General features: G+C 42.6%; 2 protein-coding genes across 3 annotated transcripts in view; one reads left to right on the forward strand and one right to left on the reverse strand.

Annotated features, from left to right (window-relative positions):
- Positions 1–1,137: 1,137 nt before the first annotated feature.
- hsd17b7 (hydroxysteroid (17-beta) dehydrogenase 7) lies at positions 1,138–30,264 on the forward strand. 2 transcript variants are annotated; one of them, XM_067990674.1, is made up of 9 exons: positions 1,138–1,357; positions 11,611–11,814; positions 14,776–14,868; positions 17,172–17,286; positions 21,021–21,215; positions 22,208–22,312; positions 22,412–22,468; positions 28,739–28,837; positions 29,234–30,264. In XM_067990674.1, exons 1-9 carry the CDS (start codon positions 1,272–1,274, stop codon positions 29,333–29,335), a joined length of 1,056 nt encoding a protein of 351 aa, XP_067846775.1. In that variant the 5' UTR covers positions 1,138–1,271; the 3' UTR covers positions 29,336–30,264. The 2 variants fall into 2 exon arrangements, with proteins under 2 accessions (XP_067846775.1, XP_067846776.1); XM_067990675.1 differs by having other exon boundaries at positions 17,184–17,286.
- A 39,704-nt stretch (positions 30,265–69,968) lies between these two features.
- LOC137324919 (leucine-rich repeat-containing protein 52-like) overlaps positions 69,969–72,089 on the reverse strand; it is a 7,562-nt gene continuing 5,441 nt past the window's right edge. Inside the window, exon 2 of the mRNA XM_067989610.1 lies at positions 69,969–70,261. Coding sequence (XP_067845711.1) covers positions 69,969–70,261 — 293 coding nt within the window. The remainder of the gene's footprint in view (positions 70,262–72,089) is intronic.

Here is a 72,089-nt window from a genome sequence, read left to right on the forward strand (position 1 = left end):
TAAAGTTGACAGGTCGGAAGGTGCGATCGTGACCTAATTGAATGATTACAATTTTACTTCAGGGTTTCCAGCGCAACAGCCAGTCACATTGACAGATCTGGCGGGAAAGCAGCTGGGGAGTGGATGCCAGTTAAGTCTGACATCACTGGAGTGGGGGGGGGGGGGAAGGGAAAAGGGGGGTTCACTCATTAGGGGGGGTTGGTGCTGGACATGGCGGTGGGGGGGGGGGGGGCGGTGTTTGGTCGGTCATTGGAGGAAGGATGTGGACATTGGGGGAATGGGTCGGAGGCATCGGAGGAGTGGGTCGGGGGCATCGCGGGGGGGTGGGTCGGGGGCATCGCGGGGGGGTGGGTCGGGGGCATCGCGGGGGGGGTGGGTCGGGGGCATCGCGGGGGGGGTGGGTCGGGGGCATCGCAGGGGGGGGTCGGGGGCATCGCGGGGGGGGGGGGGTCGGAGACGTCGCTGGGAGGGTCAGGCATCAGGGGAGGACTCGGCTATCGAGGGGGTGGAGGGTCTTGACCGTGTTGGGGGTCGGCTGATTGCAGGTAATATGCTAGCCTTGATGTTGTTTCCTCACAGACTGTAAAAAAATGTAATACAACCATTGTACATTTTTCTTGTGCTGGTGTTATGTGTTTTCAATGTTTATCTTAAAAATCTGCCACGGAAAATCTATTCCTCATCTCCAATCCATGCCTCGTGTCTATTCAAACAGATGACGCTGAGCAACTGAGGAGAATAAAGAATGAAAAGAGGAGTGGGGAGGAGGAAGAGTGCAATAAGCTTTAAGTCGAGAAGAAAACGGCCCTTTATCTGAAGCTGGCGATTTTGAGAGTTATTCTCCAGTTGTGTTATATTTTCTGTTTTGTACTGTTAATTCCCCTGTGGGTGTAAGCCGGCTCTTTGCTCTTCTCCTCCTCACCCTCTTCTGCGCTCCTCGCATTAGTTTGTCCAGGAGCCACGGCCTGGCCGCCACCTGCTGACTCCGACGAGGACTCACCCGGGGGGGGGGAGCGGGCTGCTTCGAAATCACGCGCGACGGCCTGTTCTTTCTGGCGGCCGGCGCACGCCGTACTTGCGCGTCGGCTCGGGCGACTGCGACGCGTCGTGGTCCGAGGAGGCGGAGCGGAGAAAGAGCCGCCGCCCCCCGGCCTCCGGCCCCCGCCCCCTGACACCCGCTTAACCGGGCTCCGTGCAGACTGTGTCAGACCTGCGGGAGAAAGGAAGCTGTCTGAAGGGGAGACGGCCGGGGTAGGAGCCGCCTCGCTAACATGGATCTGTCGGCCGTTTCCCGAGCAGGTGCCGTCGCCGCCGCCGCCGCCGCGCGCAGGGTCGTCATGGTGACGGGAGCTAACGGGTAACTATGGAGATTCACCCACGCGGCTCGTTGGCTCTGAAGCCGCCCCTAATGGTTTTTAACTTTACCCAGAGAGTGGTTAGAAGGTGGAACTCGCCACCACAAGGAGTAGTCGAGGTAAAATGGCACAGATGCATTTAAGGGGAAAGCTGGATAAGCGCACTGAGGGAGAAAGGGAATAGAAGGATTATGCTGATAGGGTGAGATGAAGTAGGGAGGGAGGCTGCAATAGAGCATAAACACCAGCATGGACCATTTGGACCGAATGGTCTGTTTCTCTGCTGAAAGTCCAGGTTAATGCATCGCTTGGATATGTTACTGAGCCACCTGGACCGGGAGAAATTTGCATTCAATCCCCAGCCTGGTCTCAGCTGGGCTAAAAGGTGGGGCCTCAGTACTCTAGGGCTTTTGTGTGTTTGGGGTGGGGGTGGGGGAGTGTTAAAATGAACCAGTGATTCCTGCAATGACTGCTGTCCAGTGATTCCTGCAATGACTGTACATGTAAAAGACAGGTCTAGGTTTTGGCAGTGATGGCTTCCACTGTACCAATGACTGAGCATGCAAGGAGGATGTTTCCCCTGGGTAGAACAAGGGGTTATAGTCTGAGAATGAAAGGTAGGCCATTTAGGACTGAGATGAGGAGAAATTTCTTCACTCAGAGGGTGATGAATCTTTGGAATTCTTTACCCCAGAAGGCTGTGGAGGCTCAGTCATTGAGTACATTCAAAACAGAGATCGATAGATTTCTAGATATTAAAGGCATCAAGGGATATGGGGACGGTGCAGGAGAATGATGTTGAGGTAGAAGATCAGCCATGATCTTGTTGAATGGCGGAGCAGGCTCGAGGGGCCGGATGGCCTACTCCTATTTCTTATGTTCATGGATTTTAGCAAGTCTTTTGACAAAGTCCTGCATGGCAGACTGGTCAAAAAAGTACAAGCCCATGGGATCCAAGGGAGAGTGACCAGTTGGATCCAAAATTGGCTCAGTGGCAGGAAGCAAAGGATAATGGTTGACGGGTGTTTTTGTGACTGGAAGGCTGTTTCCAGTGGGGTTCTGCAGGGCTCAGTACTAGGCCTCTTGCTGTTTGTGATATATATTAATGATTTGGACTTAAATTTAAGGAGCATGATTAAGAAGTTTGTAGATGATACAAAAATTGGCCATGTGGTTGATGTAGACTGCAGGAAGATATCAATGGACTGGTCAGGTGGGCAAATAAGTGGCAAATGGAATTCAATCTGGAGAAGTGTGAGGTAATGCATTTGGGGAGGGCAAACAAGGCAAGGGAGTACACAATAAATGGAAGGATACTGAGAGGTGTAGAGAATGTGAGGGACCTTGGATTACATGCCCACAGGTAGATAAGGTGGTTAAGAAGGCATATGGAATACTTTCCTTTATTAGCTAAGGCATAGAATATAAGAGCAGGGATGTTATGCTGGAACTGTATAGAACACTGGTTAGGCCACAGCTTGAGTACTGTGTACAGTTCTGGTCACCACATTAGTGTAATTACATCCTTCCTTTAGAGAGGGTACAGATGAGATTTATGAGGATGTTGCCAGGACTGGAGAATTTTAGCTATGAGGAAAGCTTGGATAGGCTGGGGTTGTTCTCTTTGGAACAGAGGAGGCTGAGGTGTGATTTAATTGAGGTGTACAAAATTATGAGGGGCCCAGATAGAGTGGATAGGAAGGACCTGTTTCCCTTAGCAGAGAGGTCAATAACCAGGGGGCATAGATTTAAAGTGATTGGTACAAGGATTAGAGGGGACCTGAGGAAATTCTTTTCACCCAGAAGGTAGTAGGGGTCTGGAACTCACTGCCTGAAAGGGTGGTAAAGGCAGAAACCCTCAACTCATTTAATAAGTACCTGGATATGCACCTGAAATGCATATGTAACCTTCAGGGCCACGGACCAAGTACTGGAAAGTGGGATTAGGCTGGGTGGCTCATTTTCAGCTGGCGTGGACACGGTGGGCTGAACGGCCTCCTTCTATGCTGTAAATTTTCTATGATTCTATTAAGACACTGTGTGCTCATGAATGAAGAATGGCCACTTGTGCAAGGTACTACAGCATTCTTTGATCTTTATCTTGGCATTAGTCACTGCCTTGAGGCAGAGAGGGAGCAAAGAAGAATATTGGGTGTAAACGTGCTGTGATTGCTGGAAGCCTTGAAAAAATATGTATATGTGTGCGTGCAGAATATTTCTTTTATCTTATCTCCAGCTATGAACAGTCTGGGTAGCTCTGGCTGCCTGCCTCTCTTACACAGTCTTGTCCATGCCAGGGTGGCCCTGGAGAGGGAACACGTGTCCACCGGTACGCTCGAGGCCTTCCCTGGGACCGGTGGGCACCGCAGGACATTCGCTGTTTAATCGATAACAATATTATGATTTAGTTTTAATGTAAGCTTCTTAAGTTCTGATTGGACTTCACATTCAGGATTAAATCAGGCTGGGGGAAGCAGCAGTAAGTCATGATTCCCTCACATCCTGACAGTAGACTCTACAAACAGATCTGGATGCAGAATGCACGTCAGTTCTAATTGCAGAATTTCGATAGATAATATACAGTTTGTGTAGGAGGTTTGGAATACTCTAGTTTGCTAGTGACAAAATATGAAATGCACATTGACTAATAAGAGGACTCAACTACACAAGTGTCTGTTGTGAATATGTTATAGCAGTGGGATTGACACAATATATAAATGTTGCATTACACTAAAATCAGTGTGGTTTGTTTTTACAGTGGTTTATTTCTGTTATATGTATTTGCACCTGTAGAAAAATATTTCTCTTCTGCTTATGTCTGAGTTCTAGAAATATTGGCCCTGATATTTATGGGAAGGCGAGGAGGGAGTGGAGGAAACTTTTAGCGACCGGGAAACCCAGAAATATTGGGAATGCGGAGGTCCTGCGAATTTAACAGCAGGACCTCATTTGAATTTTTTTTCTCAGTTTCTCGCCTGGATCTGCCCAGATTGAGAGGTTTAGTGAATACGGGGTGGGGTGTGGGGGGTCGGATCGGATCGGATCGCTGAGGGGATCGGCCTGGAGATCGCCGTGGTGGGGGGGAGGATCAGCCGATCGGCAGTGGGAAGGTCGGATCGCGGAGAGGGAGGCCGATCGCGGCAGATTTGCTTGGGGACCAGGGGTTGCTGTCCTGCACCTCCTGACCCAGAAGCAGTGCTGGAAAAGCACTTACCTGCCGGATCCAGCAGTTCTCTCCTCCCTTTAGCTGCCAGGTTTCCCGAGTCCTGGGAAACCCGGCCCACAGCCATTAAATGTAAATGGCTGCAAAATCTGAGGCAAGCAGCCTTATTAACGTATTAAAATTACTGACCTGCCTCTCGAGAGCAGGTCACTAGCCCAACCCGCCCCAATTAAACCAGATGTCGGCACGTTCATGGTGGACTGGGGTTAGGTTTCACATTTTTAAGCATTTAACCGCCCCCCCCAATTCATTCAATGAAGGGGTGTCCATTACCAAAGACGTGGAAGGATTTGTGTGTGATTATTGTTCTGTCACTGAAAGTATCCAATCAATACAAAGCTGTTAAGCGCTTTGGGACATTTTGCTACATTAAAGGAACTATAGAAATGCTGAGATTCACCTGAAGAATATTTGACAGACCGTGATTTGAATAGCTGCCTTGTACCACATGAAGGTGTCAGGTGCCAGACTGACAGCAACTGGCATGCCAGCATATTGGGCCATCTTTGGTAGAAGTAGCAATGGCAAATATCAATTTATTGCCAGCAATAGGGAAAAAAAAGTGTTTATTATTCTGTGCACTATATTCAAGCATGTAGCCTACATTTAAAAACAAGTTTCACCAAAAAGCTTCCCTCACTGTTTTGCACTAGTTAAATTTATTTTAATGTTGTCAGTCATCCTGTCTCCTCAATTCAAAATGTGTGGAGTGACTAGTTGCCTGTTCTCCTTAAATTGTTCACTAATGTTCATGTTTATATGAAAATAGACTTTGTACTTGACAAAGTTTGCACACAGAGGTCAAACCCAGAGACCCCACTCCAGAGACTAGCCCACATAATCTAGGTTGGCACTTCAATGCAGTACTGAGAGAGTGCTGCACTATTGGTGTCATCTTTTGGATGAGGCCCCATCTGCCCTGTCTGGAGAATGTAAAAGGTCCCATGTACTATTCAAAGAAGAGTAGGGGAGTTCCCCTGGTGTCCTGACCAACATTTCTCCCTCAACCAACACCACCATAACAGATTATCCAGTCATTTATCTCATTGCTGTTAGTGATACCTTGCTGTGTGCAAATTGGTTACTGCATTTGCTTCATTGGCTGTGACATGAAAGGCGCTATATAAATGCAAGTTCTTTCTTTCTAAAAATAAAATGATATTTTTACTGTAACCACCCAAAGTGACATGAAGCCATAGTCGAGTACCTTTAATAACATGAAAGGATAACATAAGAGACTTACAGAAAAGTTTGTCTGTCATGCCATTAACTACACTGGATAACATTTGTGAATGGAGTATATGAGATTAAAATGTACTGTAACCTACTGAGTTTGTTAACTCTGGCGTTAAAATGTAACCTTCGCCTAAATGTTCATTTTAACCCTCTAAAACTGCATGTCCCTGAAATCATATCTTACATAGAATGTACAGCATAGAAACAGGCCATTTGCCCCAATAGGTCCATGCCAGTTTTTATGCTCCACATGAGCCTCCCTCCCTACTTTATCTAACCCTATCAGCATATCCTTCTATTCCTTTCTCCCTCATGTGTTTATCTAGCTTCCCCTTAAATGCATTTATGCTAGTCACCTTAACTACTACTTGTGGTAGCAAGTTCCACATCCTAACCACTCTCTGAGTAAAGAAGTTTCTCCTGAATTCCCTATTGGATTTATTAGTGACTCTCTTACATTTATGGCCCCTAGTTCTGTTCTCCCCCGCAAGTGGAAACCTCTTCTCTACATCTACCCTTTCATAATCTTAAAAGACCTCTTTCAGGTCATCCCTCAGTCTTCTCTTTTCTAGAGAAAAGAGCCCCAGCCTGTTCAGCCTTTCCTGATAGGTATAACCGCTCAGTTCTGGTATCATCCTAGTAAATCCTTTTTGCACCTTCTCCAGTGCCTTTATATCCTTTTCTATAATATGGAGACCAGAACTGTTCACAGTACTCCAAGTGTGGTCTAACCAAGGTTCTATACAAGTTTAATATAACCTCCCTGCTTTTCAATTTTATCCCTCTAGAAATGAACCTGTGCTTTGTTTGCATTTTTTTAATGGCCTTATTAACCTGCATCGCTACTTTTAGTGATTTGTGCGTATGGGAGTATTTTGCAGCAAAAGTACTTGTTAAATCAGATGCTTTTCCTTCAATCCCAAAGAAAAGTTATGCTCATCTTAGCTGTGGTTACAACAGATCTCCACACTTACCTGCATGCACACTCCTGAACTGGTAGATGTTTATGTTGTGAGAGCACAGGCTGGAGTGTCTGCTTTATGAAGACATTGAATTAACTTGCCAAGGAGATCCAATAGACCCCCAAGAGTCCTTTTTAAACTCTGCTTGGCACTGCACTACAATTACACTTTAGCTGGTATGCAACCCAAGTGGTGTGAGGTGGCCTCCCAGGGTCCCTTGCCACTGCCTTTCAGAGTTGAGCTACTTGTAAGTGGCAGTACACTGCACCTTTAATCAGCAATCCCACAGATTATAATAAGACAGGTCATATTTTAAGGCAACTTCAAAACAAAGCTTTTTTTACCGAGTAAATTCCTTTACCGAGTAAATTTCTTGTTGCCGACGAGAACAATTAATCAAGTGTAATCTGAGTATCTCTTATTTTAAACAATTTATCTTCATAACTAACCTAGATGTTTCCACATTTTATTGGATTTTCACCAATTCACTATTTTAATCATCGCTAACAAAATTAACCATAAAGTAAAAGTTGTAGGCGCCTATAGTTTTACGGGTTTTTATATATGCTGCTAAAAATAGCAGAACCAGCTGCATTTTGGTCTGAATGTATGGGTTCAGTGCAAATACAAGAGCTGCATTCTATTTCCAGCTGTAATAAAATGGAAAAATAATGGCAAATGTGTACTGGGTAGTATATTTCTGTTGCTAGCTTGTTTGTCGGACGAACTTCCCAGCGTTTTGTATGCTACTAAAATTGAAGTTTAAACTCCTGGGATATTTGCTTCCTTTTTAAAATATTTAACTTAATTGAAAGATTATTAGAAGATCAAAAACCAAATCCTTGCTCCTTGCACTTCACTTCCAGTTCACTTGCTTTGCCAGTGACAAAATGGGTCTTCGTATTAGGCACACTGTAGCAGTATATTCAGTTATAATTGATGTCTTGATGGGTTTTTTCCCACAGGAACAAACTGTGTGGTTTAACGCAGTTCCTTCTGACTACACAACCTTTTAGTGGCTGTCTACACCACTGTCTTTTTTGTTAAGTGACATTTTGTGTTTGGATTTTTGTCACTGAAGATCGTATGATGCAAATCTGTAGGCGCTTTAATGACATAAAACAATTAACAATTTTGGAGACATTCTTGAGGTTGCAGTATAACGTTAACAGGACTGCAGGTTTCTTCTAATTTTTTTAAACTTTTTTATTTGTAACCTTCCTGTTGCCATCCTCTGTGTACCCACTTCCAGGAGGCGAAATTGGACCGTGTAGCGCCAGTTTTGTGGACACCAGCGCTATTTAAAGGGATCATGAAGTACTTACAGATTAATTGCTGGATTATTTATTCTGTCTGCTGGTGCAATTTTACGTGTTTTTGGACATTTCCTATACTTGGATAAAGTTTCAATATTCTACGGAGAGTGCTCTGGCTGGTCTTGCAGTACTTTTAGTGGCATTTAAAATATAGTGCTGAAAAAAGTTGCTTCCAGACATGAGTGGCCTGTTATGGCTTCCTCTGGGAATTGAACATGACTGGGAGAATGAAGAGAGGCCACACAGAGTAGGACAGGCTGCTAGAAGAAGGAGGAGGAGGATCAGGGCATTCAGCAGGAGGCCGTATCGGCGGAGGGTTTTCAGGGACCAATTCTCTTACCTCAACTTCAGTGACGACCAGTGCATCAGACGTCTGCGGTTCACTAAAGAAGTCGTGACTGAAATTTGTCACCTGCTGCAGCCACAACTGCAGCCTCAAAGTAGGGCAAGGACAGTATTGCCTGTGGCTGTCAAGGCAACCGTGGCGCTTAATTTTTACAGCCATGGCTCTTTTCAGTCTGCTGCTGGAGATATATAAGCAACATCTCACAGTTTGCAGCGCACCGTTGTATAAGTGAGGTCACTAAGGCTCTCTATACAATGAGAAACAGATTCATCTCATTCCCTCTTGCCAGAGACAAGCAGCAGGAACGAGCACGAGGGTTTGCGCGCACTGCAGGCTTCCCATGGTGCAGGGTGCCATTTATTGCACGCATATTGTCATGCGTGCAAGACATCTGAACTCTGCCATATTCGTGAACAGAAAGGGATTCCACTCACTCAATGTACAGCTGGTGTGCGACCACATGCAGCTTATCATGCAGATGAATACCCACTATGCTGGCAGCAGGCTCTGCGTGATCAGATTATTCTTGAGCAATACAAGTAACCTAAACAACACCTCCCCATACACCAACAGTCCCGCACTCCTTACCATTTCTCTCTCTCATGACCATCAAATCATCCTCCTTATGATTACACATTGCTTCCTCCCTCAGCTCATCGCAGAAATAAAACCCACCACCAAATGCAAATTCAAATCCACATTTATAAATTAACACATGAAATGATGCAAACAAAATGAGACTATTCACCCTTGTGCATTCCCTTAGTGCCTGTCGTTCGTGTGCCTTTACCTTTCCGAGTGCTACTACGAGGTGCATCCCCAGTGGCTGGAGCATGGGTGATGGAAGGCTGCTGACCTTCAATTGAGGAGAGGGCAGATGGCCTTGGAAACTGGCTGACAGGCACCAGAAAGGGCACTGGCAGGGTGGGAGTAGGAATGCTGTCATCCCGAGAGTGGACAGCAGGTTCGTCTTCCGTAGCACCACGGCCACTCTCCTGGGACGGCGCCTCAGTAATCCTGGTGATCTGTTGGAGAACAGATTACTTGACTGCTGGACTGCGGTGATGCCATGGAAGCCCCTTTCAACAGTGATCCCCAGAGCCTTGAGAGCAGCAGTCTGAGCTCCCAAGGCAGCAGTCAGACCTTTGATGGCAGATGTTTGTGCTGCAATGGAAGCTGTGACATCGGTCATCAGACACTGCATCATGGTGGGTTCCACAGGTATGTTGATGGAGGTGACCACCTGTTCCATGTGGGAAAGGATGGGCTCTAAGCTCTGTGCAAAGCCCTGTGCCAAGTTGGAGCTGGACTCCTCCATGCTCCTTGACATTGTGCGCAGGCTTTCCGGCAGGCTTTTCAGTGCGTCAAGCATCAGGTTGTGTACGTCCATCAGCCGCCTTCTGTAGCCTGGCCCATCAAAGTCATCATCTGACTTCTCTGAAGCAGAACTAGTTTGCAACCTCGCCCTTCAGTGAGCTGGCCCCTGCATCATCCCTTCTGCCCCTTCCTCGCCCCCCCCCCCCACACCCCCACAACCGCCCTGGCTTCTGTGCATTTGTGCCTGGTGTTTCACCACGTGCAGATCACTCCTCTACCCTAGCCTCTAAGCTACACGCAGTGCCAGTCTCTGAGCTGGTGGCTGCGAGTGTAAGATTAAGTGACAGTGTCTCTTCATCATCACTGTATCTTCCTCTTCCACCTCTGACTGGGCAGGTTCCAGTTCTTGGGTATCTGGAATGACAAAGGGACACAGATTGAGTTGTGGTGAGAGGAGAGGAGAAAGTAAGATGTGCATACTTCCACCATTTGCAGCATGTGAGTCAGAAAAGATTGTGGGATGAGGGAGAAATGGGAAGCGAGAAGGAGGATTAGGTATGCAGAGACCCTCATCATTGATCCTTCCAGCACCACCAGTGGCCACGGCCTCAGCGATGGCCCTTCCCATGATGGCCAACACTGTGTCCTCCATGGGAATTAGGACTTGTAGACGCACATGTCCTCCTCCAGTTCTTTCTTGCTGCCTCCTGTTATGTACCGCCTTCTCCTGCAAGAAAGAGGGAAGTGTGCCAGTAAGTATCCTGCAAGATGTTTGGGTGATGTGGCTGTCATGGTTGAATAGCTGCCAGTGTATGTGACTTGAGAGTTGTGGGTGTGTGGCTTGCAACAGTGTTAATGTGTGAGGATGAGTTGAAGCATCTAATTTGAAGGGTTGAGTATTGATTTGAAAGAGATTATTGGTAGGTGGGTGATGGGGGGTGTAGTGCATTGAGCAGTGGATGAGGCTAATGGTGCAGTTGGTAGGATCTGCTGCTTGAAACTTGAACTCACTCATCTTGACAACTCAAATTATTGAACTTCTTCCTGCACTGCATCCATGTTCTTGGCACTATGCTCCTGGCATTGACCTCATCCACTATTTCCTCCCACTGCATCTTGAGCCTATGTCTGGAGGGCCTCTTCCTGCCACCCCCCAAGATATAGGATGTCCCTCCTTCTGTCCACCTCGTACCAAGGCCTCCAGTGCATCATCAGAGAACCTTGGTGAACGCTCTCTCGCAGGCACAGCCATTCTTCCAAGTATCACAGCCCAGGAATCACTTCTCACATGACTCCCACCACTTCCTGTAGCCACAGTGCACCTCCCCTTTAAGAGGTGCAGGCTGCCTTTAAGTAGCGCTAGCCACTCCCGATATCAGGGCCCCCTGCTGATGCGTGCAGCCAAACAACAGCGCATGTAGCGCTGGCTGCACGCAGCAATCATTGAAATCATCAGGCAGCATGAATGTTATGTGAGATGAAGCATCTGATTTGAAGGCGCGGGCTAATTACGGACTGCAATCCCAGTGCCCATTTAACCAATTTAACCCCCCCAATCTCTGCAACTGCATTTTCTCAAGTTCCCTGGAGGGGTGGGGGCCTGGCCTTTAGACTTCTGTTTGAAATGAACACTGCTTAAAATAGCCTACTAGGAATCCAGTTAAGAATGTAATGGCGGGAGCTGTGCAATTGGAATGACTGAGCTTGGGATTCAACCTCCTACCCTTTCATTGGGGATCCAGTACACTACCACTACATCTAGTCTCTGCTCCATTTGTTATCATTGCACTGTATAAATACTGCCACAAGGTGTGTGTTGCACTTGCAGTTTATAACCACTTTATTTCTTTCCCAGTGGCATTGGCCTGGCTCTTTGTGAACGCATTCTTTCTGAGGATGACCAGATACACCTGTGTATGGCATGTCGAAACATGCAGAAAGCTGAGGCTGCTAAGTCTGAACTTCTCCTGTCCCATCCTGGGGTTGATATTAGCCTTTTGAAAGTAGACGTTGGGAATATTAACTCGGTGATCAAAGCAGCAAAAGAAATAAAGAAAAGGTACTATAATATCATTAATAATGGTCATGGTTAATGTAGCATGAATCCCTTGATATTTGCCAAGTTGAATTTCAATGATTATTCCAGCAGACCAGTATGAGACGAGGTTCTCAGTGCAACATTATGTAGCTGTAATAAAACACATTTGCTGTAAGTTTGAAGAAGAATACTCTTTAAAATTTAAATACAGTAATTTCCATTCATTTGTTAAGATTATATTTTATGAGTTTAATGGCCTGGTGGCTCATCTCTGCACTGCCTTGACTGCTTGAATGTCTCACTTGTTTCTCAGAGTCCTGAAATAGATACATTATTCAAGTTGTGGTCTGATTAGGGCACTACGCAGTTTGATCATGACATCCTCTGAGTTGTTTTTTTATATTGGCAACATAAGTCAACATGTTATTGGCTATTGATTGCTGCTCTGCATTGTTTGGACATCGTTTTGAGCGTTAAGTTTAAGTCTTTTTCAACTTCAGCCTTAACTATTTCAATGCTATTCACGGAGTAGCATATGTCCATGTTTCCTTCCTACGTGCAGTACCTTACACTTGTTCACATTCATTCATTTGCCATTTTTCGGCCCACTTACATATTTTGTCCAACTCGTGCTGTAATTTCTGAACAGCCGCCTCTGATTCTACTGCCTCTTCTAGTTTTGGTGTCAGCTGCAAATTTAACCATTTTGCATTGAGTTTCTGAATCCATGTCATTGATGCAAATTAGAAACTTTAGGGGTAGATCTTGATTTTGTGCGATAGGGTAAAACGGATGATAGCGAATCGGAAGCCTGTTTTGCATCTCAGATGGAAATAAAAATCGGGAGAGATGTAAAACGGGCCGTTTGACACTATCGCACAAAGTCAAGTTCTACCCCGTAGTTCTTAGTGCCTCTTCCCACCATATCATTACACCTGTAACAAGTACCTGTTGTTTTCTACCATTCAGCCAGTTTTTAACACTCAGTGGCATAACCCAGTATTGTAGCAATGAACGCACTTGACTCACATATTGGTTAACACAACTTTGAATTTCAGGACTGGCTGATACTGAAATCTGCTAGTCCTCTAAACATGTGTGATAAATTTAATCAACTTTCAGCTGCTCCGCTGGGTGTGATGTATTATTTTCTTTTTACATTTTTGGGCTCATCAAGGTGAGAAATATTAGTGCTGCCGAATGGAACACTTCCTGTTTTTGGAATCCAGGATCAGCACCCGGTACTCATAAGCCAGCTGTAGCGTAGTTAGATGCAAAACCGACAATGTGGAAAATTGCCCAGGTATGTCCTGTCCACAAAAAGTAGGACAAATCCAATCCGGCCAATTACAGCCCCATCAGTCTACTCTCAATCATCAGCAAAGTGATGGAAGGTGTTGTCGACAGTGCTATCAAGTGGCACTTACTCACCAATAACCTGCTCACCGATGCTCAGTTTGGGTTCCGCCAGGACCACTCGGCTCCAGACTTCATTACAGCCTTGCTCCAAACATGGACAAAAGAGCTGAATTCCAGAGGTGAGGTGAGAGTGACTGCCCTTGACATCAAGGCAGCATTTGACCGAGTGTGGCACCAAGGAGCCCCAGTAAAATTGAAGTCAATGGGAATCGGGGAAAACTCTCCAGTGGCTGGAGTCACACCTAGCACAAAGGAAGATGGTAGTGGATGTTGGAGGCCAATCACCTCAGCCCCAGGACATTGCTGCAGGAGTTCTCCAGGGCAGTGTCCTAGGCCCAACCATCTTCAGCTGCTTCATTAAGGTCAGAGGTCAGAACATAAGGTCCATCACAAGGTCAGAAATGGGATGTTCGCTGATGATTGCACAGGGTTCAGTTCCATTCACAACCCCTCAGATAATGAAGCAGTCCGTGTCCACATGCAGCATGACCTGGACAACATCCAGGCTTGGGCTGATAAGTGGCAAGTAACATTCATGCCAGACAAGTGCCAGGCAATGACTATCTCCAACAAGAGAGAGTCTAACCACCTCCCCTTGACATTCAACGGCATTACCATCGCCAAATCCCTCACCATCAACATCCTGGGGGTCACCATTGACCAGAAACTTAACTGGACCAGCCATATAAATACTGTGGCTACAAGAGCAGGTCAGAGGCTGGGTATTCTGCGGCGAGTGACTCACCTTATGACTCCCCAAAGCCTTTCCACCATCTACAAGGCACAAGTCGGGTGTGATGGAATACTCTCCACTTGCCTGGATGAGTGCAACAACACTCGAAGCTCGACATCATCCAGGACAAAGCAGCCCGCTTGATTGGTACCCCATCCACCACCCTAAACATTCACTCCCTTCACCACCAGCGCACTGTGGCTGTAGTGTGTACCATTCACAGGATGCACTGCAGCAACTCGCCATGGCTTCCTTGACAGCACCTCCCAAACCTGCGACCTTTACCACCTAGAAGGACAAGGGCAGCAGGCACGTGGGAACAACATCATCTGCACATTTCCCTCCAAATCACACACCATCCCGACTTGGAAATATATCGCCGTTCCTTCATCGTCGCTGGGTCAAAATCCTGGAACTCCCTTCCTAACAGCACTGTGGGAGAACTTTCACCACACGGACTGCAGCGGTTCAAGAAGGCAGCTCACCACCACATCCCATGAACAATTTTTTTTTTTAAATTACAGTTCTCTCTGCTCTGCCCCATAATTGAAGATGGGAGAAAGATAAACTGCCATACTTTGAAATCTGTAAATATAATGTGAAATCAATGAGTTTCAAAAAAAAATTCCATCTTGTTCTACATAAGTGACTTATCCAGACTTATACTTGTTTCATTCAGAAGATCTAACCTTGTTTGTAATCTGCGAGCCTGATCAACCAGCTGTAATCCTACATCTAGTATAAATTGCAACACGAAACATATTCTGCATTTTATGGGTACTGTTTATAATTGACTTTCATTAAATTGTTAATACTTTGTTTTGATGCAGGTATCAGCGTTTAGATTATCTCTACCTAAATGCTGGGATTATGCCATTTCCTCATTTCAGTTTGAAAGCCTTTCTAAGTGGTCTGTTTTCCAGGTATCGTACCAGCATTGTTTAGAAATAATTGCTTAAGTTGCTGTTTCACATTGAGCAGGGATATGTTTAAATATCCTTTTTTAAAAAAAATTTCTAATTAATGTGTAATACCACATGGGCTTTTTTGTAAATGGCTGTAAAAACTAAATCCCCGATTTTAACCTAATTCCCCCTGGTGGGAACAGTGTGGGTTTGGGTCAGGCACCCGTTTTACACCCATCCCAATGTTACTGTCCATTGTAGTCAATGGAGCGTAAAATGGGGAGTCCGACCCAAACCTGTCCCGTTCTTGCCATGCAGGTTAGGTTAAAATCGAGGCTTATATTTTATTTACTATTACTTTGAGATCTCCCAGTTGTGTCTCCAAGATACACCCACAGTGTCATCTACTTTAGAGCAGCTAAAATCTGAGGTGTGGCTGACTTCCCCCTTGTCGTTGCCACCACTCGCTGCTGCTTCTTCCTCTCTCCCCTTCCCAAAAATGGAGCCTAAGATTCACTGACACTCAGAAAAGTCAAGTTCCTAATGCCCAGCTTAAAGTTTCTGAAGCACGTTTCCAGCATTCTTAAAACAAAACTCGTGCTGAAAACATATTTCGAGAACTATTAAGCCAATCCTTGAGCCATTTGAGAAAACTCCTGTTTCTTGTTTCTTCTCTTCACCCCATCACAAAAGTTCTGTTGACTTTCAGCCTCAAGGCTAGCTCAGGGTATTGTTGATGGGGTCACTTAAAAGGGTTTCCCCAGCAGTGACCAGGACTAGGATTTTTAAATGTTATTCACTGGGGGAGTGGGAGCCTATTTAGATCACAAGGTTGGGGCAAGTGGGACTTAATGTGGAGCAGGATACTGCAGCTGTGTTTTGAACCATTTGGAGTTATTGGAGCACAGGAAGCCAACCAGGAGGACATTAAAGACATTGTGCTGGATTCTGTTTTGTGATCCCACCTCCAATTGGGCATGATAATGGCAGAGAATGAGAAAAATCTTGTGCGGTGATGCCTGACCTGCATTTCTTTCTCTCACCTGCTCCACCCTCATGCCCACACTGGGACTGCCAATGGGCACTCCTTTCTTACCCACTGAATGTAAATAGTGGCGGGAGTGTGGGGCCTGAGTTCCCAGGGGACTTGTAAGGGCCTCGTATCCCTCCTATCTGGCCCCCAATTATCTGTGTAGGCTTTAGTTTCTGCTGAGATTTACATGGCTGCAGCTCCATTTATCTTTGGGCAGATTCTGCCCCTTTAACTGCCTGACCGCTGCAGTGTAGCAGCACTGGGATTTTGTGGCTGGGCACTGGTGGGCTCCCTCTTGGCGGCAGGAGTCCCACCAAGATTTCGCCATACTACATCTATAATGACCCCCACCCCAGGCACTGGGTCAGGGTTGCAGCGGTGTCAGAGGGACAGGTAGAAGTCTCACCTTGCCAGAACACTGCAGCTGGAAAGAAAATCCCAAACATTGGGTCTAGAGATGACAGAAGGGTTTCAGAAGTGATGGGGATGAGGTAGAGGCAGAGGTAGGCAATGTTGTGGAGGGGGAAGTAAGCAGTTTGGGTAATAGGGTGTGGGGTAATGCATCATCTAGCTTGCTGTGAGCAATGTACAAGAGATCCACTTTTTAAAAAAAAATTGAAAGACGTTTAGGATCTAGTGCGCATCCATCACGTTCATGACGTCCCACTCTGTTCTAGATGCAAAGCAATGTTAAATAAAACAGAAAGCCACACCTTTCATCCTACAGTCTCCAAATTTCACGGAGTACTTAAAAAGTGCCCTTGGTGGTACAAGCCTGGTTAGCCCCTTAACATTACTATAAACGTGCTGTAGACCCCAGAGCAATGCCACAGGAGATTAGCTAGTCTTATGAAAATCAATTTGTGAAGAGTTGCTTGAGGAGGGGGAAGAGAGAAGGAGTAATGTCAACACATCTCAGCATGTGCTTCTATTGGTTAATGATAGCAAACAAGATGTCTCTTGCTCATTGCTGTGCAAACTCTCCTTTAAAGGAAAGTAGAGGCAAGTTGCCTCTATCATCATGAAAAAATAATTCTTAGCAAAACCTACAATTAAAATTCACTGTTTTATTTTCTGTTGAGAATAGAGTTCTGAATGTCTTTTAATGCTGTCCACTACTCATAACACCATTAAAGCTTTTTCCATTTAATAAAAGGTTGATTGACTTTGGTCTATCCATAGCTTTCAGTGAACCAATGAATGTGAGAGCATGTGCTTTGTATTTATGATCAAGACTAATTGATGCTAATAGTTATGTTATCTTGTGATGGTGTTTTCATTTTAACAGAAAAATTTTCAGTATGTTTGCAACAGGGGAGGGATTGCTTACCCAGGAAGATTGGCTCACCGATGATGGACTACAGCAGGTCTTCATGACAAATGTCTTTGGACATTTTTTACTGGTAAGAATTATGTGCATTCATTACAACTGGGCGTGCTTTCATATAAAGTCCATCTGTTGTGTTCTGCCGTAGGGCAAGTCCTAACTCAAGCCTCACACATGAGATTCTTGAGCCACACACTAGGGTGGAGTGGCTGAAGTGGTTTCCCATTGCCTTCCTCATGGTTTTTATCTTCCCAGCCCCTTCTCTTAGATGGGCTGCAACCAAAGCTAAAGACCCCTACCAACCCTTTACGATGGGGGGGGCACCCGCACCCGTTGGACGCAAGTACCCCCACTGGATGTCAGTCCAGTATTACATAGAATTTACAGCACAAATAGGCCATTCGGCCCAACTGGTCTCTACCAACACAGAAGGAGGCCATTCAGCCCATCGAGCCCGAGCCTGCTCTTTGTAAAAGCAATCCAGTTGGTCGCATTCCCCTGCTTTTTCCCCTTAGCCCTGCAAATTTTTTCCCTCCAAGTATTTATCCAATTCCTTTTTGAAAGCCACGATTGAATCTGCTTCCACCACCCTTTCAGGCAGCGCATTCCGGATCATAACTACTCACTGCATAAAAAAGTTTATCCTCATGTGCTTTTGCCAATCACCTTAAATCTGTGTCCTCTGGTTCTTGACCCTTCCGCCAAAGGGAACAGTGTCTCTTTATTTACTTTTTCTAAACCCTTCATGATTTTGAACACTTCTATCAAATCTCCTCTTCACCTTCTCTGCTCTAAGGAGAACAACCCCAGCTTCTCCAGTCTATCCACGTAACTGAAGTTCCTCATCCCTAGAACCATTCTAGTAAATCCTTTCTGCACCCTCTCTAAGGTCTTCACATCCTTCCTAAAGTGCGGTGCCCAGAATTGGACAACTAGTGCTTTATAAAGGTTCAACATAACTTCCTTGCTTTTGTACTCTATGCCTCTATTTATAAAGCCTAGGATCCTGTATTTTTTAAACTGCTTTCTCAACCTTTCCTGCCACCTTCAAAGATTTGTGCGCATATGCCACCAGGTCTCTCTGTTCCTGCACACCCTTTAAAATTGTGCCATTTAGTTTATATTGCCTCTCCTCATTCTTCCTGCCAAAATGTATCACTTCGCACTTCTCTGCATTAAATTTCATCTTCCGTGTGTCTGCCCATTTCGCCAGCCTGTCTGTCCTCCTGAAGTCTGTCACTATCCTCCTCTCTGTTTACTACACTTCCAAGATTTGTGTCATCTGCAAATTTTAAAATTGTGCCCTGTACACCCAAGTCCAAGCCATTAATGTATATCAAAAAAAGCAGTGGTCCTATTACTGACCCCTGAGCCAGCGGTCACTCCATTTGGACACAAGTACCTCGCTGGATGTCAACCCAGTATTTAGAGACCAATTTGGAAGCAGATTCAATAGTAACTTTCAAAGGGGAATTTGATATATACTTGAAAAGGAAAACTTTGCACGGCTATGGAGAAAGAGCTGGGGAATGGGACTAATTGGATAGTTCTTTCAAAGAGCCGGCACAGGCACAATGGGCCACATGGCCTCCTTCTATGCTGTAAGGTTCCATTCGCCAGGGTTGACTGGAGTGGGGCACAAACCCTTCACCTTTTCACGCACAGTACTAATTATAAATGTGGAAGTAAGCTTCCAGCTTTGTCTCCTGCAACACCTTAATCTGCAAATCATTGTATTAAAATCAATCCATCGACCATAAGTAGTGTTGCAATACATTGCTAGAACCAAAACCCCAGCTATCTGATTGATTGAAAACTTCAACTTCGTATTTTGGGTTTCCCATTTAAACAATTTAGTACAAACCTCCTAGAATGTAACAGGATATGAATTTTCTCTGCTTTTGTTTCCGACTGTGATTTATCTATAGTATTGGTTATCCTCTTTCCACCTCCTTACTTTCCTATTCTTTGCCTCTAGATTAAAAAAAACAAAGATTCTGTTTGTCGCCCCCCTCCTCAAAATAAACATGCACAACTCCTTTGTCTTTGAAAACTACCGTCCCATGCCCAACCTCTCTTTCCTCTCCAAAGTTCTTGTCGTCTCCCAAATCTGTGCCCCTCTTACCTGCAACTCCCATGTTTGAATCTTTCCACTCGGGTTTCCATCCTTGCCACAGAATTCAAATGGCCCTAACCAAAGTCACAAATTACATCCTCTGCGACTCTGACCGTGGCACATTATGCCTCCTGGTTCTTCTTGACATCTCTGCAGCCTTTGATATGGTCGATAACACCTTCCTCCTCCAATGTCCAGCTCCTTGGGATTGCCCTCGCTTGGTTCCAATCAAGGTGAGACATATCTATTCTATCGTAGTTCAAGCATTTCAGCAGCTCTTCCTGCCCCCACACCATTATCACTGGAGTGTCCCAAGGGTCTTTACTTGACCCCCTCCTCTTCCTCATCTATATGCTGCCCCTTGGCAACATCATCCACAGATATAGGGTCAACTTCCACAAGTATGCTGATGACACCCAGCTCCACCTCTCCACCACTTCTCCTAACCCCTCCACTATCCCTGTGTTGTCATACTACTTGTCCAATATCCAGTCTTGAATAAGCTACAATTTCCTCCTGTTAAAATATTGGTAAGACCGAAGCCATTGCCTTCGGTCCCTGTTACAAACTCCGTACCCTCGCCACTGATTTCATCCCACTCCCCTGCCATTGTCTCAGGCTGAACCAGACTGTTTGTAATCTCAGTGTCCTATTTGACCCGAGCTTAGCTTCCAAGCCCATTATGACCGCCCATTTCAATCTCCGTAACATCACCTACTGCCTTTAATAACCTATATATTTATATTTAAAATCGTATCATATAAATTGTATTTCCTTTACCTATTCTCGCTTCCAAAATGTATTGGTTCACATTTTTCTATTTTGAACTGCAGCTGAAACCTCTCTGCTCATCTCCTATTTATGTCCTCTTGCAGACTTTCACAATTTACCATAACTCATCCAAAATTTGATGTCATCGACAAATTTTGATGATATTCCCTCAATTTCTAAGTCCAGATCATTTGAATATATAGTAAATATGAATGGCCCCAACACCGACCCATGTGGACACTACTAAACGTGTTCTTTCTGATTAACTAGTGTTTCATCTCATTGCTGTTCGTGGAGCTTTGCTGTGCACAAATTGGCTGCTACGTTTGCCTGCATAACAATAGTGACTACATTTCGAAAGTAATTCATTGGCTGTAAAATGCTTTACTACATCATGAGAATGTGAACGGCACCATAAAAATTGAAGTTTTTTTTTTCTCAGTCTGAGATATTTTTACCCATACCCTTTGCTTTCTGCCCTCCAACCATCTCTTTATCCATGTGGCCATGTTCCTCTTTAATTCCACGTACCACTATCTTTATTACACGTCTTGTACGTCGTACTTTAGCAAATGCTTTTTGAAATCCATATGAGCCCCATCCACTTTTTCCTTTATCCTCTCTGCCAAAATTTAGAAGTTCCAGGTATAAAATTTGGATTCAATTTTCTGCTCTTCCAAAGAGAGCAAATTGTTACCACAGATTATAATGAAGAAAATTAGAAAAAAAAGCAGCATGTGGTCCTAAAGTTGGTACAGATTTATACCATGCTCAGGGGAGCATCTAGTGTAACCAAAAGGTGTGAATTTAATGCCTTAGCCTTTTATAAGGAAAATTGGGAGAAGGAAAGAAGTCACGAGGAAAATGTTAGAGATGCAGCTTAAAATATTCATTTTTTTTATATTAAAATGTTCATTTCCTAGATACGAAACCTGGAACCTGTACTCTGTCAAGCTGGGTGTGCATCACAGGTAGTTTGGACAACTTCTAGTAATGCAAGGAAATCTGCCTTCAGTCTAACTGACTACCAGCATAGCCAAGGCCAGGAATCCTACAGTTCATCCAAATATGCAACTGATCTGCTGAGTGTAGCCTTGAACAAGCACTATAATATCCAGGTAAAGTTGGTATCAATTGTTGCAACACACTTTGAGGAAAATGTAAAGACTGTGATGAGATATATTGTAGTAAATTTGAACAAGCTACTTGTGAAAAGTAATATTGTCACTTGGAATCGATTAGAAACAAATTTTTTAATATTTGCCTGATGTAGTGAAAGCTCTGTCAGTATATATGCTTTAAGTCCTGAAGCACTTACTACCCAGTTGGAGTATCAATTTCAGAGATGTTTCTGCCTATTAAAAGACTATAGCAAAGTAAGCCAAGGGGCTCCTTGTATTGTGCTCCTCCATAACTTTCCTGTCGGACTGGCTTGTTTATTTATATTTATATTTATTTATATTCATATATATATACATACACGTACACTAAGTGCACTTCCAGTCAGTAAGAACCAACTCTAAGGCTGCAAAGAAGTCACAGTCTTCAAGACAAAAGACTTAATGAAGTTGGCACGTTGTATAACAGATGCTGAATTTTGGTGCCAGGGTTAGAGACTTTCTATTATATCTTATGAAAATCAGTTCATAAAAAGAGGGAGAGAATAATGTCAACACATTCCAGCATGCACTGCCATTGACTAATAAAAGAGCAGCAAAAGTGACTCTTGTTTATGACAGTGCATAGTAATGTCGCCATTGCATTCCATAGTTTAAAGACAGAGACAAGTTGTCTCCATTGTCTAAACACATGAAAACTGAATTCCTGGAAAACCTAAAAATAGAATTCACAAATCTTTTAGCTTCCAACAGGATGTGTTCTAAAACATTATTGGTTGGAGCTGTAGATTTGGTGTCCCACATGTATGATAGGAGGAATCTGTCCTTGTGCCTGCACTTCATCTTCATTGCCAAAATTACATCTTTGTCAATCAAATGTTTACTCTTTCAACATGTTACTGTCATCAGACACTAGAAGGGATTTTGGAATTGGTCATATACATTCTTTAACTTGCACCTTGCTGACTGCTAAATTGCTCTATTGTTTCCAGGGCCTGTTTTCCAGTGTGGTGTGTCCGGGCCTTGTTATGACTAATTTGACCTATGGTATCTTGCCTCCTTTCTTCTGGACACTATTAACACCCATTATGTGGCTGGTGAGTAGAATAACTCTGGCATTTTCAAACCATTCAGAACAGCTGCTGTGTTGAGATTGCACTTTTAATAATGTTCCTGTTACTTGTTCTGTTCTCCAGATTCGTGTATTCACAAACACATTTACTCTGAGCCCGTACAATGGATCAGAAGCCTTGGTATGGAGTCTGAAAAGAAGACAACAGTATCGATAATCACAAAAAAACATTGTTTTAATTCTTTATCAACTCGCTATTTAATGTGGAACAAAGTTTTAAGATCTTTAGGGGTAAAATTTTATTCCCAAAGGACAGCCACTAAATTTTTTCATCTGCACACATTACTAATTTGCCCAATAGAGGCAAGTCAGGTAAATTCCCAGGAGTACATAGTTTACGAGTCATCAGATGAAATGCATACTTTAAACACCATACAAATTATGGCATAAACTTCTGCATGATACTGGTAGTTCAATACTGCTATTTGCAAGAGATTTTTTTTTAAATCAAACTTAATGCTTTGGCACAAAAGGAAGATGTGGGCTCACAAATCACCCCCGCTGCTTTCCCCGTTCCTTTGTGACCAGCTCAACATAACAAAGGCCTGGAACACGGTCACCAGTCTACCCACTTCTCAGTCAGGGAATAGTCCATGATTCCAGGAGAACCAGAAGAGAAGAGGAGGAATAAAATAAGGGAAGGGGGAATATAAACAGTTTATGGACATCTAACCGTAGCAGCGTATGAGTTTTAAAGAGTCTTGGGTTGTTTTCCAACGATAAGTGACTATTGCTTTTGGCAGTGCATTTTGGGAACTGCCTACTATAATCTGTAAGGAATCTTACAACACCAGGTTATAGTCCAACAGTTTTATTTGAAAATCGCAAGCTTTCGGAGATTATCTCCTTTGTCAGGTGAGTGAGTGAAAGGTTCTCAAATCGCATATCTTATATTAGGCTGGGACACGATCACACCAATCAAAGGCGTCGTTGGTGTTCAGACAGGTTAGCCACGGAAAACAGTACATCCCAGTATACTGAATACACAATGGGTCAGATTACAAAGCCAGAGAGAGAGAGACCCGAAAGGCAGAGAGAGAGAGAATGTCCAGTTGTATTAAAAACAGATAACTTTTTTTTCCTGCTGGTGGGGTTACGTGTAGCGTGACATGAACCCAAGATCCCGTTGAGGCCGTCCTCATGGGACAGGGTTAGGGTTAGGGTTGCCTCAACCGGGATCTTGGGTTCATGTCACGCTACACGTAACCCCACCAGCAGGAAAAAAAAGTTATCTGTTTTTAATACAACTGGACATTCTCTTTCTCTGCCTTTCGGGTCACTTTCTCTCTCTGGCTTTGGAATCTGACCCATTGTGTATTCAGTATACTGGAATGTACTGTTTTCCGTGGCTAACCTGTCTGAACACCAACGACACCTTTGATTGGTGTGATCGTGTCCCAGCCTAATATAAGATATGCGATTTGAGAACCTTTCACTCACTCACCTGACGAGGGAGATAATCTCCGAAAGCTTGTGATTTTCAAATAAAACTGTTGGACTATAACCTGGTGTTGTAAGATTCCTTACATTTGTCCACCCCAGTCCATCACCGGCATCTCCACATCACGGCTACTATAATCTGCTCAGTGATGTTGGCAGCCTTTCCCCCAGTGCTGCACACACAGTCAGGCAATGCTAGTTTTTTAATTTGCATTGCAAAGTAAAATTTAAAATATTGCAGTGGAATTAGAAGTTGCAAGAGAATTACGCAAATAGAAGAGGCAATCTGTGCTGCCAATGACTGACTGCTCGAAGGAACGTGAGAGTGGCCTATTGACCACTATTTGTAATTCTCTGCATGTATGGAGGCACTTTCCCTCTGCCTTTATTTGGTATCTGCCCACAGCTGCCTGACATAGTGGGTGATATGCTCCTCCTGCACTATGTGGGAAGTCATGGACACTACCAGTGTCCCTGGCGACCATGTGTGCAGGAAGTGTGTCCAGCTGCAGCTACTGGCTAACCGTCTTTCGGAGCTGGAGCTGCGGGTGGACTCACTATGGAGCATCCGCGATGCTGAGACTATCATGGATAGCACGTTCAGTGAGGTGGTCACACCGCAGGTAAAGAATACGCAGGCAGAAAGGAAATGGGTGACCGCCAGGCAGAGTAAAAGGACTAGGCAGGTAGAGCAGGAGTCCCCTGGGGCCATCTCCCTCTCAAACAGATATTCTGCTTTGGATACTGTTGGGGGAGATGGCTTATCAGGGGAAAGCAGCAAGAGCCAGGTTCGGGGCACCACGGGTGGCTCTGCTGCACAGGAGGGGAGGAAGAGGAGTGGCAGGGCTATAGTGATAGGGGATTCCATTGTAAGGGGAACAGATAGGCGTTTCTGCGGCCGCAAACGTGACTCCAGGATGGTATGTTGCCTCCCTGGTGCTAGGGTCAAGGATGTCACGGAGCGACTGCAGGGCATTCTGGAGGGGGAGGGTGAACAGCCAGTAGTCGTGGTCCATATTGGTACCAACGACATAGGTAAAAAAAGGGATGAGGTCCTGCAAGGTGAATTTAAGGAGTTAGGAGATAAATTAAAAAGCATGACTTCAAAGGTAGTAATCTCAGGATTACTACCGGTGCCACGTGCTAGTGAGTATAGGAACAGGAGAATAGACAGGATGAATGCGTGGCTGCAGGGTTGGTGTAGAGGGGAGGGATTTAGATTCCTGGGACATTGGGACCGGTTCTGGGGAAGGTGGGACCTGTACAAGCGTGACAGGTTACACCCGAGCAGGACTGGGACAAATGTCCTCGCGGGGGTGTTTGCTAGTGCTGTTGGGGAAGGTTTAAACTAGAGTGGCAGGGGGATGGGAACCTGAGCGGGGAGTCAGAAGGGAATAAAGTTGAGAGCAGCAAGAGAGGGCAAGACCCAGGGGAAATCTACAATACAAATAGTACAAACAGTTGTTCAAGAACAAGTGAAAGGGAAAAGCATAGAGCAGCGGAAAGAAAGTGTACTTTAGGTACTTTAGGCACGACAGATAAAATGAAAACTAGAAGGCGTAAGGCGATTAACCCAGCATCAAAGCTGTGGCAGGGGGTTGGGAACCTGAGCAGGGAGACAGAGGAAAGCATATCAGGAAGGGACAGAAGGTATGGAGTAAAAGGTAAAGTGTTAAAAAAGGAAAAAGCAGGAACTAAGTGTCACAAAACATATTTGAAAGTTCTTTATCTGAATGCACGTAGCATTCGTAACAAAATGGATGAGTTAACGGCACAAATAACGACGTATGGGTATGATCTTGTGGCCATTACAGAAACATGGCTGCAGGGTGACAACGACTGGGAATTAAATATGCCAGGGTATTTAACAATCAGGAAGGACAGGCAGGAAGGAAGGGGAGGTGGGGTGGCTATGTTAATAAGGGAAGGAATCACTGTAATACAGAGAAAAGATATTGGGACAAAGGATCAGGATAATGAAACAGTTTGGGTAGAGATAAGGAATAATAAGGGGCAAAAAACACTCGTGGGCGTAGTATATAGGCCTCCTAATAGTTGCAACTCTGCTGGAAGAAGTATAAATCAGGAAATAGTCGGGGCATGTAATAAGGGAACAGCTATAATTATGGGAGATTTTAACTATCATATTAACTGGACAAATCAAATTGGGCAGGGTAGCCTTGAGGAAGAGTTTATTGAGTGTATTAGGGATGGATTTCTTGAGCAGTATGTAACTGAACCAACAAGGGGGCAAGCAACCTTGGACCTGGTCCTGTGTAATGAGCCAGGATTAATTAATAATGTCCTAGTTAAGGATCCCCTTGGAATGAGTGACCATAACATGGTTACATTCCATATCCAATTAGAGGGTGAGAAGGTTGGTTCTCAAACAAGCGTACTGAGCTTGAATAAAGGAGACTATGATGGTATGAGAGCGGAATTGATTAAAGTGGACTGGGAAAATAGATTAAAGTGTAAGACGGTACATGAGCAGTGGTGTTCATTTAAGGAGTTATTTTACAACTTTCAAAAAATATATATTCCACTGAGGAAAAAAGGGTGTAAAAGAAATGACAGCCATCCGTGGCTAAGTAAAGAAATTAAGGATAGTATCCGACTAAAAACAAGGACATATAAGGTAGCCAAACTTAGTGGGAGGATAGAAGATTGGGAAGTCTTCAAAAGACAGCAAAAAGTAACAAAAGGATTGATTAAGAAAGGGAAGATAGATTATGAAAATAAATTAGCAAATAATATAAAAACAGATAGCAAGAGTTTCTATAGTTATTTCAAAAGAAAAAGGGTGGCTTAGGCAAACGTAGGTCCTTTAGAGGATGAGACCGGGAAATTAATGGTGGGAAACATGGAGATGGCAAAAATGCTGAACAAATATTTTGTTTCAGTCTTTATGGTAGAGGACACTAAGAATATCCCAACACTGGACAAACAGGGGGCTCTCGGGTGGGAGGAGCTAAATACGATTAAAATCACTAAGGAATTGGTACTCAGTAAATTAATGGGACTCAAGGCGGATAAATCCCCTGGACCTGATGGCTTACATCCTAGGGTCTTGAGGGAAGTGGCAGCAGGGATTGTGGATGCTTTGGTAATAATTTTCCAAAATTCTCTGGACTCAGCAAAGGTCCCGGCAGATTGGAAAACTGCGAATGTAACACCCTTATTTAAAAAGGGTAGTAGGCAGAAGGCTGGAAATTATAGACCAGTTAGCTTAACATCTGTGGTGGGTAAAATTTTGGAGTCTATTATTAAGGAGACAGTAGCAGAACATTTGGATAAACATAATTTAATAGGACAAAGTCAGCATGGCTTTACAAAGGGGAAGTCATGTCTGACAAATTTGCTTGAGTTCTTTGAGGATATAACGTACAGGGTGGATAAAGGGGAACCAGTGGACGTAGTGTATTTGGACTTCCAGAAGGCATTCGACAAGGTGCCACATAAAAGATTATTGCTCAAGATAAAGAATCACTGGATTGGGGGTAATATTCTGGCATGGGTGGAGGATTGGTTGTCTAACAGGAAGCAGAGAGTTGGGATAAATGGTACATTCTCGGACTGGCAACCTGTAGCCAGTGGTGTTCCGCAGGGGTCGGTGCTGGGTCCCCAACTCTTTACAATCTATATTAACGATTTGGAGGAGGGGACCGAGTGTAACATATCAAAGTTTGCAGATGATACAAAGATGGGAGGGAAAGTAGAGAGTGAGGAGGACATAAAAAACCTACAAGGGGATATAGACAGGCTGGGTGAGTGGGCGGAGATTTGGCAGATGCAATACAATATTGGAAAATGTGAGGTTATGCACTATGGCAGGAAAAATTGGAGAGCAAGTTATTATCTTAATGGCGAGCAACTGGAAAGTACTGCAGTACAAAGGGATCTGGGGGTCCTAGTGCAAGAAAATCAAAAAGTTAGTTTGCAGTTGCAGCAGGTGATCAAGAAGGCCAACGGAATGTTGGCTTTTATTGCTCGGGGGATAGAATATAAAAACAGGGAGGTATTGCTGCAGTTATATAAGGTATTGGTGAGACCGCACCTGGAATACTGCATACAGTTTTGGTGTCCATACTTAAGAAAAGACATACTTGCTCTCGAGGCAGTACAAAGAAGGTTCACTCGGTTAATCCCGGGGATGAGGGGGTGGACATATGAGGAGAGGTTGAGTAGATTGGGACTCTACTCATTGGAGTTCAGAAGAATGAGAGGCGATCTTATTGAAACATATAAGATTGTGAAGGGGCTTGATCGGGTGGATACGGTAAGGATGTTCCCAAGGATGGGTGAAACTAGAACTAGGGGGCATAATCTTAGAATAAGGGGCTGCTCTTTCAAAACTGAGATGAGGAGAAACTTCTTCACTCAGAGGGTAGTAGGTCTGTGGAATTTGCTGCCCCAGGTGTGGAAGCTGCATCATTAAATAAATTTAAAACAGAAATAGACAGTTTTCTAGAAGTAAAGGGAATTGGGGGTTACGGGGAGCGGGCAGGAAATTGGACATGAATTTAGATTTGAGGTTAGGATCAGATCAGCCATGATCTTATTGAATGGCGGAGCAGGCTCGAGGGGCCGATTGGCCTACTCCTGCTCCTATTTCTTATGTTCTTATGTAATTGAGTCTATATTCCACCACATTCTGAATTTAAACAAACATTTATGATTACCTGCATACGATTTCAATCTGCCTATAACAAAATGCACTAGATTCTTTCCGTAAGGCTTATTTAGGAAGCGATTGATTCCTTATTTGAGAGGTGATCTTAAACCAGTTCTGTTGTAGATTGTGTTGGTGTGAGGAGTTGGCACACTGCAAGAGAAATGCCATATGTTCTAATTTTCCCAATTTTTATTAAACAAAGGAACTTTTATACGGTGATTCCCAACAGTCCCATTCAGCTGCTTCTTCCATTTCTGTTCTTTTTCAATTTTCTAGGTTTGGTTGTTCACACAGAAGCCAGAGTCATTGGACCCATTGGTGAAATACTGCAGCTGTACATCTGGATTAGGGAATAATTACGTAGCCCCTTGCAAGGTTAGATGACTATTGGTGTATTATGACAAAAATACAGTGAATGTTGCCAGAGTATTTATAACCTCTTTTATTAGATCTTTTGCAATAACAAAGAACAATACTTGTGCATTGGATTTTATCGCATTGGATTGAAGTACAGTTGATGCCTGCTAATTTGGATACTTGGTAAAAATGAACTTTTTCCATGTATCAGAATGTTTCAATATTGCCATCAGTATTGATCCAAGTAGATCAGGATTCTATTGCTACATGAGAAATTGTCCCCATAAAGCAATAACAACATCATCGCTATTCACAATTTATGATGGCTGGCAGTGATTTTTTAATTAATTGAAATAATTGTGGTGATCCGTACAGCTTCCTTTTGAGATAACGGGCCCTTTGTGTTCTTCCTAGATGGACATTGATGTTGAAGTGGCTGAAATATTTTATCAAGAGTTGTTAAAGCTTGAAAGCAAGATGAAAGCAAATAACTACATTACTGGGGACCACAACTAACATATTGCAATGTTATTAATGGTGCATGCAACAATTCTTAATGGGAGCATATAGAAATTAGTTTATTAAAAGGTGATTTGTATGCATTGTATCCTTTAATATGAGTATAAACCGTTTAATTTTGGAATCTATTTTGAACTTAATTCAAAACAGCTTAAATATTTCAACAGAAATTCAGGTTACTGTTTTTATTATCCAGTTTATTTCTGGAATATTCTACTGGTATTATTCCTCTGCTTGTATGCCTCCAAAGAATTAGCCACAGTCAAAGAATTAATCAGGTTTCTGTTTAGTTTTGCTGCCCAACCTGGGTATGTCTTTTGGGTGAGATTATTGTATTCCAGTTTAGTTGGTAATAATCCAACCATTACAGATGAGGGATTATGGATGTGGCCATTGTTTGACATTGTCCCCTTTCCATTGTTTATTCATTAGTTTTAAATATAATGGGAGTTAAATTGGGCTGCGTAATGCCTGTTTTTCAGGCGCTACGCAGCCGCCTATGGCTCCAGAAGCACGCCGCCCACCATATTGGGTAAGGACAAACAAGAGGCTCCCTTTACGCATTCCTGAAACCGGCAATGGACCGTTTGAATATTCAAATATGGGGCTGCTTTAGGTCCCTGCTGCAACATTGGTTTGCTGCCTCAGGGAAAACCAACCCTAAAGATCGCCTACATTTAAAAAAAAAAGGTATGCTACCTACCACAACCAACATCCCAGATTCTCCAATCTCCAGGCCATGGCCCTGACCTCCAATGACCCTCCAGGCTCCCTGACCCCCGATCTCCCTTCTCTTCTCTTTTCTCTCTCTCCCCCCTCCCCCCCCCCCCCGCCCCCCACAATGTCTCCCTCCCCACAAACCCAACCCCATCATTTACCTGTGGAGTAACTAACCAATAATGTAAATAAAAATCTTAAATTGCTAATTGTTTGTAATAATATATTCATATCAGTACTATATTCTTCTTTAGACAAAACCAATATGTAATTTGTGATGTTTCCTGCTGTGTAGCTGTGGCAATCACAGACATCAGGAGAGCCTAAATGGCAAAGGTAGGTGTACCACTACCACTTACTTTCTCACTAGCGAACCAGTGGGTTTTAAAAAATGCATTCTTCTAGCTCTTGAGTCTACAGCAACAACTCTTTAGAACATCTGCAGGGGTGCAGAATGAACTAGTGGGATCTGCTCCCAACTAAGACTGCATGGAACACAGGTGCTTCTCCTCACAGCCTATAAATGGGGGAGTGAGACTCGTCACATTACTCTTGTGCTGCCTCCCACCCCCCCAATTTGTTACGTTATAGCAGCATAAGCAGAGTCCTAGCCATCGGCTGCCCAGCTGACTACTTGGTGGAGATTGGTGCATGCAGAGGGAGGGGGTAATTTTAAACAAAGAAAATGTGTAGGGAGGTAACTGACAACAAATTTGTCATCTGTAATTTGAAATTATTTCTGCGATTTTAAAAAAAAACAATGATCTTGCAACTGTTACAGCGACGTTGTAGATAGGTAGGGGAGCAAATAAGCTGCTTTTTTTAAAAAAAAAAGCACTACCTATCAAATATTGTGGTATTTAATTTATTAATCTGGTTTATTGTAGTTTGTGACTAAACAAAATAATGGTGCATGCATTCATTAGTTTGATGTGAAATTATTATTAGCATTTGGAGATACACTTCTGTTGTGCTGATATTCTTAATGGGTACAGTAAAATAAATGTTTTGGCATAGTTAATTTAATGTATTTAAAATATTTTATTCAAATCCCAAGAGTGTGTATTTTTAAAAGCTCAGTTGGAGAACTTTCTAAATTAACTTGACAGAGGAAGAAGCCAGAAATGGAGTTAAAAAATTTGCAACTGATAAATAAGGAGTTTGTGTTACTTCCTTCTGAATTGCTATCAGCAGATCTCTCATGGTGTTGCTGATGGTGAGTCAGACATTATGCTTTTGCAACCACTTCTCTCCACCTCTCTCTCTCTGTCACATGCTCACACAGAATTAAGCACAGCAGTCATCTGGCTGTGTTAAAAACTGTTGTTCAGCTACAAATGTCAGATACAATATAAAAATTTACATGTACTCAGCTTGTATTACATAAACTAAAGCACACAAACCAGGCTTTGGCTCCCTGGTTTAATCATTAATTTTTCTAAACAAAGCTTTAAACATTGCTGTTTTGTCTTAGACTTCATTCCGTTTCCTTCCTCATTAGAGATCTAAAGTTAACTGTTTTGAATGAAAATAATACAAATTATAAACAGTCCTTATGTATAATATCAAACAGAGAGGCTGTCCCATGGGTTTATGCGTGTTTTATTTGAGAACATAGAAATATAAAACTGAAGGGAAGATTAAACTAATTAGCATATTTCCTTCTTTGCTAAGTACTTCTGGTATTGTACTTGGTTTTACTGAAGGTTCTGCTTAAATTAAACATATAATCAGGACTTTATACAGCACCTCACTCTAAACTTAAATAATAGTACAATCCTTCTGGAAGTTGATATTCTTTCCGCTGTTTTGAGTTCTAGAAGAAATACAGCTGTTTGAAGCATTTATAATTCATTACACAATATAGAAAAAAAAATGAAACAATGCCAAAATTACAATGTTTCACTTGCCACATGTGTAACATGCTGCATTTGTTAAATAACTAACCACTTGAATATAGTAACTTGCATTGCATTACTTTGATAGTTGCCTCAAATAAAATTGATGTTTATTCCCATGTTTATGTTTGTATGATTTTATACAACAAAAATCAAATTACCTAAAGTTTTTCTAATAATGACTCCCCTGGGTATTTAAGTTGTCAGCCCTTCCCCATCAAAGGACAGCAAGGGAGAAGAGGCAGGGCTTACAAACAGTAGGTCCTGGCACACTGTATGAATGTTCAGTCTTGCTGTCAATCAAAAAAATTCTGGGCGTTGTAGATACAAGTGTGTGCTGGAACCTATAGCCGGCTACTTTGTTGAGTCTCTTCAGTTGAGCCTTAGGAGTCTGGGAACCCCATCAACTCAATATTTTGGCTTTCCAGGCACAAGCTTCTGGTGGAAAATGGAGGCATTTCAAACACAATAAAACTTATGTACTCAATAGTATTTTATAATTTTCTTGCAAATTTTGTAATTTTTTTTCATGTCTGTGATATAGCAAACTTTATTTTTAGTAGTAATTCCTTAGGTTGGTGAAAAAAATCAAGATAATGGCCAGAAAGATATTCAAAACGTACTTATTGTTTTAACTGGCTCTGCTTCTCGTTTACTGGTGGACTTTGTGGTGTCTTAAAAGTATTGCATCTCTTGCTTGAAAGACAAGATTGTGCTGAAATACTGTACGTGTGCTGTCTTGCATACTGAATACAAACAAGTTTATTAATGCCCATTAAATTAAGTATTTTAATGTTGTAGAAAGTTGCTTCATAACTGCCCCACTGTGTAAAAATCTCATTTAAGTACAGAAAGTTCCTCGTTAATCAGAGGCAATGATTTAACAGTGCCATTGTGTTTCATTTACTTTCATGCCTGTGGAGACTGTTTCATGTGACTTGGAGGCTCTATGCACTATGAATCAGACCACATAAAACAATCCAAGATATTATAAGTACATGGATGAAAACAAATAGGTCAAAACCATTGGGAGAAAACTAGGATCGCCGATGCTATGATAGTAGACATCACTCCTCTCTGAAACAGTTAGTTTAACTGCATAGGGACTTCAATCAATTTAAAAAGTAAAATTTCAAATTGATGAAGCTGTAGGGCTCGATTTTAGGGGTTGGCAGCGGGGGGTCGACTGGGCGCATGGGTAACGCACCCAGTGAATTCGGGGTGCTCCGCACGTGATCGCAGCCTAATTGAAAGCATTTACCTTGGTTTCTGGGTTTCGCGCTGGAAAGCTATTTAAAGGGGCAGTCCTCAACTGACGCTGCAGAAAGGAGCCAAAATTACAGCATGGAGCAGCCCAGGGGGAAGGCTGCTCCCAGGTTTAATGATGCCTCACTCCAGGTCCTACTGGATGGGGTGAGGAGGAGGAGGAGGACAGAGATCTTCCACCCGGCGGACGGGAGGAAGTGGCCTGCCTCTGCCACCATGAAGGCCTGGCTCGAGGTGGCAGAGGAGGTCACCAGCACCACCAACATATCACGTACCTGCATACAGTGCAGGAGGCGTTTCAATGACCTAAGTAGGTCAGCCAAAGTGAGTACACTTATTCCCTTACACTCCGTCTGCCACATCACCGCTCCCACCCCACATCTCCTTCTGCACTGCTAACACTACTCTATCACATCACTCCTCACACCCACTTAAAGCTCATCCTCATCTTACCTGCACTTACTCACCTCGCTAGTACTCATCCCACCACTACCACTCAACCCAATGCTCATACAATCTCATGGCTCCGTCTCATACTCGCCCTCTCGTGCATCTCTTTCACGGTCAGCCTCACCCAACCTGCAGTGAGGCTGCAGCCACAGGGCATGCATCACATATGTGTAGTAAGGCAAACGTGTCGTGAGCATGAAGGGGATGCGCAAGGGAGTTTGAGGGTTTGTCATGGTTTTTACTTACATTTGATTTCTGATCAACTCACATTACATATTATATTGTCACCACTACTGCCACGTCTTTGCAAATCTTGTCTGGTTTGTGCAATAATGCCCTTTCCAGAGGATCACCATGAAGACCCACACCTGATGCCACCCATTGTGTTGCTGCAGAGTGGGTGTAGGTGTATTTACAAGGCTCTTTTGTGCCTGGAAGGATGCTGAGGAGAGGTTGTTGAGGGCAGTGGTGACTTTGACAGCGACAGGTAAGAAGATGGTGCTCGGGCCAGCTCGGCATGAAGGAGGCTGCAGATGTCCACGACTACATGTCGAGTGACTCTGAGCCTCCATGTGCACTGCTGCTCAGAGAGGTCCAGGAAGCTGAGCCTTGGTCTGGAGACCCTGTGGCGAGGGTAGTGCCTTCTGCGACACATCTCTCTCTGCCGTTGCCCTCCCTCCTGCTGTGCAGGTGGATGTGTCACAGCACTGTGTTGTGGAGCTCCACGTGTCCGAGGTGGACAGCGAGGCTGGTGATGCTGTTTGCCCTCCGAGGAGGTCATGACTGCAGCTACGGCAGCCCCCATCCGGAAGATATATGTTTGAGGGGGTCCGCAAGGTAGGTAAATGTGTCTGCACACCGGGATTGAGGTTGCAAGTTTGTGAATTTTACTGTTAGGAGGAGGGTGGTGGAGGCCAAACTTTGTCCAGAGTGGCCTCCTGCAATGAGTGAGGGTCTTCCCCGCCCCACCCTGTCAAATGGACCTTTGCAGCTGCCACATGCTGGTGGCTGCAACACGTCCATTTCAACTGGGAGTGTTTCCCCCAGTACGGGAAACGCGCTCAGTTGAGGTGAAAATCCCACCCCTCCTAAAATATCCGACAAATCATTTTAATTGCCGGCAGGAGTCCTGCATGCGGGGGCTGTGCGCACATCTAAGCGCGTCACTGGGGAACCCGGAAGTGGGCGGGTTGGAGCCAGGCTCTGGAGCCGGGCTCCGGACCCTCCCCGGGAATCCCCGATTTTCGGAGCCCCCCCCCCCGCCATGAACCCGCCGTCTCGGACGTCCAAAAATCGAGCCCCTAATGTCTGAAACTTTTTATTCAATTCTTTTCTACTCTCGCTGCAGCTAAAAGCTATGTGTGGTAAAACCCAATAGAAAATTGGTTTTAAAACTTTCACTTCCCCACCCCCCCCAGGGTGCTGAACTATATAGAACAGAAAGGTTCCACATTCAGTTAGTTGATCTTGACCAAAGCAGCAGAAGGGTCCTACAGTTGCCCTCAGTATGTTTAAGTGGGGAAGCGAAGAAATCCATGAAGGTCCTTATTCCTGATCGCTGTCCAATAACTCCTGCTGAAAAGTCACGTGTTGATGGGAATCTTACTTAGCTATGATACTCTTCACAGTTAGTCCATCAGTACTCACTAGCTGGGTATGCATGTGAAGAAAAGCCAGTTCAGTTGACTGTTACTAGTACCTGTGGCATTGTACCCCAGCATAAGTTAATGCTTTCAGGAGAGGAGGGAAGAAAGATAGAAATTACTCCTAACGATTTAGTCGGATCAGGCAAAAAGCAACAAAATAAATTAAATAACAAACCATTGCACAAAGTTAAAACACAAAATCAACCTACCTTCCACCCTGCTCTGATGTCCAATGCCTCCCTGTCCGATCTCCCCCTCTTTTTCCTCCCCCCCCCCCCCCCCCCCCACACAATGTCCCCCCGATCTTCCGATCCAGCGCCGGATGACGTCTCGCTCTCTTTGCCTCTTTTCCCACCCCCCACACCCCCACCCCCACACCACCCCCCCCCCCCCCCCACCTCCCGGCGTTGCAGCTCCTGTCAGCAGATAGCCTGTCAATCATGCTGGCTGCTGAGCGCGAAACCCGGAAGGAACTTTAATCACCATCAATTACATTGTGATCACATCGGAAATGGTAAGTTTTTTTTTTATTCGGGTTTGCCATGCGCACCTTCACACACACAGCCCCCTCTCCCGGCTGCTAACCCACCACCATTTTTCAAAATTGAGTCCATAGAGTACAAAAGCAAGGAAGTTATGTTGAACCTTTATAAAACACTGGTTCGGCCACAACTGGAGTATTGTGTCCAATTCTGAGCTCCGCACTTTAGGAAAGATGTAAAGGCCTTAGAGATGGTGCAGAAAAGATTTACTGGAATGGTTCCAAGGATGAGGGATTTCAGTTATGTTAATAGACTGGAGAAGCTGAGGTTGTTCTCCTTAGAGCAGAGAGGATTAAGGGGAAATTTGATAAGTGTTCAAAATTACAAAGGGTTTACATAAAGTAAATAAAGAGAAACTGTTCCCATTGTCTGGAGGACACAGATTTAAGGTGATTGGCAAAAGAACCAAAGGCAACATGAGAAAAAACTTTTTTACGCAGTGAGTGGTTATGATCTGGAATGCGCAGCCCTGAAAGGGTGGTGGAAGCAGATTCAATCGTGGCTTTCAAAAAGGAATTGGATAAATACTGGAAGGGAAAAAATTTGCAGGGCTCAGGGGAAAGAGCAGGGAAATGGGACTAACTGGATTGCTATTATAAAGAGCCGGCATGCCTCCTTCTATGCTGTAACCATGCTATGATTCTAAGTTCTTTGCGATGAAATAGTGTGTGCAGGCACAGTGTATCAATTACATATTCAAAAAACCATCAGAAATTGATGAGATTACAAAATTGATCAATTTGTCTCTTAAATTTACATTTAGGAGATTCCTGATCTAAAATATTAGAACCATAAAATAATAGATAATTATTTGGTATTTATAAAATCTCCTTTTACATTCAGGTGCTTTTTTTTTCAAAGTAACTGATGTTATTAGTAGCAAAAGTCAAACACTAATAATTTCCTGTAGAAAAAGAATGTTCAGACTACATTTATATATTTTTATACATATTAGTAAATTAGAACCATAGAAAAGATACAGCACAGAAGCGGGCCATTCGGCCCATCATGTCCACGCCGGCTCGAAGAACAACCAGGTGCCCATTGTAAATCCACCTTCCAGCACCCGGTCTGTAGCCCTGCAGCTTACAGCACTTTTGGTGCAGTTCCAGGTACTTTTTAAAAGAGTTGAGGGTCCCTGCCTCTGCCACCAATTCGGGCAGCGAATTCCATACACCTACCACCCTCTGGGTAAAAAAGTTTTTCCTCATGTCCCCTCTAATCCTTCCGCCAATCAGCTTAAATCTATGTCCTCCAGTTCTTGAACTCTCTGCTAGGGGAAACAGGTACTTCCTGTCGACTCTATCTGGGCCCCTCATAATTTTAGTACAGCTCAATCAAGTCTCCCCTCAGCCTCCTCTGCTCCAAGGAAAACAACCCCAGCCTATACAATCTCTCCTTGTAGCTGCAATTTTCAAGCCCTGGCAACATTCTTGTAAATCTTCTCTGCACTCTCTCCAGAGCAATTACGTCCTTCGTATAATGTGGTGACCAGAACTGCGCACAATACTCCAGCTGTGGCCTTACCAGCGTTTTATACAGTTTCATCATTACATCCCTGCTTTTGTACTCTATACCTCGACTAATAACGGAGAGCATTCCGTATGCCTTCTTCACAACCTATTTACCTGTACTACCACCATTAGGGACCTATGCACATATACTCCAAGGTCTCTCACTTCCTCTACCCCCTCTCAATATATTCCCATTTACTGTTTGCCCTCCCTAAGTGCATTACCTCACACTTCTCTGGGTTGAACTCCATTTGCCACTTTTCCACCCATTCCACCAACCCATTGATATCTTCTTGGAGTCTACAGCTATCCTCTTCACTATCAACTACACGGCCAATGTTTGTGTCGTCTGCAAATTTGCCAATCATGCCCCCTACATTCAAGTCCAAATCATTAATATATACCACAAACAGCAAGGGACCCAACACTGACCCCTGTGGCACACCACTGGAAATGGATTTCGATTCGCAAAGACATCCATCAACTTTTACCCTTTGTTTCCTGTCACTGAGCCAATTTTGGATCCAATTCGCCACAATACCCTGTATCCCATGGGCTTTTACCTTTCTGACCAGTCTGCCAAGTGGGATCTTGTCAAATACCTTACTAAAATCCATGTAGACAACATCCACTGCACTACCCTCATCAATCCTCCTTGTCACTTCCTCAATCAGATTTGTAAGGCATGACCTTCCCTGAACAAATCCATGCTGACTATCCCTGATTAAACCAGGCCTTTCTAAGTGACAGTTTATCCTATCTCTCAGTATTGATTCTAATAGTTTGCCCACCACCAAGGTAAGACTGACCGGCCTATAATTGTTCGGCCTTTCCCTCGTACCCTTTTTAAACAATGGTACTATGTTTGCAGTCTTCCAGTCCCCCGGTACCTCCCCTGTATCTAGTGAGGATTGGAAAATAATCCTCAGCGTCTGCTATTTCCTCCCTGGCTTCCTTCAATAGCCTAGGAAACAATCCATCCGGCCCTGGTGACTTATCAACTTTCAAGAATTCCAGTCCCTCTAATGTTTACCTTATCCAATATTTCACACCTCTCCTTTTTAACTACTACATCCAGATCATCCCTTTCCTTTGTGAATATGGAGACAAAATATTCATCTAAAACCCTACCCACATCCTCTGCTTCTAAACACAAGTTGCCTTATCATCCCTGATAGGTCCCACCTTTTCCTTAGCTACCCTCTTGTTCTTAATGTATTTATAAAACATCTTTGGGTTTTCTTTAATCTTACTAGCTAATATTTTTTCATGCCCTCTCTTTGCTTTCCTTATTTCCTTTTTTACGTCATCCCTGTACTTTCTATACTCCTCTAGGCTTTCTGCAGTATTTAGTTTTCTGTGACAGTGCTAAGCTTTCTTTTTCTGCTTATTCTTGCCCCATATACTTTTAGACAACCAGGGGGCTCTAAATTTGGCAGTGCCACCCATTTTCTTTGAGGGGACATGTCTGCATTGTACCCGTAGAATTTCACTTTTTAGTGCCTCCCACTAGCTTGCCACTGATTTCTCCTCAAGTAGTTGTGTCCCGTCCACTTAGTTCTGTAAAATTTGCCTTCCCCCAATTTAAAACGTTTATTCCTGATTTAACTCCGTTCTTTTCCATAATAATGCTAAAACTAACTGAATTGTGATCACTATCCCCAATATGGTCATCCACTGTCACTTCACCCACTTGCCCATCTTCATTTCCCAGGACTAAATCTAGAATTGCATCCCCTCTTGTTGGGCTTGTCACGTACTGGCTAAAAAAGTTCTCCTGGACACCGATCAAGAATTTTGCGCCCTCTGTGCCCCTCACACTGTTTGAATCCCAGTTGATGTTAGGGTAGTTGAAGTCCCCTACTATTATTGCCCTCTTATTTTTGCACTAGAAATTTGCCTACATATTTGTTCTTTTATCTCCATTTTGCTATTCAGTATACCAGTAAATTGTCCTTACTGGTAACTGTTACTATACCCATCCATAGAATCAAGTTGCACACTACATATCCCTTGAAAGATAGGAACAGGAGTAGGCCATTCAGCCACTCGAGTCTATTTTTATTCAATTAGATCATGGCTGACCTGTCCAACTCCATTTGCTCCCTATCCCTTGATGCCCTTACCTTACAAAAATCCATCGATTTCAGTCTTGAAAATATCAATTGACCCAACATCCACAGCTTTTTGAGAGAGTTTCAGATCTCCACTACTCTGTGTGAAAAATTGCTTCCTGATTTCACTCCTGAATGGCCTAGCTCTAATTTTAAGATTGTGCCCCCTAGTTCTGGATCCCCCACCAGACGAAATAGGGTAGATGCAGACAATCCCTTCATCATTTTAAACATTTTGATTAGATCACTCCTCAACCTTCTAAAAGTCAAGGGAATACAAATCAAGTTTATGTGATCTGTCCTCATAATTTAACCCTTTAAGCTCTGTTATTATTCTGGCAAATCTGCACTGCACCCCTTTCAAGGTCAATATATCTTTCTGCAAGCTCGGTGCCCAAAACTGAATGCAGTACTCCAGATGGGGTCTGACCAAGGCTCTGTACAACTGAAGCAGAACTTCCTCACTTTTGTATTCCAAACCCCTTGAGACAAAAGCCAACATTCCATTAGTCTTTTTGATTACCTTTTGTACCTGTGCACTAGCTTTAGCGGTCTGTGTATATGGACACCCAAATGCTGACTCTCTTTGCTCCTCCACGTTTTCTAGTCTCTCTCCATTAAGAAAATATTCCAATTTGTCTTTTTCGGATTCAAAATGGATGACCTCACATTTCTTCACCTTGAACCAACCATCTACCATAGTTTTGCCCACTTAGTCTGTCAATGTCCCTTTGTAACTTCCTGTTCCCTTCCACACAACTTACTGTGCCTTCTAAGTTAGTGTCATCTGCAAACTTGGATATACGGTTCTCTATTTCTTCATCCAAGTCATTAATATATATGGTGAAAAGCTGAGGCCTCAGTACAGATCATTGGGGAACAACACTTGTCACATCCCACTAATCAGAGAACGTTCCCTTTATCCATACTCTCTTGTCTCTTACCTCCCAACCAATTACCAACCCATGTCACAAGGTTACTTCTAGTCCTGTGTGCTTTCATTTTTTCTAATAATCTCATGTGGAACCTTATCAAATGCCTTCTGGAAGTCCGTACGGACAACATCCATAGACACTCCCCTATCCACCACATTAGTGAATATGTCAAAAAAAAATCAACTAAATTAGTCAGAGATGACTTACCCTTCACAAATCATGCTGACTCTCGTTGATCAGCTGATCCTTGTCCGCTCAGTCACTCTCTTTGATGATGGATTCTAGTAACTTTCCCAGAACTGATGTTAAATTGACATCTGTAGTTTCCTGGTTTCTCCCTCTCCCCCTTCTTAAATAATGGAGTGACATTTGCAATTTCCCAAAGGCACAATTCCTGAATCCAGAGAGCTTTGGAAAATTATGACTAACATATCTGCAATTTCCTCACCAATTTCTTTTTAATACTCCAGAGGTAGAAACCATCTATCCACTGAAGACTTGTCTGTCTAAGTCCCATTTTTTGTATTAAATCCACTTAAGTTCCTTTCCTTAACTTATTTTTGGGTTCCCTTGTACAGCTGGCATTTTGTCCTCTTCCTCCACTGTGAAAACAGATACAAAGTATTCATTTAGCAAGGCTGCCATTTCCTTATTGTTCACTATAGCCCTGCCCGCATCTGTCTTTAATGGGTTCACAATCCATTTCCCACTCTTTCTCTTAATGTATTTATAAAAACTTTTGCTGTTAGCTTTGATATTCCTTGAGTTTTTTTTTCTATATTCCCTTTTTGCACCTGTTATTACTTTCTTTGTACCCCTTTGTTGTTTTTTATAGCTCTCTCAGTTTGCTGGATTTCCACTTTTCCTTGCATTTGTGCAAGCTTTCTCTTTTATCTTGATACTGTCTCTTACCTCATTTGTTGGCCATGGTTGCTCAGCATTATTCAGAATATTCTGTTGGTGGAGGAAGAGATGATAGAAAAAGGTTGGTAGTGTTTTAAAATCCTTAACAGTAGTAAAATGATGATGTAATATCATCCATCTTAATTATTCAGAGCAAAACCTATTCAGAGCCAAACTGGGGCCACACAAAGTGGTACAGGAATTATCAGTTCTGTATTATGCTAGAGGCTCAGGAAAGATTGAAACAGCTGGGGCTCTTTTCTCTAGAAATGAGATGACTGAGGGTGACCTAATCGAGGTCTTTAAGGTTATGAAAGGGTTTGAAAGGATAAACGTAGAGAAGATGTTTCCACTTGTGGGGGAGACCAGAACTAGGGGCCATAAATATAAGATAGTCACTAATAAATCTAATAGGGAATTCAGGAGAAACTTCTTTACCCAGAGAGTGGTTAGAATGTGGAACTCACTACCACATGGAGTAGTTGAGGCGACTAGCATAGATGCATTTAAGGGGAAGCTAGATAAACAAATGAGGGAGAAAGGAAAAGAAGGATATGCTGATAGGGTTAGATGAAGTAGGATGGTAGAAGTCTCGTGTGGAGCATAAACACCGGCATGGTCTAGTTGGGCACAGTGTTTCTGTGCTGTGCATTCCATGTAAGATGCATCGTTTCTTCCACTCATTCTGTCTTGTTCCAGAAGGAGCAGTGGTAGGATGGTCAATAGCTTGGGAATTGAGTATGCTTGCAAAGCTCTCTCCATTTTGATATTTAAATTTTTTGATTTTATTTCCCTCTACTGTTTTGTTTCCCCGATAGATTTTCTGTTTCGAGCTCTTTCTTAAATCTGTTATTCGTTCTCTATTAATCCTCTTCCTTAATTTATTTTCTCTCTTATCTTCTATCTTGGTATGTTTATTGGAGTTTCCTGTTATTTCTGTAGATCAGTCCTTTATTGTGTGATAGGTCTCAGCCTCATTCCCACTGTGGGCTGCTTGCTTGGTCCCATTGACTATCTCACTTGTTCCCTTTACGGTTGAGAGAATATTTATCACTGTTGGAGACAGATTTCATTTAGTTCCACAGTGAGAATTAAATCATTGTATACCCAGAAGGAGGAGCAAAATAGATGATATCATGGGATTGACTGCAAGACAAAGGCTTCACATTCAAAGGACCAAAAAAACTTGCAGATATATAGCTTTAGTGGGAGCGCTAATAGATTAATTTGGCACTGTAAATTTAAGATTTATTTTTTTCGCAATGCTGGGCACTAATTTTTCTCCAATTAAATCAGGATATCCTGCACAATCCCAAACACTTGAGAGCTCCAATTCAGAAATCACATTGGACATTTGAAAAGTAACCTCTAATTACTTACATTCAGGATGTATTTCTCCACCTTTTATTGTCTGCTTATCTCTTTTTATTCCAAAAACTCAGAAGCATTCTTTTGAATTAATACTGCCCATTTAATATTTACTAACAAACTTACATTTAAAAAGCAATTGACCTAAGAATTTAAATGTGTACCTAGAGGTTTTTTTATGCTGGGGATCAAGAATTCTCAGACACCCTGTGAGGAAAAGCTGATTGACACATTGAAGGTAGCCTTTAAGTGAATCTCTGAGTATAGATAAGATCAATTAAGATCCTTTGATAATGTAATGGTTTTAAAAGTAAATTCAAACATGGCTTTTAGGTTCAGCTTGGTTAGCAAGTTAATAGACTTGAAGTAATGAATTAAAAAGTAGAATCTTTTGAGGTAAGTAATGAACTTTGTTTATAGTGTCCATGCAAACTGTGTACAGTGTATAGACTAAAAGATTAATGGACTCAATCGCATCATTCAGTCATTAATATGCCTTTGGTTTTGGCACAGCAACAAACACGTGTGTCAATTAATTAATTATTTTGTAAGTGGACATTGGAGAGATTCCTGTATCATGTACCTGCAAAATTTCAATAATAGTTCTGGCACTTCAGCTAAGTTGCCATCAATTACTCATTGGCACAAAGTAAATCCTTCATTATTTACCATGTGTTACCTTAAAATAATGTTAGTGATGAGGACTAAGAATAGCACAATAATAACTGTCAGCCAGCATATTAAAGTGATGACATAGTAATGACGACATAAACGTCCTGTAGACCACAAAGTGAGCCAAGACCTTATATATTGGACAAATCCTTCGAACAAGGTTAATACTCTTCTAAAAGGCCATATCCTCTCGTTGACCCTCAGCCCAAACTGTTGAACTTTATTCATATTTAACTGTTTATTAGTTTCAGTGTTTGACAGATGTAAAGCATCTTCTTGAGAGATTCTGTCCATATAGTCGATGTCAGAAGAGACTTGCGAGATCTTCGTTGTAATTGTGTGGCAGAATGGACACCTTGGTGCTTGTAGAATTAAACTTGGATCTTTGGAATCCATCATTACCTAAAATAAAACATTTGTTCATCCTCGCACCAGAGAAAATATTTACTTGAAAGAAAGGCATTATTTCTATATAAATGCATATTAGATTTTTTTTAGACTCAAAGATTCATACCCAATATGTAGCATCATGTATGTCTTTGTTCTCGCAATCTCGATGAGACGTCATACCTAAGTAAATTAAGAATAATTTCTCATCGATGTACAGCTGAATGGATACAACCATCTTCTTGGGAGACCAGTTCCATCTTACAAATTAAGAACACCGATGAAAGTAATAGGGGTCTTAAGCTTATGTTTTAATTTCTATACTGCAAGAAAAAGAGTATGAGAAACTGACAACACCGTGGGTTTTGTTTCTCAGAAATGCCTTATCCTTTAAAACAATTCCTTTAAATACCTGCAGAAACAAACTCTGTGTTCAGGAACACAATATGAGCAGAAGTTAAATATCTCATTGGACAAGTATCAACATTTCTCTGAGTTCTGGATGTTTATGCTACCAACCGTTCTGTGTACTTCTGCTGACAATTTAATTCTGTTGTCTAATGGCTGATCTTTGAATTACCCAGGCAGTGATAACTATTAACAACTCTTAAATCAGCCTACTTGAACTATATTTCAGCACTATGAAAACAAACCTTTTTGTGATTTTGAAAAGTGTTTTTGTCAGTTTTTCAGGTATGTATGGATGATTCAGTTCTTTGCATGAGAATACAGTTATATATTATACTTAAAGCATATGATACAATTACACATTTGGAGGCCAACCAATTATAAGCAGGGGGCTATTCTCATAAGGTTGTTGTGGGGGGAATGGGAGGCCATTTTTATGACAGCCTGTTCTGGGTGATATCTTGAAGGGTGGGGGTGTTTGGGATATATTTGTGGTAGAAATCATTGCACTACCTCAGGCAAGCTTAGCTCAATCATCATTAGATAGGGAGCTTGGTCGGAGGGAGGATGGAGCAGGCTGCTAGCAAGGTGTCTAGACCAACCTGGCTGGGCCTTTTCCCACTTCCAGGCACTGTCTCTTGTATTTTAACAATTTTTTGCTAGATATTTAAATAACTTCCTGATGAAATTCTCGAAGAATATGTATTAGATTTCTGCAATCCTTAACAAGAATTGCTTACATTACATTTCATAATTAATGAAGCTGAGTATAATTTTGCAACTATTGATCAAAATGCAACAATACACTTTTGGCAATTAAAATATTCAACAGAACTAGAAACAAAAAAATTCAATTGTTTGTTCATATGGCTTAGAAAGATCCACTTAGGTTGCTTATAGCAGAACTGTCCAACCTAATGCCCTAGAGCCACAAATGGCTTCTGAGTCCTGGCAATCCAGCAATTCAATCCTATTCATGCTTTTTTTTCTTATTCACTGATTTGTCCTACTCGAATTCTGTGGATGTAGAAGTTTAGAAAGGCTTTTCTTAACATGGTTGCCTCATTGATGGATAAATCTTAAATCAGAACACCAAAATCTGTTAGTATCATCAACTTGAGGTATATGTAAATTAACGGCAACAAGGATTTGAACTTTATATTTGACCTTCAAGGCTCCAAAGTATGTATATATGCAGTCCATGAAGAGAAAAGCTTGGAAATCCCAGGCTTACAGTGTACATTACTAATCGTAGTTGCCACAATTGTTACTGAGTGGAAACAATACATTGTAGCAAATTAACCCGACAATTAGAATGAATGCAGTAGTATAAACTATTAATTTGGCTGAACAGAGGGATGGATTGAATCCACAATGTAAAGGATGTAGAAAAGTTTATGGATGTATCAGTATGTTACTCCAGCGTGCAATATTGAAATGGATGGATTTAAAGGGAAATATATTATGCAAAGCACTGATCTCAGGGCACCCATGAGTAGATGGAACCAAGAAACATGAGGAGGAGGAATGAAGATAAGGATGAAAGGCCAAAACATGGGCAATCAAATGTGAATATTAAAAGATTGATTGTGGAGGATTTTGTCAGATATATGGATGTAAGTGGAATACAGTGAGGATTAGGCAAATTATGCAATTTTATCTTCACCAGGAGGAAAATAGGTTTCATACCGGATTGTATTTTAAAGGGGTCTGTGAAATGGCCATTTACCATTAAGAAAGATCAGGACTCGGAGACCCTGAAAAAAATTGAAGAATAAGACTAAAGGATCGTGGAACGCGAGTGAAGATATGAAGACTCCTTCCTGTGATGACAAAATTAAGTGAAAATGGGGGGAAGAATGAGCTTTTACTGTGAATTGAAGAGATAAGGATATTAGTAGATTTGATTGAGAATTGGTGTGAGGCAAAGGTAGGATGTGTTTGAAAGGATAGACTACTAAAATTTATATTGGACTGAAAAATTAAGCTAAAACCTTGTTAACCACCCTCTATAAATATTTAAAATTACAAGAGAAGATCGGAAAATGGAGAAACAAAGACTAAGAATCCCAATAACCATTTGTTACATTGGATTCAGAAAATTGACTATGTAATCCACTAATTTATTCTTCCTTCTGTCTAATTTTACTTCTTACAATAAACTAACAGTATTTAGCCTGAGCTACATGGTCTGTCAGCATGGTGCTTCAGCAGGGAGCTGTGGATGACACAGTTTCCCCAATGATAGAACAGTTCATTGCTCACTCTGTGGCAATCTAACTCATATGCTTCAAGCATAAGATCAAGTTTTAGTTCATTGGAAGCATAGCCTTGCTCATGGAAGCTGACATTTAGGGCTCGAATTTAGCAGGCCTGCGGGTTCCCAGCGGGTGGTCCTCCGGGAGTGTCGAAAACGCGGACGGCGAAATTAGTGGGTTGCCCACGCGATCGTAGCAGGCAACCCACTAATAGGAATCAATTACCTGCTCCTCCGGGGTCCACGGCGCTGGCCTGCGCGTCGGTCGGGCTGCGCATGCGCAGTACGATCTGTCAGCTGGAGGCTCTCTAGTTAAAGGGGCAGTCCTCCACTGACAGATGCTGCAACCAATGGAACAAATTGCCGCATGAAGCAGCCCGGGGGAAGGCTGCTCCCAGTTTAATGATGCCTCACCCCAGGTATCATCAGATGGGGTGAGGAGGAGGGGGGAGGACACAGATCTTCCCCCCCTGCGGGTGGGAGGAAGCGGCCTGCCTCTGCCACCAAGAAGGCCTGGCTCGAGGTGGCAGAGGGGGTCACCTGCGCCACCAACATATGGCCCATCTGCATACAGTGCAGGAGGCGCTGCAATGACCGCAGTAGGTCCGCCACAGTGAGAACACGAAGTCTTTCCCCTACACTCCGTCTGCCACAACACTGCCCCCACCCCACATCTCCTTCGGCACCGCCAACACTATTCTGTCACATCACCCTTCATACCCACTCAAACCCCATCCTCATCTTACCTCCACCTACTCACCTCGCCAGTACTCATTCTGCCACTAACACGCAACCCAATCCTCATACAATCTCATGGCTCCATCCCATACTCACCCTCTCGTGCATCTCCCTCACGGCCAGCCTCACTCAACCTGCCACCACCTGTGCTGCAGCCACAGGGCATGCATCACATATGTGCAGTAGGCAGCGTAAGGCAAACGTCTCGTCAGCATGAAGGGGGTGCACAAGGGTGTCTGAGGGTTTGTCATGGGTGTTACCCATATTGAATTTCAGAGCAACAAACAGCACACATTATATTGACACCACCACTGCCATGTCTCCGCGAATCCTGTCCGTTGTGTCCAATAATGCCCGCTCCTGGGTATCACTATGAGGACCCACCACTGATGCCACCCATCGTGTTACTGCAGAGTAGGTGCAGGTGTATTTGCAGGGCTCGTCCGCGCAGACGACTGAGAGACATCGGCGGTGTAGCCGGCTGCACCCTGGAAGGATGCGGAGAAGGTGTGGAGGGCAGTGGTGACTTTGCCAGTGACAGGTAAGCAGTTGGTGCTGGGGCCAGCCAGGAGCAGCTCGGCATGAAAGAGGCTGCAGATCTCCACGACTACATGTCGAGCGAATCTGCGCCTCCCTCTGCACTGCTGCTCGGAGAGGTCCGGGGAGCTACGCCTCGGTCTGTGGACCCTGTAGCGAGGGTAGTGCCCTCTGCGACACGTCTCTCTCTGCGGTAGCCCTCCCTCCTGCTGTGCAGGTGGGTGCAACAACACCGTGTTGGGGGGATCCACGTCCCTGCGGCGGACGGCGTGGACTGCGAGGCTGCTGGTGCTGGTCATGCTCTTCGTCCACCGAGGGTCTCGACACACCACCCATCTGGCAGGTGTTGGTCTGAGGAGTTGTGCAGGGTAGGTGTGTGGTTCCTCGGACTGGGGCTGCGGTTTCGTGTCGGTCTGTCCTCTGGCTTGGCGGGGGGTGGTGGAGGGCAGGGGTTGCCCTATGTGACACGGTGGCCTCCTGCGTGGGTGAGGGCTCTCCCCCGTGGAGCGCACCTTGGCACCTGCCACAGGCTGCTGGCTGCAACACGCCTGGTTGGAGGGAGACTGTTTCCCCCAGTGTGGGAAACTCACTGCCTTGAACCTAAAATCCCACACTTCCTCTTTTGACAGCTGCTTCAGCTCATTAACTGACCACAACGAGCAAGGTAAGTACTCTCAAGTGGAACCCCGCTGGCTTTAATTGCCTGCGGGATTCCCACCAGCGGGGCTTGCGTGCGCAGCCCCGCACGTCAGCGCGGTACCCGGAAGTGGCCGGGATTTCGTCGCGATCCGGTCACGTGACCGGAGATCGGGATTTTCGGGGCCACCCCGCTGGTAACCCGCCGGAAACACGCTCCTAAAATCGAGCCCTTAGTGTTGATTGTGATTAAAAATTATTAGAAAGAAACCTGAATTGCAACCAGAGGCACAATTAAAAGCTGAGGATGGACATAAGTTTCATATAGCAAGGCTTCTAAATGTTCTGAAGGAATAGGAAAAATAAATTGGGGAGAAAGGATGCTCTGACTGCTCTCAAAAGAAAATTAATTTCATATGAGGTGAGGCCTGAGTCAAACTGGGTGAAAATATTTGACCACAAGGGTAAGGAATTAATAATTTTGAACAGCTATCGACACTGAGAGAATGGGCCAGAAATTGTTGCAAAGGCACATCTCGCGACGAACGATGTTAATTGCGCTTTTTACCTCACCGTTCTGATCGCACTATATTTGCACCACAAAACGTTAATGCCACAGCGATATCAATGTCACATCTGGGACCTCATGAACATTGTGTCCAATGGCTTATCTCCTCAACCTTACCTTGAAAGAAAATGATCGAGAAAGAAACAAAGCAAATGATGGAGAAGGAAATAGGGTGAATTAGAGTCAAATTAAAGAGAGAAAGAGAAATAAATAGAAAGAAAGAAATAGAGTGGACCAAGAGAGTGAGAAAAAAAATGAGACATAAAGAAAAAATAGGAAAAAAATTAAAAAGAACAAGCAGATGAAGAGGACATTGCAACCCAGTTATGTTTGGGAATTGCTGAATTGGTCCTTGAGAAGTTAATGAGTGAATGGCAGGATAGGTGCGTAATATGTACAAACATTCTTTCCATAAGAAATAGGAACAGGAGTAGGCCAAATGGCCTGTCGAGCCTGCTTCGCCATTCAATAAGATCATGGCTGATCTTTGGCCTCAACTCCACTTTCCCACTCAATCCCCGTATCTCTTGATTCCCTTAGAATCCAAACGTCTATCTATCTAGCCTTGAATATACTCTGAATCAGCATCCACAGCCTTCTGGGGTAGAGAATTCCAAAGATTCACAACCTTCTGAGTGAAGAAATTCCTCCTCATCTTAGTCTTAAATGGCCGACCCTTTATCCTGAGACTATGCCCCCTAGTTCTAGACTCGCCAGCCATGAAGTATAGAACCACTGGCCCCGTCCATCATGACTAGGAACAGTGGAACACCCAGTGGGTAAGGTCATTGCAGTGCTGTCATCGGAACATAGGAATTGCTAGATGATAAAAGACTAAGGTCCACCTAGTTCACCTTCTACCATCCCGGTAGTCGTATGATACAATGATAATGGAGCTGTTGGCTAATCATAACAATCAATCGCAATCAATTAGTTTATAACGGACCCAGAAATGACACAAGGAAAACCCTAGTGGTGGAGAGCTTTAGAACCATCGATCCAAAGTCACCTTTTCCCCCCAAGATTGTCATGTCTCAAATTACTCATATATTGTATCCCAATATGTTATTTTCTGAAAAAAGCTATTTAATTTGCATTTCTGAGTGTCAAAACAGCTTTGCGTTCTAAAAACTAATGCCTTCTGATGCTAACAGGAGTGTGGATGACAAGACTGGCACAAAAGACAGATAAAAAGGATAAAAATAACTGTAGGAACAATTCACTAACCGTTGGAGTGAGACTCCACAGCTTCACTGGTCTCTTAATGGGCATCCTAGATTGAGTGTCATGTCAGGACCATAGATCACACCATTGACAGTGTCCTTACGTCATGAATTACCAGACCTAAGTGACAGTGGGAATAATTTGCATTCGTAAATCTAGCAATTTTATGATCGCAGTAAACTTCAATGAGGAGCCTCAAGGTGAGAAGGAAATTCTATCGGTTTTGGCGAGGTTAACAACGGAGCAGCGCAAATCATCCAGCAATTTGTGAAGAATTGGAATTCATGGAGTATCTCTTTTATGCCACAAATTGCTGGATTTTTTTACAAATTAATAATGGCGAGCACTGTTAATAAGTCATTATTTTCCCAGCAAATTCTGACCCATGAAATTGATGTGTGGTTGTTAGAGCAAAATAAAATGTATGTGTGTGAAAGAAAGGCAACTGATCATAGATGGTTTTCATTACCCAGAATTAAGATGCGTTGAAGACAACAATCATGCAGCAGTTGGGAGTATGCTCATGAGCCTGATCCAAGGTGGCTTTTTGATGCAGCATGCAACCATGTGGACATCATGTCTAGGAAAGAGGCCACACTTGATAGTAGTTAATTTGGAATTTGGGGAGCATGTCTTGATGGCATAATATCTAATACATTATAGCGAGCAATTCCAGAATCTGTCATTAATAAAAATGTAGGTAATCTTAAAACTTTTTACAGATGTGAAATATGAAGTGCATCAACCTAACCATAAAGCAGATTAAAGACTCTGCTGAATTTTCTTAAATATTAGAAGTTATGTTAGATTCCTAATGCACTGTGCACACTATATCACTGGGTTCAGGCTTCATATGCATTAATTTTGCAAACCTAGGAAATTTAGATAAATTGCTAAAAAAAAATGGGATCCATTTGGGAGAATATAATCTTATTTAATAGCTTATATGTTACCACTAAACTAAAACGAATGCATCTAAAATGTAAGTTAGTTTTTGGATGTTCCGATATATTTTTTTGTATTATTAAGAGGAGTGACCTAATCATGCATTACATTATTTATTTGTATTCTTTTAAATGTCCAGTATTTAACGATAATGAGCATATTAGTTAAATTTGCGGGACACAAATCAGTCCGCCCTGTGGATGAAGTGCTGTATATCTGTGCAGATGCAAGTACTGATTTTGCGAGGCTCTGTGCTGGCATCAGAGTCTCGCACTGCTCATGCACGGTTGTAAAAGCAGGTGGCAGGACTTTGCGTGACCAATTCACAATTTTATATTTAAGAGCCGCTGCCTCACTGTATTTCATACTCCTCAGCCAACTGAGTTTATATGCCAAAGCTCTCTGGGCAAACTTTTAGGGGACTCCCATCACAAACATTTGGCTCAACCTGCCTTCTGAGCTTTCCTGCGCCGTGAACCAGCACAATCCCATTTTTGACAGACTCTCAAAATCAGGGTTGCATTACCTTCTTGCTGGTGCTAATGCCTCCATATAATTTGCAAGCCTGCCTGAAATGATCTTTGCCATCCTTTTTCCAACAATCCTGGGTCTGCTCCGGCTTGCAGCTAGCCAGTCATTGAGAAAGTCACACCCCACAAAACTATATGTGCCACTAAGTTACCTTCCTTTGATGGATCTGATGCACTGGCTGAACTGGTCACATGGTCACTTCTGTTGGTGTGGTAATGGAGTGATGGTGGTGGTGTAAGGTCAAAGACTGAAGGTGTTTTCGTGCAGCTCGATGCTGGGACTGAGAGAGTTTTTCCATTGGACCACTCACTGGACGAAATTGGCATCCGGGCGCTTTGGTACTGGGATGTTGATGATGTACTGGCTGACACAGTAGTTGGGCTACAACACGACCTCTTGGGTGAAGCTGATGTTCTGTTGCTATGAGAACTAACTGGCATGTCTCCATTTTCCAAAGTAAATGAAGAATCATTTGAGTACAGGGAATGCATACTCTTACTTTGATCAATCTTTGTTTCCTTAATGCTTGCCCCTTCACAGCATTCTTTGGATATGCTACGAGTTAATGGAAATATCTTGGATTGCAGCATTCTGATGTTTGTAACTTTGGAACGATCAAGCCCAGTGTTTGGGATCATAGAGCTTCCTGTTTATGCCCTACATCTCCACTTCAGGTTTAGATCGAAATTCAATTTGCGTATAAGGTTAGAGGAAATACGCACAGTGTTGGCTCCCTCTCTCACAGCAGACTATCACTGCGAAAAGCATCATGAAATGTTAATGAAAGCTCTGCATTAGGCAGGTACATCTCAAGTTACTAATGAATAAAAAAGTTAACAGCTCTTTTGTTGGTTTTCCTAACCTGCTAAATCACAGTCTCAATTATTATACTGAAACTCTTCCCTGTGTTTCAAAATTAAATACAAGTAAAACAAATAACTACCTCCCTCATCTGATGAAAGGACCTATGTGATCTGAAAGCTGTTGCATAATAGGATAATGTAAGGTATCATATCTCAGTCACCACAAAGAAGCTTCTTTGTTTTAAATGTTACTTAAAGATTGTGCAGCAGCCTATCGATGTACTTGCCCCAATACACACAGGTGAATCTTTAGGTAATTTTGCGTTTTTACCTGACCATTGATGAAAAATGTCTACGGAGTGGCAGGCACAGAAAACAAGAAGCTGCGAGATTCCAATTTCAACCCTAGTTGAGTGAATTTGTTTAAAATAATGAGCACAATCAATGATGTTAGTCGTAGACATTAAGATATCTTTTACATAGCAGAGGTAATTATATAGATTCAAGCTAGAGAAGGAATAGGCCAAATTTATTATAGATTACAAAAGGCTTCAGAAAGGTCAGGGAAAATGGATACTGCATCTGAAGAAAAAGGAGATGGAAAAAGAGACAGGAGCCGAGGGTGACGAAAATGGGAAATCAAATATAAGTCCTGCAAAGACTGTGATGAGATAAACAGAAAAGAAATAACTAGCTGAAAAAAGAGTAGATGAATTGGATAAGATTACACTAAACATTTCCAATCCATATTGGGAAGCACTTCTTCACACAAAGGGCAGTGGAAATCTAGAACTCTCTCCCCCAGAAAGCTGTTGAGGCTAGGGTCAATTGAAAATTTCAAAACTGAGATTGATAGATGTTTGTTAGATAAGGATATTAAGGGTTACGGAACCAAGGCAGGTGAATGGAGTTTAAGATACAGATCAGCCATGAGCTAATTGAATGGCAGAATAGGCTCGAGGGGCTAAATGGCCCACTCCTGTTCCTATGTTATCCCAAACATTGCTACATTGTAAATGAGCTGAACCAAAAACAGATAATAAATGAATCACAAAACAATTTCACAACAGGGGTGATGTATTTTTCCACTATTAAGAGCCTGGGCTGTTTCGCCCCAGTGCTAATTACTGTCTGATTGTGTTTCTTGACACTGAAAATTTCTCTTGTTTTCTTTAGAGAAATTGCATTGTGAATGACGTCTGTTCAAATCTCAGCTAAAGTCACAGTCAGAAATGTATGTATCTCTGTGTATGTCAGAGATCAAATATAAGATCTTGATCATTATGAAATATTAATGTTTCGCATTTTGAATTATAGCTATTTGCCTCCTGATTTTATTATTTCAATCACTCTAAAGATTTTTACTGTATAATATTGTATTGCTTCCTAGTGCTTGAGCTCCCTCTCTTGAAAATCTTTAAGAAATACAATTAAAAGGTTGCCAATGATACAGCCATGGTAACAATTGTGAAAGTTAATAGTTGTGTAGATCCTGGTCACCAAACAGTGACAAATAAAGTAATCTGAATCCTGGCCCTAACTGTAATTGTAACTGTGACTCTAATTGTAATTGTAATTCAAAGCTAAACCTAAACCTAATCCTAACAGGAAAGAAGTCTACTGAGACTTCATCACGATCACAGATCGGCTGATAAAGGCAATGGCCATCTTCCATCTGTTCACACGTATCTTGATAATGTTTTTAGCCTGTTATGCTTCTACTTTATTGGAACGCCCTATGTAATTCTGAGACGTCCTTTATAATACTGTCTCATTTCAGCCAAAATCTATATGCATTGGCGAGTATAGATGTTCTCATGTGCGACTATTAAAGATACCTTTCACATGTAGGCAGATATATTGAAGTGGGTTCAGCAATGTGGACACTACAATGTACCGTAACAGGCACAGAATTAACAATAAAAATGGCAACGCTGGAAATGCTCAGCAGGTCGCTCAGTATCTAAGAGATTGACAGATTTGGCTGCAATTCTGATGAAAGGTCACATCCAAAATGTTAAACGAGCTGTTGCTTTCAGGTGCTGGTTGAGTTGCTGTGCATTTCCAGTCACTGTTCTGTTTTCTGTTCCAGAATTTACAGCTTTTCTTTTTACCCAAGACACTGAAAGCTGTTGTGATATTGTATGTGTGTAATTTGTTTGTAGTCCGTAAATTTCCACCTAACTTGATATTTATGTAAATTTAAATGATGTTAAGAGATATCCAGCAGTTATCTGGATATCTCACCACAGAGGAAATGAAGGGTATGGAGAGGAAATAGGTGGGAGGTGCGGGGAGGGGGGAGAGGGGCAAAGAAAGAGGTTTTGAACACTCTAACAAACTATAGAATCATTGCTTCTGTGCCATTGATGGGATCACATGACTCATAGAAAGGAATTACAACTCTTTGTGATGTCTTAATTGATTGTAATCCTGGAAAGGTACGATTGGAATGTCATGTTATCAGACTTAACCAGGATGACAGTACAAGTGGATATAGAACACGGTCAGACAGGTTAACACACTTGATTTCCAATAGAAAAGGATGATGCAAGATTAGCAACACCACTTAATGCTACAAGCTCAAGCAAGGTTAAAGACTACAAAAAACATTTTTTTCCCACAAGGTGATGGACAGTGGAGGACACTCCTAGATGAGGTAGTTGATTTGGGACTGGTTTACAGCTTTGAAAGGGTGTTGGATCAGTATTTGTTGAGATGTGGAAGTGAGGTTTTTAGAGATATTACTAGCACTATTATTCAACTGTGATCTAGAGGAGGAACTGCTACAGCTGATTCCAATTTAGTCCTCCCCTAGCATCCATAAATGGATGTCTCTTTCAACCATCCCACTCCTAAAACATGCATTCATTTGCTGAATTCCCAATCCCAGTTTTGCTACCACTGGGAGTCCAACCATTTCTCCTTAGGGAAAATCATCCTGGGCTGCTCTTGTACACGTCCTCATAGCTCCTACGTAAATACTTTCAGTGTCAAAATGTCCACACTTATCTGTTATACTTATTAGTTATGCTTTTCTGTAATGGCAGTTGGTGGCAATTTAATAGCATTTCCAATCATAATCTGATCACTGACCTAACAACACCATATGGTGCTGTATTATCTGTTCCCCCACAAATTACTCAAAATGCTTTCTGAAAAAAAAAGTCATTAGCCTTTTCTCTCAGTAACGGATATTTCTAATCTCCAAAGTTAGGTTTTAAACATTTTTTAAAAAATAAAAAAATACATGTTTAAATTTATCCATTGAATTGTCTTTTGTGTCTTTTAGTGCTTTCATTAAAGCTTTTACTTCAAGGCCTTAGCCTCTCCCAAAAGTTGGGGCTTGGACCCAACATTTTTGCTCAGTGCTGTGATTCCATTAGCTGAAATCAGATTGTGAAGTCTGAGCATGTGGACTGTACCCAATGTCCTAGGATGCATCGGTACCATTCAGTGAGCTGTAATATTTTTCTTTAAATTCTAGCAGTTTTTGTTCAATTATTTTTCAAAATTATTTAAAGAAAAAAAGGGGACAAATTTCAGAGACTTTATTCAGTTAAAGTTTATATTCAGTAATTTATTTTAAATAGAGAGGGAGGGCAAGTGTGTGAGAGAGAAAATGACAAACTATACCGATTATACATCTATAGTAGCTTGTTTTCCAAAACCTTCAGAAATGTATTAAACTTAGCATCTCTTTCTCCATCCTAATTTGAGTTTATTTTTCAAACAAACTAGTTGAATATTGAAGCACACAGAAAGTCTCTTTCTCCTGTGTTTTGTTGATGGAAAACATAAACGTTCCAATTACTGACACCTGTACGAAGAGAGAGGTGCACACTGATAAAGAGATCCACAGATAGAAACAGAAAGTCAAAGAGTGTTTTTCCTCATCCTAATTTGAGTTCTTTTCAAGAAAAAATGAAGCCAGTAAGTTGAATTTCGAAAGCAAGCAAAGTCTCTTTTAGGAAAATAAATAGGAGAGGAGGTAAGGATGGAAACAGCTTGCGAGTGAGGAGGCCTCTGGCTCTTGTCATTCACCCTGTGGTGGGGGAGTGAGGAAGGTGTGGATAGATGATTGTGAGATAAATAACAGCAGGGGAAGGAAAGAATATAGAGTTAAGCAGGTAATTCAAAGAAGAAAAGATAGGGATAGCTATAAAGAAAGAAGTTGCCTTTCATGACCTCAGGAAGATCCAAAACGCTTTACTGCCAATGAAGTACGTTTGAGGTGTAGTCACTGTTATAATATAGGAAATGCACCAGCAAATTGGTCACAGATTATCTGTTTTAGGTATTGGTTGATGGATAAATGTTGGTCAGACCTCTCACCCAAAAGGAAAAAAGAAAAAGACAGATGAGGCAGAAGAAGACACAGAAATATGGACTATATGAGCCTCTGGCTCTTATCATTCACCCTGTGGTAGGGGAGTGAGGAAGGTGTGGATAGATGGTTGTGAGGTAAGTAATAGCTTGGGAAGGAAAGAATACAGAGTCAAGCAGGTAGTTTAAAGGAGAAGAGATAAGGATAGCTATAAAGAAACAACTTGCCTTTCACAACCTCAGGAGGTCCCAAAGCTCTTTACAGCCAATTAAGTAAATTATGAGGACAGGTTGCTTAGGCTATTCCCTTCAATATAGAAGATTAAGGGATAATCTAATTGAAGTGTTTAAGATGATTAAAGGATTTGATAGGGTAGATAGAGAGAAACTATTTTCTCTGGTGGAGGAGTCCAGTACAAGGGGTCATAACCTTAAAATTAGAGCTAGGCTGTTCAGGGGTGATGTCAGGAAACACTTCTTCACACAAAGGGTAGTGGAAATCTGGAACTCTCTCCCCCAAAAAGCTGTTGAGGCCAGGGGTCAATTGAAAATTTCAAAACTGAGATTGACAGATTTTTGTTAGGCAAGGGTATTAAGGGTTATGGAAGCAAGGCAGGTAGATGGAGTTAAGATACAGATCAGCCATGATCTAATTGAGTGGCAAAACAGGCTTAAAGGGCTGAATGGCCTACTCCTGTTCCTATGTTCCAAAGAACCTATCAAAAGAAGACAGAGAAAGAGAGACAGAAGCAGAAGAGGAAAGACTAAGAGAAACACCAATATGAAGACAACAGAGACAATTTAAGAGAGGGACCATAATTCTCCACCTTACTGTGTGTACCAATATCATAGCAGATCCACCAGTTAACTAAATGCCTTGAAATTTACAGAGGAAAGAAATCATAAATGTGATTGCACTAGAGAGAGTACAGAGGAGATTTACGAGGATGTTGCCAGGGCTCGAGAATTTTAGCTATGAGAAAAGATTGGATAGGCTGGGGTTGTTTTCTTTGGATCAAAGGAGGCTAAGGGGAGATTTAATTGAGGTGTATAAAATTATGATGGGAGTAGATAGAGTGGATAGAGAGGGCCTATTTCCCCTAATAGAGGGGTCAGTGACCAGGAGGCATAGATTTAAAGTAATTAGTAGAGGGATTAGATGGGAGCTAAGGAGAAATATTTTCACCCAGAGGGTGGTGGGTGTCTGGAACTCACTGCTTGAAAGGGTGGTAGAGGCAGAAACCCTCAACTTATTTGGATGTGCATCTGAAGTGCTGTGACCTACAAGGCTACGGACCAAGTGCTGGAAAGTGGGATTAAGCTGGATAGCTCTTTTTCGGCTCGCATGGACATGATGAGCCGAATGGCCTCCTTCTATGCTGTAACTTTCTCGGATTCTATGATTCTATAAATAAGGCAGAGAATATCACCACTGTCTTGAGGAGCAAAACATCAGCTGTAGAAAACGTAAATAGCAGCCTCTGGTGCTTGCCCTTTCGAGGACACCATTTTGTTTTGGCTTCAGACAAACTGAGTTCTCAGTCCCCTCCCACCCCCTTATAGGCCAGCAGTGCTGCTCGTTGGGACTATCCCTAAACATCTGCGGCCAGAGGTGTAAAGCTGCAATGGTGACTTTGAAGCAACCACGTAGGTCCAAATCTTGCACATGGACAATTGCTCCAATGTTGCCACTGGTTTCCAAATCCACCCCATAGTATAAACAGAGTTCAGCTCTTAGATGGCTTATCATATTATGGGACTCCTTCCAATGGGAGCATTTCCCTAACATAAATGAGTATGAGAGACCCGAGTCTTGAGATATCTTATCTCCTTTTATAACATTTAGGATTATGTGTCAATTTGGATGAACACACTTCTCTTTTAACAGAAATCAAATACGATATCTAATCTCGCTAATCGGCTGCGACCTCAGGGCATTCCCCCTCTTTGTAACATGATAATGTAAGGATTTTCTGCAGTAAGTGTGAATACAATACCACCAGTGATATTATAGGAATCTTAGGGTTTTAAAATATTTATAACCCCCATGATGATCTTGCAAGATAATCTATTTTGGTGTATTTACTTGGAATTTGAACATGCGGACATTAATCTTGTGAGATTGCTTTTGAAAAATCAGTACAGGAATCATGTAGGGGCTTTTGCTGTAGATAATGGAGATATGTTGAGTTGGATCTGATTTCTATCATAGGATTTCTTACCTTCAAATGATCTGCATTTAGAGATAGTTGTTCAGACATCTGATATTGTTCAGCATTCTAGTAATGTCCTTCATTCTCTGACTAATTCAAAATACATTCCACGTGTGCTGCGTATGTGTTTATATAAAGTAAAGCAAGACCCTTGTAAATGACTTTTAAACTATATACTGATTTAAGGCTTATCAAACCTTAATTGGCTTTATGAGAAGATCACAATGTGCAATAGAATCTTTGTCAATGTAATTCTTTAAGTGTGCTCAGTTAACATATATCTTTGTATATTTAACAGATAAATATCTCCTGAAGAGATGGACTCCTTGCCTGGGTGCTGTTCCATGGGCCCCAAGCACCCTCCACTTCCTTGTCCAAGCAACCATTGTCAGCCTAGACAGTGAGTGCTGCCAGGCTGTTCTTCCATGGGGACATCACGGCTGAGCCCAATCCTACCTTCTGGAGTCACAGAGAGCAATGAGGAGTGGAAACACTTGCTGATTCTCCCCTTCCCTTACCCGGAGGAATCAAGGTCAATTATACCATCCGAGCTGAAATCGGCTCTAACTCACGACTGACCAGGAATCAAACTTAGAATCTTTTGGGTCATTTGGCTCTGCTGCGTACTGACGACACCAACTGAGCCACTGGAAGCTGCAAAAAATTATGTTTCAACAAGGAACTTGTTTAACTGGAAATTAAATGCATTCAGATCAAACAGCGAGCCATCTAAAGAGCTGACTTTAAGAAAGATGTCAAGATTGCCAGATCTAATCTCAACTGTTCACCCACTGAATCAATCAGGTCAGTGCCTACTTCTTTGTTCTATTCTGTTCCTACTATGCAGAGGCGAAGATACTCCATTACCAGTAAAATTAATCACACGATGCCTAATGGGTTCAGGGAAACTCATGTCTCACTGGACCAACTGGTCTTCTTTGTTTCACCCCACAGACTGTGAATCCGAAATGAACATTATTGCATTAGTAAAACTACTAAAACATTGAGTAACTTTATCACTATAATGCTCTGTGTGAACCACTAAATCAAACAGCTAAGACAACAATTTATCCTTTCCTAATTAAATATTTTTCCCTCTGTTTGCTCTGTTGTCCCTTTTCACTTTCTCTTCCCTCGCTATTTTATTATTTTTTTTTTTTCCTATCCATTCTAACTCTCTTCTACCACATTTGGTGACATTTAAAATATATTAATTATTTACCTTTGTTTGTCTGTCTCCCTGCTCCTACCCTCCATTTTGACAGTGGGATCAACTGCTTTTTTAAAAAAAACAAGCGTTTTCATCGGCTGAAACCCAGTTTGAAAAACCATAATTTCGATCAACAACAACAACTTGCATTTATATAGTGCCTTTAACATAGTGAAACGTCCCAAAGCGCTTCACAGGAGCATTTTCAACAAAATTGGACACTGAGCCACACAGGAGATGTTAGGAGATATAGGAGAAATAAAAATATTTCAATATTCTCAACAAATATACATTCCATTGAGAAATAAAAACTCCACGGGAAAAGTGATCCACCCATGGCTAAATACAGAAGTTAAGGAAAGTATTAGATTAAAAGAGGCCTATAATGTTGCCAAGAAGAGTAGTAAGCCTGAGGATTGGGAGAGTTTTAGAAACCAGAAAAGGATGACCAAAAAATTGATGAGAGAAAGTAGAATATGAAAGTAAACTAACAAGAAATATAAAAACGGATTGTAAGAGCTTCTACAAGTCTGTAAGGAGGAAGAGAGTAGCAAAAGTTAACATTGGTCCCTTTAGAGGTTGAGACAGGAGAAGTTATAATGGGGAATCAGGAAATGGCAGATTTGTTAAACAAATATTTTGTATCTGTCTTCACAGTAGAAGACACAAAAAACATACCAGAAATAATGGGGAACCAAGGGTCTAATGAGAGTGAGGAACTTAAAGTAATTAATATCACTAGAGAAAAAGTACTTGAGAAACTAATGGGACTAAAAGCTGATAAATCCCCTGGACCTGATGGCCTACATCCTAGGGTTCTAAGAGAGGTGGCTGCACAGATAGTGGATGCATTGGTTGTGATCTTCCAAAATTCCCTAGATTCTAGAACGGTCCCAGCAGATTGGAAGGTAGCAAATGTAACCCCGCTATTCAAGAAAGGAGGGAGAGAGAAAACAGGGTACTACAGGCCAGTTAGCCTGACATCAGTTGTCAGGAAAATGCTGGAATCCATTATTAAGGAAGTGGTAACAGGGCACTTAGAAAATCATAATATGATTAGGCAGAGTCAACATGGTTTAATGAAAGGAAAATTGTGTTTGACAAATTTATTAGAGTTTTTTGAGGATGTGACTAGCAGGGTAGATAAAGGGGAACCAGTGGATGTTGTATATTTGGATTTTCAAAAAGCATTCGATAAGGTGCCACACAAAAAGTTGTTACACAGGATAAGGGCTCATGGGATTGCGGGTAACATATTAGCATGCATAGAGAATTGGTTAACGGACAGAAAACAGAGAGTAGGGACAAACGGGTCATTTTCAGGCCAGCAGGCTGTAACTAGTGGGGTGCCGCAAGGGTCGTTGCTTGGGCCTCAGCTATTTTCAATCTACATTAATGACTTAGATGAAGGGATCGAGTATAATGTATCCAGGTTTGCTGACGATACAAAGCTGGTGGGAAAATAAGCTATGAGGAGGACACAAAGAGTCTGCAAAAGGATATAGACAGGTTAAGTGAGTGGGCAAGAAGGTGGCAGATGGAGTATAATGTGGGGAAATGTGAGGTTATTCACCTTGGTAGGAAGAATAGAAAAACAGAATATTTTTTAAATGGTGAGAAACTATTAAATGTTGGTGTTCAGAGAGACTTGGGTGTCCTCGTACAAGAAACACAAAATTAGCATGGAGGTACAGCAGGCAATTAGGAAAGCAAATGGAATGTTAGCCTTTATTGCAAGGGGGTTGGAGTACAAAAGTAAGGAAGTCTTACTACAGTTATACAGGGCTTTGGTGAGACCTCACCTGGAGTACTGTGTACAGTTTTGGTCTCCTTATCTAAGGAAGGATATACTTGCCTTAGAGGCGGTGCAGTGAAGGTTCACTAGATTAATTCCTGGGATGAAAGGGTTGTCCTATGAGGTGAGGTTGAGTAGAATGGGCCTATACTCTCTGGAGTTTAGAAGAATGAGAGATGATCTAATTGAAACATATAAAATTTTGAGGGGGCTTGACAAGGTAGGTGCTGAGAGGTTGTTTCCCATGGCAGGAGAATCTAGAACTAGGGGGCATAGTCTCAGGATAATGGGTCGGTCATTTCAGACTGAGATGAGGAGGAATTTCTTCACTCAGAGGATTGTGAATCTTTGGAATTCTATACCCCAGATGGCCATGGATGCTGAGTCATTGAATATATTCAAGGCTGAGATAGATAGATTTTTGGACTCTAGGGGAATCAAGCGATATGGGGATCGGGCAGAAAAGTGGATTTGAGGTTGAAGATCAGTCATGATCTTATTGAATGGCGGAGCAGGCTCGAGGGGCCATGTGGCCTACTCTTGCTCTTATGTTCTAGGACAGCTGACCAAAAGCTTGGTCAAAAAGGTAGGTTTTAAGGAGTGTCTTAAATAAGAAGAGAGGGTAGAGAGGTGGAGTGGTTTAGGGAGAGAATTTGGGCCTAGGCAGCTGAAGGCACAGCTGCCAATGGTGAAGCAATTAAAATCAGGGATGCGCAAGAGGCTAGAATTGGAGAATCGCAGAGAGCTCGGAGGATTATAGGTCTGGAGGAGGTCATAGAGAAAGGGAGGGGTGAGGCCATGGAGGGATTTGAAAACAAGGATGAGAATTTTAAAATCGAGGTGTTCCCAGACCGGGAGCCAATGTCGGTCAGCGAGCACAGAGGTGATGAGTGAACGGGGCTTGGTGCAAGTTAAGATACAGGCAGCAAGAGTTTTGAATGAACTCAAGTTTATGGAGGGTGGAAGATGGGAGGCCGGCCAGGAGAGCATTGGAATAGTCAAGTCTAGAGGCAAAAATGGCATGGATGATGGTTTCAGCCACAGATGAGCTGAGGCAGGGGCAGAAACGGGCGATGTTACAGAGGTGGAAGTAGGTGGTCTTGGTGATGGAGCGGATATGTGGTCAGAAACTCATCTCAGGGTCAAATAGGATGCCAAGGTTTAGAACGGTCTGGTTCAGCCTCAGACAGTGGCCAGGGAGAGGGATGAAGTCGCTGGCTATGGAATGGAGTTTGTGGTGGGGACCAAAGATAATGGCTTTGGTCTTCCCAATATTTAGTTGGAAGAAATTTTTGCTCATCCATTACTGCATATCATACAAGCAGCATGACAAATCAAAGGCCGTAGAGGGTTTGAGGGAGGTGGTGGTGATGTAGAGCTGGGTGTTGTCAGCATACGTGTGGAATCTGACGTGTTTTCTGATGATGTTGCTGATGGGCAGCATGTAGATGAGAAATAGGAGTGGGTCAAGGAAAGATCCTCGGGGGACTCCAGAGATAACGGTGCGGGAGCGGGAAGAGAAGCCAATGCAGGTAATTCTCTTGCTACGACTGGATATATAGCAATGTAACCAGGCCAGGGCAGTCCCACCCAGCTGGACAATGGAGGAGAGGTGTTGGAGCAGGATGATGTGGTCGACCGTGTCAAAGGCTGCAGGGAGGTCAAGAAGGACCAGTTAAAACTCCAAATTTTGAAGACTGATATGAAAGAAAGCCTTATTTTTATATAGCACTTTCATGTCCGTAGGTTGTCCCAAAGTGCTTCACAGCAATTGAAATACTTTTTATTTTGTCTTAATACACATTTTATTGAAAATTTTATCCATTGAAGTAGACAGTCAATACAAACTATCCAAATTTAAACCCAATCCAGACATAAAGTTATACAAGCAAAGAAATGTGATCACTGTTATTTTGTAGGCAAACACAGCAGCGAATTTGCGCAAAGCAAGGTCCCACAAACAGCATGTTGACCAAATTAATGTGTTTTGGTGGTGTCGCTTGAGGGATGAACGTTTGCTAGGAGACCTGGGAACTTCCTGGCCTTCTTCAAAAAATTGCCATGGGATCTTTTACGTCTACCTGAACAGGCAGGTGGGGCCTTGGTTTAACGCCTCATCCGAAAGATGGATGGTCACAAACTGGTCCGTTAGCGCCTGAAGGACTAAACATCATTGTCAGTTTGCCGCCTGGCTGGCCTCACCGCATCATTTTTGATCAGATTTTGTGGTACACAGGCAGGAGCTGACCATTTGTTAGTTCCCACCCTGACACCCCCAAAAGCAAAGGAACAGTAAAAGAGCACTACCTGGATCTTACAAAGTTTCACCCCTTTTTGGCCCCAGCAGTTTTGGGGGCATGGTCATGATTGGACTGCCCACAAACCATGTATTTCCTTCAGTTACACCCTTAGAAATGTTGGATGCCAGGCCAGGGGCACCTATGAGTCTGTGGCATCTAGCATTGCTAGGGCCGTGGGAGGGGGCTTAAAAGTTGCAGGCTGTTTTCACAAGGCAATCGATCACAGGGCGGAAATTAGCAGAAGAAGGAACGGCAGGAAATTGTTTTAAATTTGGAGCCACTTGGTTGGGTAGATCTGGGGCAAAGTAGATTTTCTAGCATATCCTAGAGTCAGGTCAATTTTCATGTCCTGCGTAGGTGCCCATGCCATTTCTGGCACAACTGGGGCACTACCGGAGCTGGGCAGGGGAGGTATTTCACTGCAGCACCTTGCCACAGTGTTCACGGTCCCGCAGGACTCAGCTAGTAGCTCCAATTTTTTTTAATGTTCCTGCTTTTCCTTCTTCTGACAGTTTTGACACTGCAATTGATCACTTTGTAACTTTTAAAACTCTCCCCACGGCCCCAGCAATGCTGGGTGCATCCTAGACGACCATCATTGTTTAAGAACATAACTAAGAGAAATGCATTGTATGATGTATTTTCCTCATTAACACTGGAGTATAATACGCCCGGATTAATGATTAGACAGGGCCGCGCTAACCCATACACCGCAGAGCATTACACACGTATGTTTTGTGAATTCATATTTGTGAATTAAAATAGGGATATGATGGTGTAGTTGTGTGGTACTTTACTAGCAACCTCTGGCTGTAAGTTCAAATCCCACCATCAAGACATTGAATTTAATAAATCTGGTAATCTGTGGGCTACATCAGAAAAAGTAAATGACCATAAAAGCTGAAACGTATGAGAAATTTCGTCTGGTTATGTCAAGACATAAGCACGAGAGAAAGTTTTCGGGATAAGCCCGAACTGTAACATGGACTCTAGGTGAAGACAAGATTGAGCTCGGCTTCGATGCCTCCAAACCTGTGCCAACAATTACCCTCGAGACTGGAAGAATGACCAGCTGGGCAAAGTAGCAGAGAATTGCCGGAACCTGTAATCCTGTACCCAAGTATGAATCACTGCCCTTCGTGAGGGGAGAGCAAACAAATTGCCTCTGTTTCATTTTTAGTTTTTTTTTAATTGTCCTCGAGGTGTGGGCAATACTGACAAAGACTGCATTTCTTGCCCTTGCCCAGTTGCCGGCAGAAAATGGTGGTAGGCCAGACCAGGTAGGAGCCGGCAGGTTCCCTGAAGGACATTAGTGAACCATTTGGGTTTTGGCAATAATCCATCAGTTTTTATGGTCATTTACTTTTTCTGATGCAGCCCACAGATTACCAGATTTATTAAATTCAATGTCTTAATGGTGGGATTTGAACTCATAGCCAGAGGTTGCTAGTAAAGTACCACACAACAACTACACCATCATATCCTTATTTTAATTCACAAACAACTGAACAACTGTCCTGCATATCAACAACAACTTGCATTTATACAGTGCCTTTAACGTAGTAAAATGTCCTGGGCTCTTCATAGAGTATAATCAGACAAAAATTGACACCAAGCCACATAAAGAGATATTAGGACAGGCTAACCAAAAGCTTGGTGTGGAGATGCCGGTGATGGACTGGGGTTGACAAATGTAAAGAATCTTACAACACCAGGTTATAGTCCAACAGTTTTATTTGAAAATCACAAGCTTTCGGAGATTATCTCCTTCGTCAGGTGGGTGAGTGGGATTCCTTGAACGTTTCGCATTTATAGGCAGAGAACAATACCTGGTGATTACAGATAATCTTTCCAACTGCCCGTTGTCAAGGCAATCAAAGTGTTCAGACAGAGAGATGTTACCTACAGGACCACTGAATATACAGTACATTGGCGAGACCATGTAGACACTGCGACAACGGATGAACAGACACCGCGCAACAATCGCCAGACAGGAGGGTTCCCTCCCAGTCGGGGAACACTTCAGCAGTCAAGGACATTCAGCCACCGATCTTCGGGTAAGCGTTCTCCAAGGCGGCCTTCGAGACACACGACAACGCAAAATCGTCGAGCAGAAATTGATAGCCAAGTTCCGCACCCATGAGGACGGCCTCAACCGGGATCTTGGGTTCATGTCACGCTACACGTAACCCCACCAGCGAATAAAAGTTACCTGTTTTTAATACAACGGGTCATTCTCTGTCTTTCTCTTCCTTTTGGATGTTTCTCCCTCTCTCTCTCTGTCTTTTGTTCTGGCCGTTTGTGTATTCGGTGGTCCTGTAGGTAACACCTCTCTGTCTGAACACTTTGATTGCCTTGACAACGGGCAGTTGGATAGATTATCTGTAATCACCAGGTATTGTTCTCTGCCTATAAATGCGAAACGTTCAAGGAATCCCACTCACCCACCTGACGAAGGAGGTAATCTCTGAAAGCTTGTGATTTTCAAATAAAACTGTTGGACTATAACCTGGTGTTGTAAGATTCTTTACAAAAGCTCGGTCAAAGAGATAGGTTTTAAGCGGCGTCTTAAAGGAGGAAAGAAAGGTAGAGAGGAGGTGAAGTTTAGGGAGGGAATTCCAGAGCTTAGGGCCTAGGCAACTGAAGGCACAGCCGCCACTGGTGGGACGAAGGAAATCGGAGATGTGCAAGAGGCCAGATTTGGAGGAATGCAGAATTCTCGGAGGGTTGTAGGGCTGGAGGAGGTTACAGAGATAGGGAGGGGCGAGGCCATGGAGGGATTTGAACATATCAGGATCGTTGCACTCACTGAAGTCTTCCTGCCCTTATCTTCTGAATGGTATAGGTCTCAAAAGTGAAATGGGATGCTGGATATAGAGTCACCCGAACAGCTTTGCAATTGAACAAAATGACTAATGAAAATCAAGGTGAATTTCAATAAGCTGCCTCACAGTGGTATAGTTGCATCCCATGGGCACAATGATCTGCATTGAATTATCTGTCAATTCAAATCAAAAATATGAAGTAGAGGTATGGTTTTATCATAATATCGCCCATTTCTGCCCCTGCCTCAGTCCGTCTACTGCTGAAACCCTCATCCATGCTTTTGTTACCTGCAGACTGGACTATTCCAATGCTCTCCTGGCCAGCCTCCCATCTTCCACCTTCTGTAAACTTGAGCTCATCCAAAACTCTGCTGCCAGTATCCTGACTCGCACCAAGTCCTGTTCACCCATCACCCCTGTACTCGCTGACCTACCCTACACTGGCTCCCGGTCCGGCAGCACCTCAAATTTAAAATTCTTATCCTTGTGTTCAAATCCCTCTATGGCCTTGCACCCCCCTATCTCTGTAACCTTATGTTGTCTAAGCCATAAGCTCTGGAATTCCCTCTCTAAACCTCTCCACCTCTCTCTCCTCCTTTAAGATGCTCCTTAAAACTTACCTGTTTGACCAAATTTTTGGTCACATGACCTAATATCTCCTTATGTGGCTCAGTGTCAAATGATGTCTGCTAACACTCCTTGGAACATTTTACTATGTTAAAGGTGCTATATAAACGCGAGTTGTTGTTGTTTAATTTTGTTAACCAAACAAATGTAATTATCATGACATGCCCACAAAGACAATTCTTAATCCATTCTGTGGTTCTAAGCTGCAGTTTGATTGTAAGTTGTAAACAAAGTTGCATTTTTTTAAATGAATGCAATCATGTTATTTGAAACACTTTTCCTTCTGTATGGATGTTTAGTTGGCCTACCTTTAACAGAGCACCATGTAAGATTACATGGAGCTTATAGACTACAAATATCAGCAAATAACATTGTAAAACTGCTTTGCAAATATGTCATTTTAGGGGAATCTTTAAAAAGTTTTAAAATTTTCAGCTTGAAATTGCAAATTTTAACCATTTGTATGACATTTCACTATTTTAACACAGGGTGTGCTGCCCCTGTTTATTTTATCAGGACATTCTTCCACTAAAACAGTGGACAGCACAATTTCATACAAAAACATTGGGCCGGAAATTGTTTGTAAAACAACGGTGAGCCAACAGCGCAGTCAAACGCGGAAATCTGGAACTTGCTCTTCCTGAATTCCTGCAGATCTGACAGCTTCGCATTAAAGAGGTATCATGGGCTGGAATCAACACAAATTTGCTCTTCTGCTCAGTTGGAAACTAATCTTGCCAGAAATAAAGTACACTGAGTTATATCAGGTCTAAACTAACTTTTAACGGCGTGGTAAGTATCAATGACTGCCAATCAACCTCTCTGACACTGAAAATTAACTTTTAAAAATGTGGAGTCTCATTACTCCAAATTTTAATCGTTTTTGGACATTTAAAAAAAAATCTAAAATTAGAAAATGTCAAAAAAAATGTACTTTTTCTTTCTGGCTTTTTTATCTGTCTTTTAATCTTGCCCTCCCTTTACTTCACTTTCTCTATCTGATTTTATAGTACATTTACTAATTGTATCTGACACTTCCTGGTTCTCACAGCATGGTTTGCTTCAAGCTGATTAGTAGAGGGGACAGAGAGATCCTTTCCTCCTCTCACAGCCCGGAGAAGCCCAGGAACGACCGCTGTACTTCTTACAGTGCTCAATTAAAGCAAATTGGCGCCCAGAAGTCTGCGAAAAGTTTGTGGGTGAATTAGTTACTTACCAGCGGCGGGCGACATCCTTTCGCCGCTCAGCGTAATTTCCGGCCCATTAAGCCCACATACACCAATATTCGAACAGCCTAATATCAAGATGTCATCTCAAAACTCAATAGTGATGTAGTTTTAAAACATATGGTACCTTACATAGAATCACATAGAATTTACAGCTCAGAAACAGGCCATTCAGCTTAACTGGTCAAGACCAGTGTTTTTATGCGTCACATGAACCTCCTCCCACCCTACTTCATCTAACCCTGTCAGGTACCTTGGTAAAGGGTTTGCCCAGGAGCGCCCCAGGTTCAATCCTTAGTTTGTGTTGAGTTAGATGATATCAGTCAAGGTGGCAGTAGTGGCACTACAACTGGCCTCAACTGGACCCTAGGAAGAGGAAAAATTAGGGCTCCCTCTTCTGATCCAGTATGCACGTATCGACAGACTAGGTAAGGACAGGATTAGGCTTTGTTGTTATGCCCTCCTCACTGAAATGGCCCATCAACACACTACCTAGACTCATAGGTGAGCAATGGCCAATTGGGTAAGGTACTAGAGGGGTTGACCGCATTCATAGAGCTGTATCCAGCATGAGTCAACACCTTCAGAAGACAAGGTGAGGAAACCATAGGAAAAAAAGCAGAAAGGCTTTGGTGCACTGATTCCTATACCAGCAAACTGGTGCCAATCCAAAGTTAAACTGTATTATGAGTTTTTTAAAAAATCCGTATATACTCAATACACCACACTCAGTCATTGACATGGTAAAGTCTCAGATTTTGGAAATATGTATAATAAATTTTATTGTCATATAGTTTACAAAATAAATTTGTACTTCTGATAGCAATATATAAATTGCAAAGAAAGTATAAACTAAGTAGAACCATGATAATTTAACAGAGTGATACACTCCAATTCTCCACAACAGTTCATTGCATTGATCCAATGGCTAGTGAATAGTTTGTTTTAATGAAGTTCATATCATGAACCATCCTACAGATGATCTTGGTGATTAACACACATGCACTGGTTGCATGTAGAGATGCATGATATTCCTGTAAGGTCCCATATCATGTTTTGATGGTGGTAAACCTCGCAAGAGACTTCTGTGATTGATACTGTATTTCTATTTCATCTTCGATTTCTATAAACTTCCTTTGACGTTCAAAGCAGACCATGATTATACCTGCAATTGAGGCCATAATGATACCGCTGAGAAATATTGCAAAACCAACCGCTACGAAAAATATATAGTCAAAGTAATCCAGGGGTGTGTGACAAATGGTGAATATCTTGATTAAAGCTTTGGAGACATGGGTTCCAACCATTGAGTTTGGCAAAGTGCAGAAAGTATTAGCACCATCTGTTAAATCAAAAGCAAATTATTTCCCTTTTATTTATTTGTTATTAGAAAAATGACAGTGAAACACAACCAAGTATAAAGACAGTAAAAAAGTATGCACACAGCCATACATAGAACTTAAAATTACATAGTTTTGTGTTTTATTGTGGTGTTATCTGTCTTTGAAAGAAGAAGGTGTATTTAACCATTTTTTTAAAAAATCGTCTCCGATGAAACTATATCAGACCCATTAAGGTTATATTTTTCAATGAGTACTGAGAGGTCTCAGCACTGCAGTGTTTCTTGTGTGCCTGTGTGCAGGAATATTGGACACCACAATATCACATTTATATGTGCAAAAAATCTGACTATGGTATAAACCAAATTTGAGTTTGAATTTAATAGAATCAAACAGTACAGAAGAAGGCCATTCGGCCCGTTGTGCCTGTGCCGGCTCTTTGAAAAAGCTGTCCAATTTAGTCCCACACCCTAGCTTTTTCCCCATAATCCTGCAAATTAGTTCTCTTCAAGTACATGTCTAATTGCCTTTTGAAAGTTCCCATGGAATCTGCTTCCACCATTCTTTCAGGTAGTACATTCCAGATCTTAGCAACCCTCTGTGAGAAAACATTTCTCCTAATTTCCCCTCTAGTTCTTTTGTCAATTATTTTAAATCTATGATCGCTGGCTACCGACCCTTTTGCCAGAGGAAACCGTTTTTCCTTGCTTGCTCTATAAAAACCCCACATTATTTGGAATACCTCAATTAGGTCTCCCCTTCTCTGCCCTAAGGAGAACAATCCCAGCTTCTCTAATCTCTCCACATAACTGAAGTCCCTCATCCCTGGTATCATCCTAGTAAACTTCCTCTATGCCCTCTCCAAGGCCTTGACATCCTTCCTAAAGTGTGGTGCCCAGAATTGTACACAATACTCTAGTTGAGGCCTAACTGGTGATTTGTAAAGGTTTAGCATGACTTCCTTGTTATTGTATTCAATACCCCTATTTACAATTTACATATATTAATGACTTGGACTTAGGTGTACAGGGCACAATTTCAAAATTTGCAGATGACACAAAACTTGGAAGGGTAGTGAACAGTGAGGAGGATAGTGATAGACTTCAAGGGGACATAGACAGGTGGTGGAATGGGCGGACATGTGGCAGATGAAATTTAACGCAGAAAAGTGTGAAGTGATACATTTTGGTAGGAAGAATGAGGAGAGGCAATATAAACTAGAGGGCAAAATTCTAAAAGGGGTGCAGGAACAGAGAGATCTGGGGGTATATGTGCACAAATCGTTAAAGGTGGTAGGGCAGGTTGAGAAAGCAGTTAAGAAAGCATACGGGCCCCTGGGCTTTATAAATAGAGGCATAGAGTACAAAAGTATGGAAGTTATGATGAACCTTTATAAAACACTGCTTCGGCCACAACTGGAGTATTGTGTCCAGTTCTGGGCACCGCACTTTAGGAAGGATGTGAAGGCCTTAGAGATGGTGCGGAAGAAATTTAGTAGAATGATTCCAGGGGTGAGGGACTTCAGTTTTGTGGATAGACTGGAGAAGCTGGGGTTGTTCTCCTTAGAGCAGAGAACGTTGAGAGGAGATTTGATGGAGGTATTCAAAATCATGAAAGGTCTAGACAGAGTAGATAGAGAGAAACTGTACCCATTGGCGGAAGGGTCAAGAACCAGAGGACATAGATTTAAAATGATTGGCAAAAGAACCAAAGGTGACATAAGGAAAAACTTTTTTACCAGTGAGTGGTTATGATCTGGAATGCACTGCCTGAGGGGGTGGTGGAGGCAGATTCAATCGTGGCCCTCAAAAGGGAATTGGATAAGTACTT

This window comes from Heptranchias perlo, chromosome 9 (assembly GCF_035084215.1).
Source record: "Heptranchias perlo isolate sHepPer1 chromosome 9, sHepPer1.hap1, whole genome shotgun sequence".
Taxonomy (NCBI): domain Eukaryota; kingdom Metazoa; phylum Chordata; class Chondrichthyes; order Hexanchiformes; family Hexanchidae; genus Heptranchias; species Heptranchias perlo.

Coding starts and splice junctions, on each gene's coding strand:
- hsd17b7 (XM_067990674.1), top strand. CDS start 1,272: ATGGATCTGTCGGCCGTTTCCCGAGCAGGTGCCGTCGCCGCCGCCGCC. Junction 1,358..11,610: donor ATGGTGACGGGAGCTAACGG/GTAACTATGGAG, acceptor TTTCTTTCCCAG/TGGCATTGGCCTGGCTCTTT. Junction 22,469..28,738: donor ACAATGGATCAGAAGCCTTG/GTATGGAGTCTG, acceptor TCAATTTTCTAG/GTTTGGTTGTTCACACAGAA.